At 54.4% G+C, this 68,168-nt stretch overlaps 2 protein-coding genes across 4 annotated transcripts in view; one reads left to right on the top strand and one right to left on the bottom strand.

Annotated features, from left to right (window-relative positions):
* Positions 1 to 12,122, bottom strand: part of NOS3 (nitric oxide synthase 3) — an 18,796-nt gene extending 6,674 nt beyond the window's left edge. Inside the window, exons 1-16 of the mRNA XM_081284005.1 lie at positions 11,918 to 12,122; positions 10,211 to 10,313; positions 9,679 to 9,827; positions 9,363 to 9,525; positions 8,046 to 8,137; positions 7,813 to 7,954; positions 7,516 to 7,655; positions 7,222 to 7,396; positions 6,653 to 6,754; positions 5,694 to 5,888; positions 5,517 to 5,590; positions 5,238 to 5,382; positions 4,900 to 5,004; positions 1,119 to 1,186; positions 618 to 734; positions 353 to 527 (exon numbers count right to left, since the gene is read on the bottom strand). Of these exons, the coding sequence (XP_081140131.1) occupies positions 353 to 527; positions 618 to 734; positions 1,119 to 1,186; positions 4,900 to 5,004; positions 5,238 to 5,382; positions 5,517 to 5,590; positions 5,694 to 5,888; positions 6,653 to 6,754; positions 7,222 to 7,396; positions 7,516 to 7,655; positions 7,813 to 7,954; positions 8,046 to 8,137; positions 9,363 to 9,525; positions 9,679 to 9,827; positions 10,211 to 10,313; positions 11,918 to 12,081 (2,109 nt within the window). The 5' untranslated portion in view covers positions 12,082 to 12,122. The remainder of the gene's footprint in view (positions 1 to 352; positions 528 to 617; positions 735 to 1,118; positions 1,187 to 4,899; positions 5,005 to 5,237; positions 5,383 to 5,516; positions 5,591 to 5,693; positions 5,889 to 6,652; positions 6,755 to 7,221; positions 7,397 to 7,515; positions 7,656 to 7,812; positions 7,955 to 8,045; positions 8,138 to 9,362; positions 9,526 to 9,678; positions 9,828 to 10,210; positions 10,314 to 11,917) is intronic.
* Positions 12,123 to 26,768: 14,646 nt separating this feature from the next.
* On the top strand, positions 26,769 to 59,160 carry KCNH2 (potassium voltage-gated channel subfamily H member 2). 3 transcript variants are annotated; one of them, XM_081283080.1, is made up of 15 exons: positions 26,769 to 27,286; positions 30,102 to 30,332; positions 44,723 to 44,887; positions 45,935 to 46,378; positions 46,977 to 47,188; positions 51,416 to 51,844; positions 52,410 to 52,797; positions 53,155 to 53,354; positions 53,822 to 54,074; positions 55,298 to 55,491; positions 55,792 to 55,891; positions 56,334 to 56,606; positions 56,689 to 56,875; positions 57,183 to 57,360; positions 58,616 to 59,160. In XM_081283080.1, exons 1-15 carry the CDS (start codon positions 27,211 to 27,213, stop codon positions 58,763 to 58,765), a joined length of 3,480 nt encoding a protein of 1,159 aa, XP_081139206.1. In that variant the 5' UTR covers positions 26,769 to 27,210; the 3' UTR covers positions 58,766 to 59,160. The 3 variants fall into 3 exon arrangements, with proteins under 3 accessions (XP_081139206.1, XP_081139207.1, XP_081139208.1); XM_081283081.1 differs by lacking the exon at positions 26,769 to 27,286 and adding an exon at positions 30,007 to 30,022 and having other exon boundaries at positions 58,616 to 59,159; XM_081283082.1 differs by lacking the exons at positions 26,769 to 27,286; positions 30,102 to 30,332; positions 44,723 to 44,887; positions 45,935 to 46,378; positions 46,977 to 47,188 and adding an exon at positions 48,428 to 49,014 and having other exon boundaries at positions 58,616 to 59,157.
* The last annotated feature ends 9,008 nt before the right edge of the window (positions 59,161 to 68,168 follow it).

Raw genomic sequence — 68,168 nt, 5'->3', positions numbered from 1 at the left:
CCCTGCACACACTGTGTGTATTTGTGGGGCCCAGCCTGGGCCTGACTGACCACCCTCCTGCCAGGCCCTGCCTGTTCCCTTTTATCTAAGCTTCTGCCTGGGTGTGACACCTCCTATTAGGGCACATTGTCCACGACTCAGGTCTGAGCCCAGATATGTTGGCTGTGCAGTGGCAAAATGAGAGTGGATTTGGGAAGGAACAGAAAGGGGTAGGAAAAGAGACAAAAATCAGGGATGTGGTAAGCCTCTAGCTGCAACATCGAAGGTCTCAGCACTGAAGGAGTAGAGGAGGTGGTGAGGATGAGAATTGGGGGCTGGACAGGATCAGACACTGGGGTGCCTAAGGGCTCACCTGGAAGGCAGCCTGGGCCCAGCCACGGAAGGCCTCCTCCTGGCCACACAGCTCGTCGCCCTGGCCCAGCTGCAGTAGCCGTTCCCCACCCAGCTCCTCCAGCCTCGTGTCCACCGCCCGAGCAAAGGCACAGAAGTGGGGGTATGCCCTGGAGCCCAGCCCGAACACACAGAACCTGGGGTGCAGGGAGCCATTGTTGGAGCCGTCTGTACCAGCCCATGTCTGCCCTCAATCCCTGCACACCCCTTTTGGTGAGGACCCCAACCTGAGGGTGCCCAGGGCCCCTGCGCTGTCTGTGTTGCTAGACTCCTTCCTCTTCCGCCGCCAGGAGGACACGAGGGGGTCTGAGCAGGAGACACTGTTGAAGCGGATTTTGTAACTCCTGGCAAGAAGATAGAGACAAAGATATCAGGGAACTGGGGAGGCAGCCCAGGCCCAGCCTGGGGACAACTTCAGGGTTTCATCTCTGCGATAGGAAGGGCCTGCCCTTGGGAGGAACTGAGGGGCAGCCAGGACCAGGGTCTGTTCTGACCCCACCTCCCTCTGACTGCAGGACTGTCAGCCTCTCAGAGGCTTGGGCCTGGGAGTGGGTGGGCTCCTGGGGAGGGAAGACCTCTGGGGCTGGGATGATGTTCAGGCCTCCTGGCTTCTGTCGGCCAGGCTTTTGGGGAAGGACTTGAGGCATGGGGTGGGGGTGGATCCTTTCCTTTGGTGTCTTCAGATGCCTCCCACTCCCTCCCCTTCCCCCAGCTATCTGCCCACTCACTTGTGCTGCTCTGGCCGAGGGGAGCTGTTGTAGGGGCCGGACATCTCCATCAGGGCTGCTGCAAAACTCTGCCCAAGGAAGCATTCATATCATGGATATGCATTTCACACTCCACGAAAATGTGAAACTGTACTTGGTTGATCTTTAATATTCTTTTTGTTGTTGTTGTTGTTGTAGTTGGATACAATATCTTTATTTATTTTTATGTGGTGGAGGATTGAACTCAGGGCCTTGTATTGCTAGGCGAGTGCTCTACTGCTGAGCCACAATCCCAGCCCTATCTTTAATATTCTTTTTTTTTTAAGATCTATTTTTTTTAATTTATTCATTTATATGTGGTGCTGAGGATCGAACCCAGGGCCTTGAAGTGCTAGGCGAGCGCTCTACCACTGAGCCACAACCCCATCCCCTAATATTCTTTACTAATAACTTCTAGATTTTGTTTTGAAAATTTCAGAAGAGGATTGACTTTTTGAAAAAATCAACTTTTACACAACTATGTAAAGTAATATAAGAGAAAGATCATCCTTATCTACCGTAACCTCCATGGGAGAGACACCATTGACAGGTAGAACATTTCTAGCCCTTCAAAAATGTGTATATGTTTTGAACAACCAATAATAAAAATTTTAAAAAAATGTGTATATGCTCCTTTGGGTTATCAGGAGGTAAGCTGAAATAATGTAAGATTGAAAATATTATAAATGGAAAATGTATTTAATATACTTAGCCTAGCTGGGCAAGGTGGTACATGCCTGTAATCCCAGTGACTGGGGAGGCTGAGGCAGGAGGGCTAGAAGCTGAAGACCAGCCTTAGCAAGTTAGTGAGACCCTGTCTGAAAATTAAAAAAAAAAAAGGGTGGGGAGGGGATGCTAGAGGTGTAGCCCAATGGTAGAGCACTTTCCTAGCATGTGTGACACCCTGGAGTGGGGGGAAACACACTTATAGTAAATGTATAGTTGTAAGGATTTTCACAGAACAAACCTGTATAATTGGCATCTCAAGAACCATTACCAGCATCCCAGAATTCAACTTCTTGTCTCCAACTTGGGGTGATCAATCAATTTCCTGATTTTTTTTTTTTTTTTTTTTGGTACTGGGAATGGAACTCAGGGACACTCAATCACTGAGCCACATCTCCAGCCCTATTTTTGTATTTTTTATTTAGAGACAGGGTCTCACTGAGTTATTTAGCACCCTGCCATTGCTGAAGCTGGCTTTGATCACGATCTTCCTGTTTCAGCCTCCTGAGCCTCTGGGATCATAACATGTGCCATTACACCTGGCCCTCAATCTCTTGGTTTCTAACACTATGGATTAGTGTGGCCTTTTTCTGAATTTTATACAAAATGAATCCTACAGTATTGATTCTTTTGTGTCTGGCTTCTTTCATTCATGTTTTGAGATTTATCTGTATTGTGTGTGTTGCAATTTGTTCATGGTTAATGATGGAACAATTTGTTCAGTCTATCGCTGATTATTGTTTGAATTGTTTCCAGTGTGGGGTGTTATGAGCAATGCTGCTATAAGTATTCTTGTTCCTATATCATTAGTGAATCACCCCATTTTCTGAGGGGTTTGTTACTATATTTGCTCCCTTAAAAATTTGGGGTAATATTGAAATGCATAAATCTTTTTTTTTGGGGGGGACACTAGGGATTGAACTCAGGGGCACTCGGCCACTGAGCCACATCTCCAGTCCTATTTTGTATTTTATTTAGAGACAGGGTCTCATTGAGTTGCTTAGTGCCTCACTTTTACCGAGGCTGGCTTTGAACTCGCGATCCCCTAGTCTCAACCTCCTGAGCCACTGGGATACAGGCATGAGCCAATGTGCCCGGTCCCTCAAAGAAAATGCATAAATCTTTTTTTTTTTTTTTTAAGAGAGAGTGAGAGAGAGAGAGAGAGAGAATTTTTAATATTTATTTTTTAGTTCTCGGCGGACACAACATCTTTGTTGGTATGTGGGGCTGAGGATCGAACCCGGGCCGCACGCATGCCAGGCGAGCGTGCTACCGCTTGAGCCACATCCCCAGCCCGAAAATGCATAAATCTTAAGAGTGCAATTCAAGCTGACCAGTTAGCAGTTACAAAAAAAAAAAAAAAAAAAGGAAAAAGTTTAGGTCTATGGTATGGCCCAACAATTCCACTCCTGGATATTTATCCAAGAGAAATGAAAACATAAGCCCACAAAAGCCTGGTACAAAAATGTTCTTAACAGCTTGATTCATAATCGCCCCAAACTGGAAAGAGCCCAGGGTCTAACATATCCCAGTGTTTAACATTCAGCAGAAGAATGTTAAACACGCCGGGATATTCCCATGGTGAACACCACTCATCGGGCGACGGGAACACAGGACTGAGTCATGTAACAACATGGGTGAATCTCACAAACAGGCCAAGTGACAGAAGCCATGGTACTGTGTGCTTCCATTGTATGGCATTGGGGAGCAGGTGACACCAATCTGTTATGCCAGGAATGGCAACTATGGTAGGGAGGTGGATGGGGAAGGAGACTGACTTGGAGGAGTCGATGAGAGAACTTTTAGGATGATGGAAGTGTTCTATATCTTATTAGAACTGTGGGCCACGTGGTTTTATTTACTACTTTTATGCTGAAATAAGTCAGTTTATGGTGTTGCTTATGCTTTGAAAGTTTGTCCCCAGAATTTGTGTGTTGGGAATTTAGTCCCCAAAGTCATTTGGAGATGGGACCTTTGGGAAGTGTTGAGTCATGCAGGCTCTGCCTTCAGGAATGGAGTGGTCCGCTCTGGATTAATGGGTTGTACTGGGAGTGGCTTTGTTATAAAACTGAGCTCTGTCCAGGGGATGCCTTCTGCCATGTCATGATGTAGCCAGGAGGCCCCACCAGATCCTGAGAAGACACTGAGATCTTTTTTAAAAGACAGATCAGAATGTGGGCTCATATGGACAGGAAGGCAGAGGAAGAAGCCTCTGTCTGCAGTCAAGCCTGCTGTAGGGGATTCTGGGTCTAGAGGTGGTACTTAGTGCTAAAGAGGCATTACTTCCTGGGAGAGGAACTGCCTTTAGCTTGGCCAGCTCAGAAATTCATACACTGAGAAAATAATGGTTAGCAACAAGACGTTCATTTGTGGTACTGTTGAGCAAGTAAAGTTATCTAGTCTATGTTGGGGTCTAAAGCACTATTTCTTTCTGTTAAGTAAAGAAGGAAAGGAAAAGCTAAAGCAGGGAATTCAGTGGAGTATATTTGTTTTTTGTTTTTCCATTTGTCAATACCCAGGAGCACACAGTGGCACACCCCTGTAATCCTACTGACTTGGGAGGCTGAGGCAGGGGCATCGCAAGTTCGAGGCCAGCCTTAGCAATTTAGCGAGGCCCTAAGGAACTCAGTGAGTCTCAAAAAAGAAAAAAGGGCTGAGAATGTAGCTCAGTGGTAAAGTAACTCTGGGTTCAATCCCCAGTGCCAAAAGAGAAAGAAAGAAAACCCAGGAAACTACCTCTCCCCCAAACAACAACAATAAAAACCCCAGGAGCAGTCTGTCCTCTTCGGTCAGCTAGGAAGTGCCTTTCTCGTATTAAGAACTTGCACTAACAATGGAGATGACCTGGGGACACAGGCAGTGTGTGCGTGGAGCTGGGGCGTGGCTTGTGCACCTTGGCAGGTCCACATCTCATTCTCCCACATGGGGGCTCCCTTGGCATCTCCACTTTCCTTCCAGGGGTGTGTGTCCAGCCTCCAACTTAGACTCTCTCCTCATTCCCAGCAGCCCTCTTTGCCCCTTTCCCGGAAGGCCTCACCTCTCCATTCTCTGGGGGATCTCCATTCCCAAATGTGCTGGTCACCACCAACACCAGGGTCTCGTGCTCCAGGGACACCACGTCATATTCATCCATGCACAGGACCTGTGGGTGAGAAGACCAACGTCCTGGGGGCTTGGCCCTGCTGCCCCTGCCCTTCACCCTCCTTGGCAGGGTGAGATTCAGGTCCTGACTTGATCCCTGAGTCCTTGTGTATGCTGGGGTTCCCTGTGAGTCTTAAATTTGACCCTCTCCTGTCCTTCAGGGCACCTCTGAAGGTGCTGACAGAGGCCCACCCCATTCCCCTGCCAGCTCCCTGCCCCTGGGCTTAGTCCTACCCGGGGGTCAAATGCCTTCCGGAAGAGCCTCCCCAGCTGCTGTGCATAGCTCTGGGCCCGGCCGGTCTCGGAGCCATACAGGATAGTCGCCTTCACACGCTTCGCCATCACTGTGCCCATGAGCGAGGCAGAGATCTTCACCGCACTGCAGGCGAGGGTGAAGTGAGGGCCTCCCAGGGCAGGAGGAGTCCAGACCCCGTCAGAGCAAGGGCCTGGGTGCCACTGCTGGGTTGGATCCCCCAGGAGTGAGGGCCAGGGGAGCACTTCTAGGGAACTCACTTGGCCACCTCCTTGAAGGTCTTCTTTCTGGTGATGCCAGTACCCTTGGCTGCACTCCCCTTCCAGGGGTCTGGCTGCAGGAAGTGGGGGGGGGCAAAGAACATAAAAGGTCAGCAGTTCCTAAGCTGCTTGCTTAGCGCTGGGCCCAGGGGGGCAGGAGCCAGCTGGGGTGGGCACCTGGTAGCGGAAGGCAGGGGATAAGAAATAGTTGACCATCTCTTGGTGGAAGACAGGAGTGAGGCTGCCTGAGATGGGGGGTACGATCCAGGCCCAGTCGGCAGGGCACCCGCCCCTGGCCTTCTGCTCATTCTCCAGGTGCTTCATGAAGGAGGCTGTGGCCGCATGGTGGTCCACAATGGTCACTTTGGCCAGCTGAGGTGGGGAGAGGAGAGAGGCTGGGCTCAGAAGCGGCTTGTTGACCTCATCTCTTCTACGTCTATCATGTTTGTCACCCCACCCTACACTAACGTAGCATATACTGTGTCCCCTCACACCAGTGTCACTTCCAAGTTGTAGCTTGCATGGTCATGTTCCAAGTTCAACATGGGTAGCAATCCTAATCTCCAGTATCTGTAAACCTTGCCCCCAAACCAAAATATCCTTAATTCTTTTTTGGTACTAGGGATTGAACTCAGGGGTGCTTAACCACTAAGCAACACTCCCAGCCTTTTTTTATTTTGAGACAAGTCCTTGCTAAATTGCTGAGGCTGACTTTGAACTTGTGATCCTCCAGCCTCAGCCTCCCAAGTCGCTGGGGTTATTAGGTGTGCGCCACATGCCCAGCTATCCTTCACTCTTGAGAAACCTCGTAGAAGTAGTTGGCAGGCACCAGATTCCTCCAACTACACATCTCAGCATGTACTACACCTAGAATGCCCTCCATCCTGATACTCAGTGGATCCCACAATATGCCGCAGGGATAGAATTGCTGAGCGAGGTTCCGGGCATGCACCAGGCCCTCATACTGTAGCATCTGGAATAACTGTGGCCATAGCTGCAGGTCCAGTGTGCCCCATGGTACATGGACTATGGAACGTCCACCATCCAAGTTCTGCCCCAGTTTCTAGGTGCCTCTCTCTTTTCTACCTGCTGCACCCCTGGCCCTTTGCCTTCCTGGCCAGTGTGAGCCCATGCACCTGGTAACTGTGCAGCACAGCCACGTTAATTTCCACTGCTGCCTTGTCTTTCCAGAGGGATGACGTGGTGCGGGTATCCAGGTCCATGCAGACGGCCACGTCCTGGAGGAGGGGAGCATGGCATTGGTTGGGACACAGGCAGCGGGTAGTGGATAGAGAGTATCTCACCTCAAACTTGTGGGTGAAAGAAGTGAGAGGTAGGAGCAGGCCTTGGGGGGCTCAACTGCTCAGTGTGGTCTAGCTCAGGTTTTTGCAAAGTCACCACAGAGAAGAGAGGCCTTGTGCCAGTCACTTCCCAGGCAGTCCTGGGCCTTAACTCTGAAATGGGTCTTAATCTTTTAAGGCCTCGCTTGAGAAAATCTGATGAAAGCTATAGAACTGTAGATTCTAGCTCTGGAAACACACACACACACACACACACACACACACACACATACACGTGCCCCTTTGCCTTGGCTTTGGTGTTTCTAAAACCCTTGTCCTTAGACCTGATGGAGCTCAGATTCTCAGGTTGGCCTTCTGAGGGTAAGGCGTGCAGCTCCACACCCCTCTTCACCAGTGGCCCTCACCTCCAGAATGTTATAGCGGTGAGGGTCACAGAGGTTCCTCATGCCGATCTCAGAGCTCATGTACCAGCCGCTGAAAGGGGCCGCGGGAAACTCCAGTCCTCCTATCTCCAGTAGCATGTTGGACACAGCAGGAAGAGCATACCAGCGCAGGCCCAGGGCTGCGAACCACTCCAGCCTGGGGGTGTCAGGCTTGGATCAGCTCCCCACAGAGCCTTTGCCAGGGGCTCCCTGCAGCCTCTCCCCTAGAGGCTCAGAGGTGGCCTTACCACCCCACCCTGTCCCTTTCATGCTCACGTGGGGTGCTCTAGGGGCACCTCGAGGACCAGCTCGGGGGGCAGAGTGAAGAGTTCTGGGGGCTCATCAGGGGCCTGGAGCAGCAAGGGCAGCACATCGAAGCGACTGTTTCCTGGGGTCCAGCCATGCTGGATGCAGAGCTGTGTGGAATGGGCAGAAGTGGGTCCCAGGGGCCCTCTCCAGGTCCTCTCCATTAGTCACTTCCATCCTTCACTTCAAGAATCCCTCACTGGCTGGATGTCCTTGCCCAGCAGTACCCTCGTCTTTGTCATATCCCATTCTTGCCTCAGTGCCCACCTCGGTGATCTCCACGTTGGCAGGGTCCCCCCGCACAGAGCCATCCTGCTGCCTGTAGCCAGCATAACGCACTAGCTGGCTGTTCCAGATTCGGAAGTCCCCGCGGCCTGGGGAGCGCTGGGGGAACACTGTGATGGCCGAGCTGATGTGGGGAAGAGAGCTGGTCAGAACCCCTCCTTCCCTGCGGCCCAGTGTGGGCTGGGGCCTGGCACAGTGGGGAGGAGGACACTCACCGGATGTTGCCCTTGTTGGTGGCGTACTTGATGTGATTGCAGATGTAGGTGAACATTTCCTGGGCAGACCTACAATCTCGGGCATCAAACACCTGGGCCCGCCAAGGCAGGGGGAAAGGCAAAAAGAGAGGGCTCTTGAGTGCCAGCCCAGTGGGAACTTGTGCGTGGCTCTCTGGGAAGGAGGCAGGGGCTAGGGGAACCACTCCATGTCCACTTAATCCATCCTCTCTATTTGTATCTGTGATGACCCTTCCTGCCCTGCACCACTGCACACCTTGCAGAGCCTGCTCTGATCTCTTGGGGCAGAGTCTCTCCTCCCTCTAGTAGCTGACTTTAGCTGCAAGGGCAGGTGACCCTGGTCAGTCTTCTTACTCCTTGAGCACAGTGATACTGAGAGGGGTGGCTGTACTAGGTGGCCTCTGGGGCTGACAGTATGATGCTAGGAGTCCTTTTGACTGGCAGAGTGGAGGCCTCAGGAAGAGGCTGGGAGGTCCTATTCCTGTCTGAGGGAGGAAGAAACTTTTGACAGGGACAGGGGTTAGCAGGAGCTGGCCTGGGGCCAAGGGGAGGACACAGCAAGACAGCAAGGAGTGGGGACTATTATGGAAACTTTGGGTATAAGTTGAGCTAAAGCTTTGAATAATTTAGAGGTTGGGTGAGGGTTGGGATAGTTCTTATTTTATTGGAGGCGCCTTTGGGATTTGCTGAGTCTGTGGTTTCATTCCACATTCTTTGATGGCCACTTATAGCCAAGGAGGCCAAGGTCACGGATTTAGTTCCCCTTTGAGTCCCTTACTTCTCTAGTGCTGTGGTCCCAGGCTGTTCCAGCAGCCCAGGCTAGCTCTGAGCGGTGTGTGTGTGTGTGTGTGTGTGTGTGTGTGTGTGTGCGTGTGTGTGTGTGTGCGCGTGAAGGAGGGTGTGGGGGCCAGCAGGGAGCAGGGGGTGTGAGGAGGGGCCTGGTTGGGTAGCAAGTCCTGCCTGGCAGAAACAACAGTTAGGGGCCTTTCCCAAAAGCTGCTTTTTGTTCCTCTGACAGCCACCTAGGGTGTCCCTGCTCAGCTGTCCTCACATGCTCAGTGGAGCTTAGAGTTTTCATCCCTGTCCCAGCCAAGGCTCTGCTAACCAGGTGTCAGCTACCAGACTGAGGCTCCCTAGGGACTCTGAGGGTGGGCCCATCCCCTTACTTTTCATCTCTAGGGCATGGTTAGGATCCCCCTTACTGCTTGGCACCCCAGGGAAGCCTCAGGGGCTACCCACACCCTCCCCTCTCCTTTCTGTCCCCCAGGCTCATCCTGGGCATGAGCCAGCTGGCCACACCTGCAGCTTTCCCCACTGGATCCGGCCCACACAGCGGGGAGCATTGCGCCAGGCTTGCTTGGCCCCGAACACCAGCTCACTCTCCCGGAGCTGGTAGGTGCCCGTGGCTGCCACCTCAGCCTCCACCTCCTGAAGCCGCTGCTCATGGGCCTGGGAGCCGCTCCTAGGAAGAAAGGGAGGGCACGCCATAAGAAGTGGGGGCCTTCAGCCTTTGGTGTGAGGATCCGATGAGGGAATGGAGTGTAGGGAGGGTGATCCTGAGGTTTCTGGGGCCTCAGTGAGACGAGGGGGCACTGTGAGGTCAGGGAAGTCTCACCTCTTGATGGAGCTGTAGTACTGGTTGATGAAGTCCCTGGCCTGACCCAGCAGCTGCTCAGTGGATGGAGGGCTCTGGGAGGGTCGACTCTGTACTTTCCTTGGAAATACAAGGGAGCCAAGGCAGCGTCTTGGGGTGCAGGGCCCATCCTGGTTAGGTGGAGCAGGGAGCACAAAGGTCCCCAAGTCAGATTGTAGGGTTGGTGGTGGGGTGGCAGGGTGGGGCAGAGGGAGGGAGGGTTCAGGGAGGTGTGGGTCTGGGCCAGGACTGTGACTGGAAATGGGGGTGAGGTTGGAAGGGTTTAGGGCATACTTGAATCAGGGCTGGGGTCAAGGCGAGGGACTGAGAGTCAACAAAGTCCCTGCCTGACCCTCAGCTCCTCTGATTCTTTCCAGTCCTCACCACTTTTTGGAGACTAGGGGCTAATTCCAGGCAGGGCAGAGTTTCCTTATTCTGGCCTGCAGCTGAGACCAGGCCTCAACAACTATACCCCCACCCGCAGCCCCCAGGATGTGCTGGGGGCCCGCCTCACCTGCTGGGCCTGGGCACTGAGGGTGTCATAGGTGATGCTGCCCAACTCCCAGTTCTTCACTCGTGGGAACTTGGGTCCCTCCGGGGGCCTGGTTAGTGGGGGACTGTTGGGAGTCAGGGACAGAATCACAGGAAAGGAGTTTGTTTCTTTTGGGGCTCCCCCCAGGTAGCCTGGATATCCCTCCCACAGCACCGCTAATCCCACTGATTTGTGGCTTGCCTGCCGTCCGCCTCCTGACATTTTCTGTTACCCTACACAAGGCTTCAGGAGGTACGAAGAGAGGGCCCTGGAGGCTCGGGAAAGTCAGGGCTCCTGGCGGAGGTGTGCAGGTGGCGCTTTTCCCCTACCTGTTGCCTCTGGCCTCCTGGTTCTCACTCAGGCCTGGGCCTCCAGGCTGGGTCCCCGTTTCTGTATAGTGCCCTCCCTACTTCTTTTGCAGGCGAGCTGTTGCTATGGGCTGAATATGTCTCTGTAATTTCACGGACTGGAACTTTGGTCCCCACCATGGCAGTGTTGAGAGGTGAGACCTTAGAGGTGATTATGTCAAGAGGGGGCTCTGCCCTTGTGAGTGAGTGATCCCGTCATAGATGAACGGGTTTTAGCGGAAGTGGCTTTGTTGTGAAAAGAACACGTGCCCCCTTGTGTTGTCTTGCCACATGAAGCCCCCTGCCATGTGAGATACCCATGCCATGCTCTTGCACTTCCAGCCTCCAGAACCATGAGCAAAATAAACCTCTTTATAAGTCACTAGATCTCAGGGAGTGCGGTATAGCAACAGAAAATATACCAGGACAAGTGTCCTATCCTTCAAGTTGTCACAAGCCCTACTTGAGGGGGATGGAGCCCGTGCTCATCTGAGCTGAGGGAAGCCCCTGCAGGGATTCCTCAACCCTGATTTTCCTTCCACTCACACCCCTCCTGACAGTGGGCCTCGTGTGAAGGGAAGCCTCAGAGGCCTTATCACTTCCTCCAGAGCCGCCAGCCAGCGAGGGGAGGAAGGGAGGGACTCAGGCTGGGGTGCGCCTGAGCTGCAGGGCCGCAGCCCTGGCCTAGCACCCCAGTGGGCCTCCCAGTCCTTCCTTCTCCGGGGATTTTGGCTCCAGGAGGGACTCTTCTTGGGGCTAGGGCTGCAGGGTCCAGTTTGGGGCTGGCAGCCACTAGAAGGGGGCCTGGAGCAGAGAAAGGGCCTAACCCTGCCTTTTCAGCCCCCACCTCAAGGGCCTGAGTCTCCTGGCTCAGCTCTCTTCCTTCCATGATACCCCACTCCCTTACTTTCCTTGAATGCCCCTCCCCAGCTCCTGTTTCGTCCAGTTAAGCGTGATGATTGCTTGATCATCACTTCTGTTTGTCGGAGGCTTGCCATGAGCTAGAAACTTACAACCCGATGGGGGTAAGTACTACCATGTCCCCATCCTATACAAATACAGGCTCAGAGAGGTAAGTAACTTTTTAGAAGCCAAACAGTTCTTGGCGTTAAACCCTGGTCCAATTCTGTAGCAGGCCCCTTTATGTCTCACGTTCACCTGCTACCCTCAGACCTTGACCCTGGTCTCTTTCTGCCTGTCCTGTCTATAGTCTATACTGATGGCCTTGACCTTTTGTGTCGGTGACCTGGCCCTTCTGGCTGAGCTGCTGGCTTCAGCCTTTTCCAGCCCTGGGTTTTAGGCCTCCACCACACCCTCCTGCCCACCTGCTCCGGTCTCTCACCTGTGGTCTGGTGCCGGTGGGGGTGGGGGTGGGGATGCTGGTGCTCGGCTGGGCTCTGATACTGGAGAGGCTGGGCCCTGTTTGCCGCACAGCCCGAGGCCCAGCCCCAGTCCCAGGCCGCAGGGTGGCCCAGGCTCCTGGCCCACGCTCTTCAAGTTGCCCATGTCGGCTGCACGTCAACTCTGCCTCCCGCTCCAGCAGAGCCCTGTCCTTTTCCTTAGGAAGCAGGGAGGGGGCTGAAGGGAGGGGGGCTCCCTGGTGCTGGCCCTCGCCCCGCCCCTGTCCCATACACAATGGGACAGGAACAAGGCCGGCTGGGAGGCTCTAAAGCCTCGGCTCCACGCCCGCTGGCCCACAGGGTGGGAGGCCGGACGCCTGGGTTCCGCCATGAGGGCTTGTGCTGATAAGTGGGAACCCAGGTGTCCAGCAGAGGCCTGGGGCTGGAGTGCAGGAGCAGGGCCTGGGGGGAGTGGTGGGGTGGAGCAACCAGAAGGTCAGGAAGATGCTTTGGAGGTGTCAGGCCAGAAGACGGGGACTTTGATCACTGCCTCCATAGCAGGGATGATGAGGTGCCACAGTCCTAGTGGCCACAGGGACTCCCAGGCTAACCTCTTCACCACCCCATCCTGGTGATACTAGCACCACCTCCGTGTCTTTTGGGGTTCTTGAGTATGCAGGCCCAGCAGGGATGCAGTGACCCTTTGTCCTTGCAGCTGGCATTAGGGTATCCCTTCCTCTCTCAGTCCTAATTTCCTGGAACCCCCACCCCCTATGACTCAAGTGGGGGATACAAAAGGGCAGGAAGTTGCTATCCAGGGCCTCCACCCCCACCCTGTGGTTTAGTGACGCATGCTTCCCTGGGGCAACAGGTCAGTAGAGAGACCTAGCAATCAGGACTGAGGCAGGACAGCCCAGGGGGAGAGCTTGGAGGCCTGACAAGATTGGGCAAGGCAAACTACAGTTCCCAGAATGCAGGGGGTGGCACACTGGTGCTGTTTTGAACACCTCAGGCAGAAGTGCATGCTGGGGTTTGTAGTTCTGTGCTCTCTGGGGGCTGGTGAAAGAGCTGGTCATCTGGGTCCACAGGACTGGAAGCCTTGTGGGTTTTAGACCTCAAAGACTAGGGGAGACTACAAGAATAAAAACAAGCTGAGAGACGGGGACGGGGCGGGGTGGGGAGGGGAGGGCGGGATGGAGAGGCAGAGACTGGGAGAGGCAGACAGGCAGACAAACAAACATGTGCATTTTTGTTGGCCAGCCTCCTTTGAAAAGCAGTGGAGGATAACATTGGGGTGGGCCTGGGTGGGGGGCCATAGGCGGATCAGCCGGAAGGAAGGGGCTGTGCTGAGCTCTGGGGTCACCAAGAAGGTGGGGTCTGTCAGTTTGGGAGGGAGGAGGGGAGGGGGACTCATAAACACAGAGAAGCCTGCCTCTGAACCTGAGTGCCCTGCTGCTCATGGGGGAAGGGAGGAAGGGGAGGAAGGAGACTAGTGCTCAGTCTAGCTTGTCCCCAACACCCCCAAGCCTGAGTCCCTGCTGTCCCCACTGCTTCACTTTCCCAGGGAGTAGCAGATGGGACCTAGTCCCTTCCTCTCAGAACTCTTCAGTCGCGCTGAGTCAGATGGATCCTGAGTCTGGCTCCTATCTCAGCCGCCACCTAAAATGTGCACAACCAAGGATTCCTCTTGACTGGCCTCCTCAGGGTCAAGGTGACAGCGGCAAGCAGATACCCAAACTCTTGTGTCTTCCTGCCTGTACGTCTGACTGCCATCCTCTCTGGGGGGGTCTCCTGGCACTGTGGTCTCCCTGTCTCATCTGGGTTCCACCCTGCTGCCAGATTTCTCTCAGAAACAGGGCTTACCTCATACTTTGGCTCTCCCCTAACTTCTGGTGGAGGTAGACCACTCTAACACACTGGCCTGGCCTGTTTCCCCGGGCACTGCTCAAAGCCCTGCTCCAGGAAAAATGGACTTTCTTATAGATTCCCAAACAGTCCTGTGCTTTCCTGATTCTGGGTCCTTGGTACATTATCCCTTCTATCTCTCTTTCTCCTCCGCCCCTGAAGACTAAGGAACCTCTTTCTCTGCTCCTTCTTAGCCCAGTCTAGGCAGCTCTGGAGGTGTTCTGCCCATGTCCCCCTCTCAGAGCACAGGCACCTGCTGCAGAAGGGCAGGTGGCTGTGGCTTCCAGCTGAGCTACCTGAAGGATCTTCCCTGTATTCTGCCCAAGGCCATGAGAGCTTCAGACAGTTCCTGAGCCTGGGAAGGTGAACAGGTTCCTATTCCGGGCTGGATGGGACCCCTCTAGGCCAGCACTCCACCTGGCCAGATTGAGACCCTCATAGCTCCCTGTGTCAGAGTCCCTTCTTCCCTTTCTCCTGCTACAGGAGTCAAACCCGTGTCATGTTCTGGATTCCTCTCCTGCCCACTCCCCTCTCCCCTCTGTTTTTTTCTCTGTTATTACCTTCCCTTGCCCCCAGTAATTCTCTTATGCTGCCAACCCTTTCTTGGGGTCTGCTTCCCAGAGGACCTGACTACCACACAGCCATGGGTGACTCCAAGGGGAGGTCTTCATCAGCAAAGCCCCTCTGTACTTCCTGGGTGGTTCTTTGTCGTCCTGTCCCTGGGTCCTGGAACTGTCTCTTCCTCTGGGTCCTCTGGACCTTGGTTTTCAGGCATTTTGCTCTGTGCATGTTAGTTCTCACCCAAGTGCTCTGTGTACTCTGTAAGACTTAGGCCACTTCTGCTTACTGGGATCTTCTGCCAGGTCTGAGCACCCTGCACTGAGTGGGAGCTTCATGATTGTTGGCTCATTTCACTGCAGATGAATACAGCCATCCCAGGTACCCAAGGCTGTGTTCTAGAGTCAGTGAGGAGGGCTGCTCAGGAGGGGTTTGGTTGAGACAGATAGGTATGGGCACAGAAAGGTTTGGGGTGAAGGGACAGATGCAAGAAGGAGAACTTCTCATCCACAAAAGCAGATGAGGCCCAGTACATGCAGCCAGCATGAGGCCGTGGGCCAGGGGGACCCGACTGGGTTTGAGTTGGGGCAAAGTACGCCATGGCAGGGTTGAAGAAAAGGAGGAGAAAAAGTCAAAGGGACAGAAAATGTCAGAAGCGGAAGCTTTCCCAACAGGGAAGTCTCCTTCTCTTTCCTGGAGTGGGGCCAACATTACCCAGCCTTTCCTAACCTCTATAAGGTGCTCTGATCCAACAGTTCAGTGGGGAAGGAAGGGAGGGAAAGAAGTTGCTCAACATACTAAATCATGGTTAGATAAAAGAAATAAGTTCTGGTGGTCTGTGCACAGCAGGGTAACTATAGGTAAAGGTATATATAGTATGCTTATATCAAAAAAGCCAGAAGAAGGGATTTTGAATGTATTCACTACAAAGAAATGATAAATGTTTGAGGAGATGGATATGTTCACCATGATTTGAACAATGTATTGTATTACGGTTATGCAATATATATATGTTTTGAAACATCACCTAGGTACCCCATAAATATGTACAATTATAAGCATCAATTAAAAAGAACACAAACAGTGTGGCCATCCTGACAGCTGACTCTACCTCTGAGATGGCCTCTTCCCTTCCTCTCAAGGTTCTGCTCTTTGCGGGCTTCTCTGCTGCTAAGGAATTAACGCTTCTGTGTCTTAGTGTCTGACTGCTCCCATCGGTAGCTGCATTTTATTTTATATTTATTTAGTAATTGCATTTTAAAGAGTAATTTCTCCTCCCTCCCTCCCTCCCTCCCTTCCTTCTTTTCTTTCTTTTGCAGTGCTGGGGATTGAACCCAGGGCTTTGGGCATGCGAGGCAGGCACTCTACCAACTAAGGTATATCTCCAGCCCCAAGAGTAATTTCTGACACAACAAAAAATTAAAGTTTTAAGGTTGCAACTCTATTGAAAAGAAATGGTTTAAAAATTTAAATTGTGAGGTGTCAAGCTGGATGGGGCTCTGGAGGTGATCTGGTTGGGAGCCCAGCCCCTCCACCCCTGACAGTAGCTGTGTTTCTGCCACTGCGTAGGCTGGCCGGACCTCACCCTCATTGACCCTGGTTGACAGGGAGACAGAATAGGGTGACCCTCTCTTTAGGGTGGGCCAGGCCTCTGGTGCCCCCTGCTCCCTCCTGAACTCTCAGAAGGTGGTGAGTCTGACTTCTGCTTTCCCTCTCAGACCAGAGTGTTGTGCAGGGCTGGGAGGGGGGCAATGCCCTGACCTTAGGGTGCCTAAGCTGGGAAGGGAAGGCCCTGGGTCCCAGGTATGGGTGTTCAGGGGCTGAGGTGGGGAGCTGCGGAGGGTGGCGGGTGGCAAAGCGGAAGGTCCTGACTCCTCATAGCCCAACCCAGGTTGTTCAGTGTGAGCTGGAAGTGCCCCACCCTCCCCACTATGAGCAGCTTCCTTCCTGACTGCTGGCAAGGTCTGGGTGGGGAGCCAAGGGGGAAGGAGGGAAGGGAGGCAGGCGAAGCGGGAAGGGAGGCCTCCGTCCTTCTCAGGATGTAACTCAGGTTGTGTGCCTGGAGAGGTTTGCTCAGCTTTCAGATTGGAAACCAAACTGGGCGTTGGGGTGGAGGCCTGGGGCACTGAGAGTTGCAGTCAGAGAAGGCTTTCCTCCTCTGAATGGGGCTGCTGCGACCGCCTTGGGCACCCTCCAGTAGACCTCGCCCTTCTGGAGATAGCCACATGGTGGCAGCAGAGAGCTGAAGAGGAGAGATCTGTGTTCAGTCCTGGGATCAGACCCCAAAGACAGCTGGTGAGACTCAGGCAATGAGCCTGGAGGCCACAGTGTGCACCTCTGAGCCCAGATTCCTTGGGGGGTCCAACTTATCCTCTGGGACCTTGGAGGAGTTCATCCGCAGAAACCTAAAACTCCTGAGAGTGACCCTGTGAGCAGCCCCCAGACGAGCAGGGGTGCCTTTCCCTGGGACATGTCCCGGTGAACTGAAGGGGCAGGGAGCCATGTCCAGCGTAACCAGGAGTGAGTGCTCTGGCCGCTGTTGAGAGGAGGCAGTTCTAGAGCCGGGGGAGCCAGGGATGGGGTGCTTGGAGATGTCTCCCCTGTCTTTCAGGTAGGCTCCCTAGGGAGAACCTGGGGAGCACTTGGGTCTGATCACCTCTTCTGGGATCAGTTCTGCCTCCTGGCTCTCAGACTGAGAGGAAAGCCTTGTTGCCCAGAGGCCTTTGGGTACCCTCAGACCTCATCCTGGCAGCTTTTGGGGTTCCTGGAGTTCATTTCATAAAGGCATTAATCCCATTCATCAGGGTTCCAACCCCATGACCCAATCACTCCTAAAGACTCCACCTCTGAATACATTGGGGTTAGCATTTCAATGTATGAATTTTGGGGGGCTCAAAATCCATCTGTAGTAGTGTGTATGTGTATGTGCATGTGAGTGTGCACATGTGCATGTGGGTGTGTAATGTGTACGTGTGCAAACACGTGTGTGCATGTGTGTCACTGATCTGCCTCCTCATCTCATCCCTGCCCTTCCAAAGCTAATTTGGGCCAAGAACACTGGTATGGATATGAATGTTTTAACATCCCTAGGGATTTGAAGTTGCTCTTCATCCTTTGGATCCAGAGTGAGAATGAGGAGTTTTTAGGGCCAGGCTAAGGTCTCCTGAGTGATGGCCATAGGAGTCCCTGTCCAGGCTATGGGGACCTCACACAGAAAGCCATATTATCTGCCAATACAAGACTATAGGATTACCTCGGACTTGAGACAGACGGCTGTCAGGCCCCTCCCTCCTCCTCTCTCCTGCTCCTCTCCTCCAATCCCCCAGGCTGGCCCAGTTTCCTGGTGAGGTTGCTGTAATGCTGGGTCTCTCAGGAACCAGGGCTTTGAGCCTCAAGTGTGCCCAGCGTGGAAATTCCGTAGCAACTGGCACTGGTGATAGCAGGGGCACAGTCCACTTTCCCTGCTTCTCAGATACCCTGAATAGGGTCTGGACCCTCTTTGTCTTCAAACCACGATGAGAAGAGCAGCCTTTAGATTTCCCTACTGATTGAATATATAGAAATCCTGACGTTAAACCCTGAGGTACCTTCGATCGTTGTGGGATTGTCTTTTTTAAAGAGGAAGAATTCACTGTGGTTTATGGTTTTGGAGGCTGCAGTCCATACTCAGTTGGCCCGTTGCTTTGGGCCTGTGGCAGGACAGCACACGATGGTGGGAGTGGGTGGTGGACAGAACTGCTTATCTCATGGTGGCCAGGGAGCAAAGCTGTGAGGTCTGTATTTTTCTGCCCTGTGACTCCCAGTGACCATCCCAAACCAGCAAACAAGACATTCTTGACATGTTCATGTTGAGGAGCCGAGGCATTCCCATTCTGTGGTCTGCTCTCCTGAACTCCTGACCAGGCAGCTCTGGGGACTGCTCACCCCAGTTCCTGGAGGGCCTGGATGTAAACAGCACTGCCCCAGAAGGCCGACTGCACTGGGCCCTTTCTTTTTCAGAGGAGAGAGACTTAATCCTCTCTTCCTGGACATTTTGAGCCCCCCATGGCAACTGGCCTCTGCTGTCACCTTCTTCTGCTCTCCAGCTCTTCCTCCATGAGAAGGACCTTTGCTGGACTGGTGATCTTCTAGGGACAGAGAGGAAGTCCTCACCACAGTTCTCAGCTCAATCAAATACCCGCTAAATGCTCCTCCCTTATAAAACCTTCCCTCTCCCCTCTAGACTTGAAATGACCTCCCTACTCTGAAGTCAAGAGCATTCATGGTCAGCACCACCTCTTGGGCTTGGGATGCAGGATGATGAGACTTCTCTTGTCAGCTCTGTGTGTGTGTGTGTGTGTGTGTGTGTGTGTTATTGGGGATGGAACACAGGGACATTTTACTACTGAGTTCCACCCCCAGTCCTTTGAAAAATTTTTTTAAATTAACTTTTTTTTTTTGGTGGTAGTTGGGATTAAACCCAGGGTCACTTTACCACTGACCCACATCCCCAGACCTTTTAAAAATATTTTAGTTAGAGACAGGGTCTTGCTGAGCTGCTTAGGGCTTTGCTAAGTTGTGAGGCTGGCTTTGAACTTTCGATCCTCCTGCCTCAGCCTCCTCAGCTGCTGGGATTACAGGTAAATGTCACCACACCCAGCAAAACATTTTTTTTTTTTAATTTTTAGAAAGGGTCTAGCTAAACCACCCAGGCATCTTGAACTGGTATCCTTCCTGCTTCAGCCTCCTAATTTACTAGTATTCCAGGTGTGTGCCACTGTACATCTGTAATCTGTTTATTTTTTATTTGTTTTTAGTTATACATGGACACATATCTTTTTTTGTTTGTTTATTATTTTCTTTTTTCTTTTTTTTTTAAAGAGAGAGTGAGAGAGGAGAGAGAGAGAGAGAATTTTTAATATTTATTTTTTAGTTCTCGGCGGACACAACATCTTTGTGGGTATGTGGTGCTGAGGATCGAACCCGGGCCGCACGCATGCCAGGCGAGCGCGCTACCGCTTGAGCCACATCCCCAGCCCCTGTTTGTTTATTTTTTTATGTGGTGCTGAGGATTGAATCCAGTGCCTCACATGTGCGAGGCAAGTGCTCTGCCACTGAGCCACAACCCCAAAGCCCTGCGATCTGTTTTTGGTTCCTGTATTGTCTGAGTATGTGTGAACATCTTGTCTTCCCAACTAATTTCAAACCCTGTAAGGATGGGGACTGGGTTGTAGACCTTATATTTTCCTAGGTGTTCTACACAGAGTGAGAACATGGAGAGAGTAATGGATAATTATTTGTGAATAAATAGGGGGTTGGGGGAGGCGATGGGAAGATCTGGAAGAACTTGGGGTCTCTTCTCTGGCCCTAGCCATTGTTTGGTGATCGATGAAGAGGAGTAACTCCCTTTGGGACATGTACTCTCACCCTCTATCCCCACCAAACTGGGGTTGCTTCTCAATTCTGTCTGATTTAGCAAAATGAATAGAGAACAGATCAGTAGAGCTGACATGGCCACTTCTGTCCAGAGTGCGCTGGGTCTCTCTCTCCTTATTTATTTATTTGTTTTAACTTTTTCAATACGTGGCATGTAATCTCCAACCTAGCACTTACCTGAGAACCAGGAGACTTGGCTTCTTGTCCAGCTCTATTTCTAATTTGTAGCATAACCTCTGGGAAGAGTCTTCACCATTCTGCATCTTTTTTTTTCAATATTTTTAAATTTGTAGATGAACACAATACCTTTATTTTATTTATTTATTTTTATGTGATGCTGAGGATCAAACCCAGTACCTCACACATGTTAGGCAAGCATTCTACCACTGAGCTACAACCCCAGCCCCTGAATCTTTGTTTTGCTGTCTAAAATGGAAAGGTGTTTACTTTCAGCTCTTAACATTCCATAAAGCAACAAACCTCCTTCTCACCCCCCAAAATCCAGAGAGCTTCTGGTGTAAAATTTAGAGGTAGATTCATATTGCTTTTTTTAAAATAATATTTTTTATTTTATTTATTTTTTAGTTGTTATTTATTTTATGTGGTGCTGAGGATCGAACCCAGGGCCTCGCACATGTGAAGTGAGCGCTCCACTACTGAGTCACAACCCCAGCCCCATCATAGTGCTTCTTTTTTAAAAATATATTTTTTTAGTTGTCAATGGCCCTTTATTTTATTATTTTTATGCGGTGCTGAGAATCCAACCCAGTGCCTTGTACATGTTAGGCAAGTGTTCACACTGAGCCACAACCCCAGCCCCTCATACTGCATCTTTTTGGCAGCAGTGGGGGTTGGGGGTTGGGTAATGAAGGAGGAGGGCACATTTTGGATGCATGTAACTGAAACCCAGGTTTCTTAGCACTCACTGCAAACCAGCTTTTGCTTCATCATATGCTGTCTCCTGGAACTACCGTCTAGATCCAGAAGCCTCTCCTGGTTTGGGGTGGATGTCTTGTTCACTGTATCCTGAAGAGGGCCCCCGTCTTGGTCACCTGGGCTGGCCTCTTTGGTTTCTTGCCCAGCTTGGCATGAAGGGCTTTCAGCACCTTGGACAGAGACAGAGCTCCAGCCTGGCTGGAGGAATTGAGCTGCCAAGAGAACTTGGGCTCTCCTCTGGGGCCGGCTTCCCTAGCAGGGAGTCCAAAGCATAGCTTGCTCCTTAATATTTTTCATTCCTTCAAAGTCACCCCCCAAAATCCCCGATATATGTCAAAGAGCATGAGTTCTGCAAATTATGAGGGCATTGCTGAAAACAACAACAGAAACTCAACCTATTTACTAGCAGCACATTTTAGATGTTTAGTAAGCATATTTTCAAAAGAATACATGCAAATACAGCCTCCAGACAAGTGCCCCATCCTCCTTAGAATCACAGTCTCCTTCCCACAACTCTGGAGCTGTTACCACTCACTGAGCTTTGGAGCCCCTCTCTTGGAGTCCCTTCTTGTGTCTGAGGATCCCAGTCCTTAAACCAAAGGACAGATGGTCATTATGTCCTCAGGTAATGGAAACTTACACTGGCACCTTCTATTTCCCATTTGGGGATAAGAATAGACTGGTGAGAGGACCCACAACTGAGTCCTATCATGATCTGGCTTCCTCTGTGCCTGGGCAGACCTTTGTCCTTTAGAGGGTGCGGCACCATCAGAAACCTTCTGGTTGCCCCCACCCCCCAACTCCAGCCTCCTCCTTTGAATTCCCCTCCATGTCTCCTCAGTAGCAGCAGATTTTTTTCATGACACAGGCCCATTTGTCCTCTCTCCCCAGTTGGAGTATGAACTCCTTGTGGGTGGAGGTCATCTCGCATGTTTGCTTGTTGCTAGTAGACCATAGCAGGTGTACAGGGCACTGATGAGTCTCTAGGGCTTCTCACCTGTCATGTTTGAACACTAAGACTGTCTTTAAGGGTCTCCTGCTCCACTCACTTTTAGTCTGAAATAAATATGTAGAATGGGCGATAATGCTGTTTGTGGATCAACCATTGGCCCCCAGGTAGCCCAGGTTGAGAGATCAGAGGCAGGAGGTGAGGGGAGTGGGTACTGGAAGAAAATGAAGGGATTGTTTATGGGTGGGTGTAGCGTAGTATAGAATTAAGAAATCACTTGCTTTGAGACCTAGAAAGGCTCTCAGAGATCAGTTTGTTTGATCTCCTCATTTCACATGTAAGGAAATTGAGATTTAGTGATACTCCTAAAGTTACCCAACAGATGGGCCCTCGCTATCACATCTGACCCAGTTCAAGTCTTTGACATTTCTCCCCTGAATTATTGCATAGCTTCATATGGCAGATTACCTTTTTTCAAGGTGATCATGTCAAAGTACCCATATTTCACCACATAATCATTGCATATTTTATGCCATGATTTTATGCCATTTTTTTATTTTGCAAAAAAGTGGGATTATGCAAAGCTCTTTTTAAAAAAATGTGCTGGTATTACTTAAAATTCATTTATTACTGACTGTCTTTGGTGCAAGATTAGGTGCACAGAACACTTGTAAACATATGTTAATACAGTGATGACGATGAAGTATTGAAATGCAGTATCTCATCCCACATGCTCGTCTTCCAATAAGACAGTGACATTCCTCCAGGGACAGCTGGAGTCTGTGTTTCTTCTTGAATTTGATGGACCATGATTATTACAGAAGTTATTTTATGTGACTTTCAAGGCTAAGTATTTAAAGGTGGTACAGCTTCTGCTGGTTTTCTCTTGGGATACTTGCCCTTGGAACACTACTGCCATGCTATGCAGACTCCAAAAAGACTTAGTGTGGATGTCTGGCCCCAGCCTGAGCGCCATTCCATTGATAGCTAGCATCAACTGTGGAACATGGGGAAGTGAGTCTTTGAGCCCCTAGTTTGGAGTGGCTCTTAGGGCCCAGGAGGGTTGTGGCAGATTCTGCATGTTATTGGTATTAGCGTTGGGTACTTTTCTCTTTGTCCTAGATCTGGGAGTGGTGGAGGTGGGATTTGGTAGGTAGCAGGGCTTTGCCATCAAATAGAGACAAGTGATCCTGCCTGAATCTGTCCAAATTGCAGGTCCATGAAGTTCTGGGATGGCTGTTATATAGCAGTATTTAATAATCACCTCATATCTACTTCAGTTTCTCCAATCTATTACAGCACATTTCCTTAAGCTAACAAACCTTTGTTGGACAAAAGGAGATATGATTTATACATTTGTGAATAATGCATTTTTAGCTACCACCACTGTTCCTTCAGTCTGTCCCCTTTACATACAGTCTAAAATTCATACTCTGCAGTCCTCTGCAAATGGTGCTAGCCTACTGCTCCGTGTCACCACACCTGATTTGTCCTTAGACAGACCTGATCTCATTCTCCAATCTCTATACCTTTACCCATGTTGTTCCTTCTCTCTGCAATACTTCTACCCTGCTCCAGCCTGATCTTTGGGGACCTGCTCTGAAACCTCCTTCCCTCACCAGGCTCTACCGGTCTCCTGCAGTTGAAATGAACTGGCACCTCCTGTAATCCCACAGCACTTACTGCAGACTGCACAGTTGCTGTCTGCCCACTGCCTCTCCCAAACCTCACTAGACTGTGAATCCCTGGGGGAGGGAGCCTGGCTTATCCCTCCTGTCACCCCACAGCATCTGGCACAGAGCCCAGCATACAGAAGGCCCCCAGGAAACATTTGTTGACACCACTAGTAACAGAACTGGAATCACAAGTCAATTCTCCTTAATCCCAATATTCAGTACCTTACTGACTTCTTCTAATACCACCAAGCCCGGAAAATTTCCCACCAATGGAGGTTGGCAGAAGACCCTGGAATGGCCAGGGGTTAGCAGGATTGCTGCCTGTGAAGCTGCAGATGGCAGTGCATGAAGGGAGCACTGGCTCCTGGCCTTGGGTTTTAGGTGGGTCCCTCCCTCCCTCCCTCCTTCCCTCCCCCTTTTTGCTGTCAATACATCCTAAGCAGCTACTTCTGGGGTGGAAAACATGCTGCATCTTTGATTCTCTTCTTCTCCAACTTAAGTTCATATCTGAAAGCCTCTTTATCTGAAAACCCAGTTGTATAGAAAAACAAAGCCCCACTATGTGATCTAAGATTCCCCTTGAGCACCAAGAGACTGTTTTTCTGCTCTCCTCTCCTGGGGTTTCCAAGGAGCCATCATCTATAAGCTGTCTCTCCTGCGCCCATCTGACTAGAACTGTTTCCCAGTCCCCTGTGGATGTCATTGGCTCTCCTGGGCCTGATTTTGGCTGTGTCTTCCCTGACCCACTGCTTGGGTGCCCCACCAGCAGGGGCAGGTTTCAATTTCTTTTTCCCTCCCAGGAAAAAGAGCGAGTCCTGGCTTGGCTCCCTCAGACTGAGCAGGAGCAGAGAGTAGGGTGGGCAGGATGTTTTCTGCAGACTTTTCTCCCTAAATTGTCTCTTTCTGGGAGCTGGGAGGAGCCTATGTGTCTCACTATAAATTCAGCTTCTCCCTTTCCTCAGTCGAAGGCAGGGTGGGGGAGAACTCCTGCCAGGAATAGGCCCTGAAAATGGCTCTTAGGGCCCCGAGGTGGGTTGGGGCAGATTCTGGATGTTATTGGTATTAGGGTGGGTACTTTTCTCTTTGTCCTGGATCTGGGAGTGGTGGAGGTGGGGAGTTGGTAGGTGGCAGGGCTTTGCCATCAGCTTGTCTGTTGTTAGTGCCTGGCATGGGGAGCCCCAGGAAGGATGCCTTGGGGAGAGCTGTCCTGTTTCACAGCCTCTCTTCCTTGTCTCAGTCTTTGACTGTGGGGGTGGCTCTGTGGGACCGTCATCAGGCTTTCCCCTGAGCCTCCAAGGAAGTCAGAAATCTGTATTCAGCTTTGACTTTGTGTGTGTGTGAGGGGGGCCGGGGATAGAGGGAGGCAGAGACAGAGAGAGACACCTGGCCTTCCTGTAGCCAGCTCTCTTCTCTGTACAGGAGAAGGACTACTCTCTGCCTGGTCTCTCTTTTATTGTGGGGATTGAAGGTCCCTCTGACTCCTGACTTCTCTTTGGGATAAGAGCAGAGGTATATCCCAGCAACATGCGCCCTTTTGTGAGGGACAGCTAGCCACATCAGATGAGTAGCTTCTTCCCTTTGGGACGTGGCTCTCTCACCCCCTTGGTCTGGACAGAAGAGCTACAGATATCTCTTTTCATTTTCCCCTCCAAGACTGTTCTTGGCCTTTTCTCACTTCCTCTCAGTCCCCTGCCCTGGAAGGGAGAACCCTGTACTACACAAGACAGGCAATCCAAAAGCTACGGGTGGCTGTGGGGCCAGGAAGGGACAGGGTCAGTTATGAGCCCAGATGTATGGATGCCCCTGATGCCAAGTCACAAGTGAGGAAGCCTGTGTCACCCCAGGTCCTGGGTGTCTTGGAGTGTGAGTGAGGAAGCTGCTGGAGGTGGAGAGGGGCCTCAGAGATGACTGTACAGGCTGGAGCCTCTGGACTTTTTTAGCATCAGTTGGTGGAGCCACCTCCTTCTCTCCCACAGACTGCCTCCCTGAGTCACTGCCCACCCACCAGCAAATAAAAAAGGGTGTCATCTGCTGGCCAGTGGCCCCATTTGGCCCCACTGTCTGCATCCCTCTGCTCCTGGGCAGAAGATGGAAGTTGGTAGGGAGGTCTCACCAAGATCTTTCCTTTTGCGCAGTCCTCCTTCTGGACTGCTGCTTTCTCTGCCCTTTGTTCTTCCCCTCCCCCCACACCCCAGGATGGTTCTCCCTGGTGACAAGACCCAGCCCCTTGCTCCAAGGACAGAGGCAGCTGCAAGCCCTCAGGAGCCCCCACATGGCCCCATCCATCTAGGCAGGCCTCTGATCCCGGTTGCAGGCAGGGGAGGGGACCCATGGCCAGCTCAGCTGCGCTCTCCTCCCTGCCTGCCCTCCTGCTCAGCTGTCAACACTCGCCTCTCCACCCTAGCCAGCCCGGGGCCCTGCCTGGTTGCTCAGGCTTGCGACACCTCTCCCGGAAGACCCTTACTCAGTCCCTGGCTGGGGGTGGGCAGGCAGCAGGCAGACACCCTTATGCCCTTGAGCATCCTCAGGCCTCCTTGCCTAAATAAGGGAGCTGCAGCTGGAGCTAGCCAGCTGGCTGGGGGGAGGGGCCTTGGGCTAGGCCAGGGTTTTCCGAGGGGCTGGGCTGCAGCAGCCGCCACAGGGCCCGAGCCCGCGGATTGGGCCCGCAAGGCTGGCCCTGCGCGGTAGTGGGAGGGCAGGCTGTTGGCACAAGGGGATCCCCTAGCCGGAACCTCACGCTCAGGGCCCTCTCTTTGATCCCGCAGCGAGGAGGCTGCAATTCTTGTCATAATGTCCCTTTCTACACATGGCCCCCACGGAGAGCTTCGAATAACCCTAGAGAGGGCCGTGTGTGTGTGTGTGTGTGTGTGTGTGTGTGTGTGTGTGCGCGAGCGCGCGCGTGTATTGGGGGGCGTGCCCCTCCTAAGACTCACCCGCCCTTATCTCAAATCTTTGCTGGCTTGGGGCTCCAGACTGTCTTGCTCTTTCCATTTTCCTGCTCTCTACTGACCCTGGTCTTCCCAGAACCTAGGCCTCACCCCTGCCACCCACGCAGCCTCTGAGCGCACGCTGTGTGCACCAAGCCGGTGCTTGGCGTGGTGGGGAGGCAGGACATAAGTGACTGGCCCTCTCCCTTCAAATCAGATTTCTGAGCCCCCCAATCTGGTGTGGGGACTCAATGCCCACCCCTTTTCCCTGGCCGCCTCCCAAGCCGGCCGTCGCACCTGTCCTCACGGTTCCCCTACCTAAGGTCCCTTCCCCCTCTTCGCTGCGTGCGAGTCCGGGGGGCTCGGTGGCAGAGCTAGGGGCTGGGGCGGGGGAACACTCAGCGCGGCTCAGCCAATGGGAAGGGCGGGCGCGCGGGGTGGGGGGGAGAGGGCGGCGCTGCGGGAGCGCGACGGGCGGGAGGGGGCCGGGAGGCGGGGGCCGGAGCCGGAGGGGCGCGCGCCGCATTAACCCTTCCGCGGCCGGGCTGAGCCGCAGGCGCTGCCCGAGCCGCGGGCGCCGGAGCGGCTGTCGGCGCGGCGGCAGCGGCGGCGGGCGGGAGGGAGCCGGGAGCCCGGCGCTCGAGCGGGCGGAGCGCGGCGCTGAGACGCGGCGGAGCGGGGCCCGTGGCTCGGCCAAGGCTGGCAGACAGGTGTGCGGGCGGCCGGAGCTTAAGCGGCTCCAGGCCCGGCCAGCGGTTAGGAGCCAGCACCCGGGACCCTGCGTCCACAGCCCAGTCCCGGCCCCGCCCGTGCTCAGCTTGGCCGCAGGGTGCGGAGACCACGGCCCGGCCAGGCCACCCGAAGCCTAGTGCTGGGCCAGGCCGGGCCGGGGTGGGTGGGGGCCCGCCCGGCCCGCCCATGGGCTCAGGATGCCTGTGCGGAGGGGCCACGTCGCGCCGCAGAACACCTTCCTGGACACCATCATCCGCAAGTTTGAGGGCCAGAGTGAGTGGGGGAGGGGGCTGGGCGGGGAGGGGGTTTTGGGGGCGGGTCGAGCTCTTTAGTGTGTGGATGGGGGGGCGTGCCCGGGCCGTGTGCAGCGCCAAGTGCGAGTCACTGGGGGCTGGTGGGCCCCAACGCTCTAGCCAGGGTCCGGTCGTGGGCATGGGATTAAGGGGCCTGCTTTTGGTGCTTGGGACAGGAGGCTTAGCTCAGACTTTTGGGATTCTAAAGTCTATGTGACACCTGAGCGTGCATGGAAGGGAGGAGAGGTGGGAGTGTGCATGTGTCCCCAATTCTGGGAGCCTGGAGTGGATGGGGCCTGTGTGTGTGCAAAGATATGAGAATGTATGTGACTTAAACTGTGGGACCCTAAGAACAGTGTGTGTGCCAATTTTGAAAGGGTTGTACGTGATAGATGGAAAGTAAGGATGTAGGGTCAGAGCCTAATCTGCTCTTGAGAGTGAGTGTGTGTGTGTGTGTGTGTGTGTGTGGTATGTATACATGATCCTAAGCCAGTGTGTCACCCATGAGTTTGACCCTGTATGGGCAGTGATTAGGTGCCTTTGATAAGGCTACAAGAGCATGGGGTCCCATCCTAGGACTTAGGTTGGGCTTTGAGGCGAGCAGGCTACCTATGGTGTCCTTATGTTGTGGATTTTCCTGCTGTGGGCATTATCCTCAAACCCCTTTATGGGGACTTACAGCACCCCTAATGCTGGCCTGACAGGAGAGGCTTCCAAAAGTGTCCTAAGTTAGGTGAAAATTCTGGGTATTTGTGTGCCTATCCCCAAGTCTGCATGTGCCACAGTGGGTGTGACTGCCAAGGCCCCAGGGAGTGGGGAAGAGGGTGACATTCCTTGCCCATGACCCTGTGTGTGTAGAACAACGCGTGCTTGTAACTGTGGTGGGGGGAGGGAGGGGTCAGTTGGATGGGCAGCATTGTCTCAAGCAGAGGAACAGTATGATCCTGAGTGGGTGGAGTCTGACATTGGTGGAGGGTGGGGGTAGGGGGCAACTCTGGGCTTTCATTCCCACAAGTTCTGGGGAGGCTGTGTAGGCATGGGAAGAACCTGGGAAGACTAGGAGGGATTCAGAAGGTCTGGCTTCTGGTCCCACCTCTGCCAAGTGACCTTGAGCGACCCTTACTTTTCTGGGTCTCAGTTTCCACATCTGTGAAGAAGGGTGCAGGGCAAAGGGGCTTTTCAGGTTCCTTCTGTCCCAGTATTCTAGGATATCAGTGAAAGGAGTGGGGGTGGGGTGGGGCTTGCATTCTAAGAAACTTGCTTTTCTCTCCCAGGCCTGGGTGTGAAGACATGGGACTGTGTTTCTTCTGTGGTTGGTGCTCTGGTTTGCCTTGGGTTGAGGCAGGGATGGAGACAGAGTTAGGTGTTTTGTTTTGTTTTGTTTTTTTTCATGAGACCTGGAGTTATTGGCTGCCTGGGAGTTTTGGGGGACCTTGGGAATTGACATAAAGGTGACTCAACTCCAAAGTAACTTCCTTGAGGCCAGGGGCAAGGTGGCTCAGGAAGACAGGAGGAGGCCAGATCCTGAGAGCCTGGACCTGCCAGGTGTCTCTGCACAGGCTGAGCCTTGCTAGGGGGATTGCCCAGGGCTGCAGCCTGAGGGCTGTGCCTGCTGGGGACAGGATAAGAGAATTCCAACTGCTACTGAAAGCCAAGTATTAAAGGCCATAGTGGCTGGAACTTCTGTTTATAGAAAGCTCTTATCCCTGGAGCACCTTACCTGGTACAAGCTGAGGCTGCTGCCAGCCTGCACCTCACCCACCAGCCTGGCTGTTGAGGCAGTATGGGTTCGATGAGTCTAGTTTAGCTGAAATGGGTCCATTGGGGCTTCTCTCCTTGATGGGGCCACTGAGAAAGGCCTCTCATATCCTTGGGGTCACATCCCTTTCCAGGATCTGTTTTCTTACAAGTGGGCCAGTGTCTCAGGTCCAACCCTGGGCTCTAGGAATTTCCTGGGTTTGAGCTGCTGGTCCCTTCCCTTGCTTCCTATGACCTTGGGCTTCCTCCTGTGACCCTCAGCTGTTCCTCTGCTTTGTGCCAGACAAGGTTCAAAAGCTGACTGTCATTTATGAGCTATAGGACTTGGGCATGGTGCCGAACTTCTCTTGAGCCTGTTTCTTCATCCATAATGTGAGGATGATGACACCTACCTCACGGGGTTGTCAGAGTTCCAAGTGAGATAAGGCACTGTAGGAGCTCTGCGTGTTACTTCCCTCATCCTCTTTGGTACCCACTCCCTAGCTCCTGACTGCCCTTGGAAGTCTTGGCAGGCAGTGACATGGCAGGGTCTACAGATACATGGAATGATTTCCTAGGAAGCACCTACCCCGCCTCCATGCCCCAGCCTAGAGAGCAGGGATCAAGAGGAATAAGTCAGAGGAGCTGATGCAAAGGGAAGGCTGGCCGCCATCTCTGGCCCTTCCCAGGCTCCCTCTCCGGGCCCAGTGTTTATCCCTCCGCCGCGGCTGCTGACACGCGTTGCTGACACCCGCCCAGGCTGGCCTCACTCCGGGCGCGGAGGGGGTGGCGGGCCGCTGGCGGCCTGCCCCGGGGAAGCCACGCAGCCAGCCCCAAGGGCCTGGAGGGAGGGGGCGCTCCACCAGGCTGTACCCCGCTTGAGGCACCTGTGTCGGGATCAGCTGCGTTCGCCCACTGCTGGGGACTCCAGTCCCCGTCGTGCTCCCCGCTGCGGGGAGTGCCCGGACAGCTGTGTGTGGTGAGACAATGTGGGGAAGAACTGGGAACCCGTGAGACTGGGGTCCCCGCTCACGTGCCTGTTCATCCCCTCCCCCCAGGCCGCAAGTTCATCATCGCCAACGCCAGGGTGGAGAACTGCGCCGTCATCTACTGCAACGACGGCTTCTGCGAACTGTGCGGCTACTCTCGGGCCGAGGTGATGCAGCGGCCCTGCACCTGCGACTTCCTGCATGGGCCGCGCACGCAGCGCCGTGCCGCCGCGCAGATCGCGCAGGCCCTGCTCGGCGCCGAAGAGCGCAAAGTGGAGATCGCCTTCTACCGGAAAGATGGTAGGCGGGGCCTGGGCGGGGTCATGACCAGAGGGCGGGGCTGAGAGGGATGAGGCAGGGGTGACGTGGGGAACCCGAGGGGGGAACCCCGGTGGGGCAGGACCCAGGGCTGGGGGACAGCTAGTGAACCCGCGGGGTCCTGTGGGGGGGGACCCAAGTGGGGGCGTGTCCGTGTGCCAGTGGGGTGGCAGGGTCTATGTCTTCACCTCACTTGCTCTGATAGATGGTTTTCCATGTGGCCCACGGGCTCTTAGGCTGCTTGGCTGAGGGTTTGACACCTCTGGCTCCTTCCTCCGGTGCAGGTGTGAGCATGTGTAGCTAGGTGGGTTGGAGTGGGATGGGGCAGGGATGGCAGGTGCCTGTATGGATGGAGGTCCTGGGTCAGGCTGGGGGGCTGGGCGCTGACATCCGGTCACAGGGATCTGGCTATGCTAGGGTAGCCGCTGCCAGGTGACTGGACCTAGAGATGTCACCGAAGGTGAGGCCAGGGAGGACTTGAGGACTCTAGCTCGCTCACTGCTGCCTCACTCCCGCTGCATTTCTCTCCCGCTGCCTTTCTCTCCAGCACTTTACCAGCACTTGAAGGGAGGTGTGTGCCTCTACCCTCGACCTCAGTTTCCTTTGTCTCAGCTACTGAATGCCCCGCCCTTCCACCCGCTCCTGCGCCAGGTGTCTCTGCTCAGCCACCACCTCCCAGCCCTGCTGCTCTGGGTTTCCGGAGAGCGGATAAACAGAGCCAGGCGGGCCGCTCCCACTCTGTGCCTGTCTTGTTGGGGTGGGCTCTGCTCAGGGAGGAAATGCAGCGGGCCTAGAGGCCTGTGGGCATCGGAGGACAGTGAACAGAGCTCTGGAACTCGCATTTGGACTGCCTAAACCCTGCTGCTCACCACTGTGTGTCCAGTATGTATTTATTGCCTGCCTCTGAGCCGGGCTTAGAGCTGGGCTCTGGGACACGCAGGATAGACAAGATCTTGCCCACGGGAAGCTTGTCAGCTGTGGACAATCCTGCATATTCTGCCTCCTGCTGGGCAGGGAAGCCAGTGAGCATCAAACCCCCCAGTATGTGTGGCGGAGGGGCCAACACCACCCTGCAAAGGCTTGCATCCTTCACCTCCCTGCTTTTTGCTGGCATGCAGTTTGTGGCATCAGTTGCCAGCACCCCTAGAACATGGCCACTGTAGCCCTGTGGAAGAGGGCTTTGCTCACAGCACATGGGGTTCTGCTGGTAGGCAGTCAGGGGCTGTGAGGCTAGATCCACACCCTGAGGCAGTGGGCAGGTTTTACCTCCTGGACACTAGGCTGCAGGTTCACTTACATTATCTTGTGCAATCTTCACAACAGCCTTGAGAAGCAGATGCTATTTTTATCTTCAATTTATGGATGAAGAAACTGAAGTTCAGAGAAATTAAGAAATTCCCCAAAGTCACATAGCTGGAAAGTGACAGGTTGGGAATGGATTCCCATTTGTCTGACTTGGGCCCTGCCTGCTCTATTTTGCTGTTTTTCATATTGAAAACCATATCAGAGAGTTACACATTATTTTATGTGAAACTTTTATTTTAAAAGTTTGCAAACCACTGGTTTTATGAAAGAATATGAACACATCAATCCTGGGTTCAGGTCTAATGTGAGAAATTATGTGACTTAGGTCAAGTTGGTTGATTTCTGGAGCCTGTTTTCATTTCTGAGATAGTGTAGGACCCTCACTAGGGGGCTGAGATTTTGAGAGAGTGCCTGCAACAGGTTCTTCCTCCACGAACATCATGCCAGTGCTGTTGTGGATGTTGGTTGCTTTTGCTGGTGGATTTGGCCCCTTGGCAGGAGAAGTCTGAGTGGTTTTGTCTTTGGCCATAGCGTGCGGTCCTTTTGGGGGACCTGGCCCTCTCTCCTGGCCCAGGCCAGCTCCTTAAGGGAGGGGATGCTGTGGGACCTCTTCTGCAGAGGCACTATCCTGGGATCTTAGTGACCTTGAAGATTACCTAATCTTGTCCACTTGAGTTACAGATGGAGAAACTGGGGAGCAGCGGTCTGGTTACCAGCATATCAGTGCAGGGAGTGGGTGCAGGACCTAGGTCTCCGTCCAAGTTCAAGCTTTTCCCCTTTCCAGGTTACTACTTCAAATGGGGCACTGACCCAGAAAACCCTACGCCAGCTACTGCCTGGCCCCTTCTTTACTGTTGCCTAGTTTCCATGGGGATCAGGTATCATCTGGTCTGTTAGCCGGCAGGTTGGCCTTGGCCCTTGGCCACCTGGGGCACTATGTATCCTGGCACTCTAGGCCTAGGAAGCAGACAGATTTCTTCAACCTCCCTCTTCTCTGATTTGAGACATGCAGTTCTTGGTGCCATCCTGAGATAGTGGCCTGACCTGGACCGCATGTGTGCGTACTGCTGGGTGTCCAAGCAGAGAGGCAGAGGGGAAAAAGGCCAGTGTCACCTCATGTTTCTGTTCAGGCCTTTCCCTGGGTCTCTGCCTGGCTAGCCTTGAGGGAGTGGGTCCCTGGGCTGCAGCTCTAGGGAGGAGGCAGGGCTTTTTGCTGGCAGGCGCCACCAAGGACAGCTGTGCTGTGTCCGTGCCTCTAGCTAGCTCTGTGCAGTCTCAGGGCCTGGAGCCAGACAGCCCCATTATTTAGTTGCTGGGACTGCTGGGAGGTGGGGAGGCTAGACTGGGGGAGTGTGGGCTGGAGGAAGAGACACAGCGTGCCCAGGCTTTGCTGGCCCTGTGTGATGCCCCTTAAAGTCAAGCCCAGGATTAAGATGGATTTGCAAGCTCAGCCCAGTAGTGTGCGGTGGCAGGCCGGGAGGTACCTTGGGCAGCAGGTGTTAGCTGAGTACAACCTGTGCTCAGACACTACCATAGCTGGGGCAGGTGTGTCTCTTCCTCTACCAGGCTGGAGGAAGTCCCTTCTCTCTCCCTTCCATTCTCTGCTCTTTGTTCCCATCTCTGGGCTGCCTGCCCATCACTGTGCTTTGCTGCCTGCTGTGTCCCATTCTCTCAGCACCTGCCCTGACTAGTTGATTCTGTCCCTTTGGTTTTTACTTCTTTTTCCCTCTCTCTCCTTCTTTACTTCTTTTTTTCTCTCTCTCTTCTTCCTTCAGCACCCCTGAGCCTTCCTCTTGTTTCTCTCCCTCTCCTCTATGGGGCTCTGTCTGGAAGTCTGTGTCTCCCCATACCTCTGACTATTTTGGTCCTGTTTCTATGTCCCTGTGTCCCCAGGAGCCTGTGCGTGGGTGGGGAGAGGGGTGTCTCTGGAGAAGAGTCTATTAGCTTCTCCACTCCAGCTGCAGGCCAGTTGCCATGACAACAAGGTCAGAGGGCTCCAACTGCAACAACTGACTCTCAGGCTACAGGGAGGGGTGGGACCTGAGGTCCAGACCTGCTTCTCAGTGTGCTGTGACCCCAGAGCCCCAGAGGTGACCCCATACTCACTGGGATACTCTTATCCCCAACTTGGACCCCAGCCTCTCAGGTGCTCCTGCTGGTACTAGCCTCATGCCATTGGCCTCCTGCCATCCTCACACCCCAGGCCATCTCTTCTGGTTCTCTTCTCACATTTCCCACCCGTCCCTGTCCCCTCGAATCAGAGGCCCTGCTCTGTTATGCCAAGGTCTTCCTTCTCCAAATCAGATGTCCACTTCACCTCCCCTGTAGCTCTAGACCTTGCACTGGTCTAAACTGGTAAAAAGGAAGCTTCTTTTTCAAAGTGGGAAACCTTGAGCCTGGGAGGGCAGGGGGGATCAGAGGTTGGTGCTTGGCTGTTTTGTCTGGGTGTCCAGGAAAGGCACCCAGAGTGATTCCAGGAGGATCTGGGAGCTTAGATGGAAGGGAGCATTTTACAGTGAGGCTGAAGCCATTGCGGGGCTTCATCTTAGATGTCATCTTGGCCAGGACCTGGAGATGGGCAGGTGAGAGCACCTGCAGGGTTGTTGGGGCACTGGGCATGCTCTCAGAGACTGGCTGCCTCTCTCCATTGAGCACTTAGCTTCTGAGCTCTGCTGTGGTGGGCTGTCCTGGCTGTTGGGGGGCTTCCTGTCGAGTCCCACCCAAGGTGAGGCAGGCCTATGGATGGAGGGGTGCTGTTACCCTCGGTGTACCCAGGGCCTGGAGAGTGTGGGGGGGTGGCTCCTCCGTGTTGTGTCTGCTGAAGCCCCTGGGAGGAGCTATGTAAATATTTGTGCAGAGCTGTCTGGGGTGGAAACAGAGTTGACAGTGGCCTTGGGCTCTGGGGAGGAGGAATGGGGGGGCAGTAGGAGGGCCAACTTGGAGGCGTGGGATGGGGTGAGCGTGAGCCTCTTTTCTGCCCAGAGGTGGCTTCCTGTGCTGTTTGATTTGAGGGGTTCAAGAAAGCCCTTAAATGCTTATTTATTTCCCCAAGGGTGCCTGAAACACCCCCTTAGAGAACTCATACTTGGGCTGAGAATTGTTCCTTTTTCTTTAAAAACATTCTTGTTGCCTTTCTGTGTGGGCAGAAACGTGGGCAGTGTTTGCCTTCTTAGATGAGGGGCTTAGCAGAATTTCCCTCCCTGACAGGCCAGGAGGCCTGGGGTTAGGGTCAGCAAGGAGCCGGGAGGGACCTCTGGGACAGGTAGCAAGCATGGGAGGTACATGGGCAGCTCTTTACTCATGAAGACCTTTGTGCTGTGTATTGGGGCTGGCCTTGAGTAACTCCTGTCCTGAGTGGCCTCTTGTCTGCTGGCCTAGAGGTGCTCGGAGGCTCAGGCTGACTCTTATCTTCCTTCTCCCCAGTGCTGAATGAGCTTACCATATCCACCTTCCCCACCAGGCTCCACGAAGGTAGAGGTAGTCTGTTAGTTTTGTTCTCTGTGGTATGCCTGGTGCATAGTGGGAGGGTCAGTACCTGTATGTGTTTGCTGAATGAATGAATGAGGTGGGCAGGTCTGTGTGGTAGAAGACCAATGCTGTGAGTCAGGTAACTTGGGGGCCATTTCTGGCTCTGTTACAGACTTGCTGTGTGACTATGGGCAAATCACTTCTCATCTCTGGGCCTCAGTCTTTCACCATATGAAAAGCTTTGCAATAGTCTTATATCAGGCTAGGCAGGATGACAGAGGATGAGGAGGCCATCAGGGATAGAGGAAGGTGGGACCAGGTGGAGGTGGCCTGAGGTAGTACTGGGAAAGCTGGAAGTCCTCTAGTGTTGCTGTGTGGGAGACATAGTGGGTCCAGGGAAGGTATCTGAGGGCCCATGGCCTCCTCACTTAGGAGGATCAAGAAGGCTTGAGGTGGGGCATGGAGCACAGCTGGGACAAGAGATGGCAGCTGCTGGACAGCTCATGGGTGCACTCACTGTTATAATCCTGCTTTACAGTTTGCAAACTGGGAGCCCTTCGCTTGGCACAGACTGCCTCCCCGCTCTTTCAGAAACAGGATTCCCTGGTCATTTTATGGGATGAGGGCACTCTTGCTCACAAAGGCTGAGGGACTGGCCTGGGTTTATCCGGCTGGCAGGGGCCCAAGGTGTCGCCATTTCTAGAGCCCTACTCAGTGTGGATCTCCTGTGTTCAGGCTGCTTGCCTGGAGTCCCTTTGGGGATGAGTTGGGCTCATGGCCTCAGGAAACCAGGGTTTAGCTTGGGTCTGAGAATCTGGGTCCTCAGTTCCTAAGTGGGATCATAGTGCCTGTCCCTGTGCTGCGGGGGTGAGGGTGTTCCTCCAAAAGTACAGACACCCGCAAGCAGCATGCCAATCTCAAGGCTCACTCTACTTGCCATTCAGCAGGCTGTCACCCTGTGGCACCAGGTCTTGCTGTCAGATGGTGGGAGCAGCTATCTGCCCTGTGCCCTGCTGAGCACCCCTGCCTGCCTCTCCTCTCCCTCCCTAGGCCTCCGCTGGCCCAGCTCCCCAAATTACTGAAAGCATAACACTCATGATAATGTTCTTTTACCCTTTCTCTTTCTTTTTTTTTTAAAGAGAATTTTTTAATATTTATTTTTTAGTTTTTGGCGGACACAACATCTTTATTCGTATGTGGTGCTGAGGATCGAACCCAGTGCTGCGCACATGCCAGGCGAGCGCGCTACAGCTTGAGCCACATCCCCAGCCCTACCCTTTCTCTTTCATTTTATTTTTACCTTTTCCCTTTTATTTCACTCTCTGGTCTCCTTAGGCTCCCTGCAGGCAACCATTCAAGTGTACTTACTGTGAATGTGTTGCTTGCATATGTTCTTGCAAATGTGTATTTTGTCTGGGTAGATGCATATAGATTTAATTTATGTAAATGATACTGTGCTATATATTGTATTCTGGTGTTCACTTTTCTGACACAGGAGTGTGTCTTTAAGTCCAGTTGGGCTGCTGAATGAGCTTACCATATCCACCTTCCCCACCAGATGTCTGGTCTGTGGCTTCCCATTCTGGGGTGTGCATCCACTGTGTCTTACCTGCCCACTCTCCCAGGGAAGGATCCCAGGTTGTCTCAACGTTTCTCCCACCAGAAGGGATACTGCAGCAAACATCCTTACACATGGGCCCTTCCAGACTTGTGTGAGGATGTCATGTGATACCTTCCCAGAAATGAAGGTGTCAGGTCACAGGACATATGGACTCTCAACTAACCAGACTCATTCAAACAGCTGTTCCGGTTGTCATCCTCCTGAATGGAGCATGAGAATCATCTATCCCTACCATTCTTGGCTTTATCCACCTTCCTAATTTTTGCCAATCTCATACGTGAAAGTGAAATCTTGTTGCTTTAATTTGCATTTCTTTGATTTTTAGCGAGTCCAAATATCTCTTAGGCTTGACAGCCCTGTAGGTTTACTTTCCTGTGAATTGTTTACTTATGTCCTTAGCTCATTTTCCTGTTGAGGTTGCTGCCTTTCATTTCTGTGGATCTGCAGGAGTTGCTTAAATATTCTAAAAACACAAATGCATACAATTAAATATTCAGTATATTTGGATAACTGACTAAGGAGGCTGAAGCAGGAAGATTGCAAGTTCAAGACCAGCATCAGCCACTTGGCAAGACACTGTCTCTTTTTAGGGCTAGAGATATAGTTTACTCATTAAGCACCTGGGTTCGGTTCCCAGTATTTAAAAAAAAAATCAGTATATATCAGATGTTAAGTTCTTGTTGAATCAAGATATTGTAGATATCTTCTCCCTTTCAGTTCCTGTTCAATTTATCCCTATTATGCTTAATATTGATAAAATAAATCATTGAGTTTTAGCTTTGCTTGCGCTTTTAAAGCCTGTTGAGGATATTAATCACTCTCTGGAGGTTGCAAAGATCTACCTTTCTTCTGTTAATTTAATTGTTTCACCTTTTTCACTTGGGTTTGGAATCCATCCTGAGCCTTTCTCAGATGTGGTGTCGTGGTGTCAAGCAGGGATCAGGTTTTATTTTTTCCATGCAATGAGCCAACTTTCCCAACACATCTAGTCTGTGTTTTTCCATTGATTTGTGGGGCCACCTTTAGAATGGATTAACTTCCCACATAGCCATGGATCTGTCTCTGAGCATTCTGTTGTGTTCCAAATAGTTATTTGTATGTTTTTGCATCAGAACCACATTTAAAAACAACAGAACAACAACAAAACCAGAGTGTGCAGTGCACCTTATGCTCCCTCTATTCTTTTTCAAAGGTTGACCTGGCTGTTCCTGGCTCCTCTTCTTTATAGATTTTGGAGAAACTTTATTAGGTTCCTGAAAGGAAAAACAAACAAACAAATAACAACAACAACAAAAACCACACACAAACCCCCAAATCAAAAAACACTAGACTCTTGATTGGAATTAGATTAGTTTTGTAAGTTGATTTAGGGGGATTGACATAGCTATGATATTTGTCCAGTCAAGAGCCAGAACTGTCCTTCCACTTACCAGACCATTTCTGTTTCTTTTATGTGAGTTTGGTTGTTTTCCCATGTGGGCTTTCTTGGTCGATTCCTAGATATTTTATGGTTTGTATTGCTATGGAATCAAATCTTTTACTTTTCACTGTATTTTCTAGTTGCTGCTGGCTGCTGGTGAGGAATGCTGTCTATATTCGTGGGTCGATCTTGTATCTAGCATGCTTGCTGAGCTCTCTCCTGAGTCCTAATTGCTTATCTGTTGATTTTGTCCCCTCTCTAGGGAGATGACCCTGTTGTCGGTAGATGATGCCGTTTTCTTGTTTATGTCTGGGTCGTTGTCATGTGCTCAACCTGCCTTCTCAGGGAGGGGTTTGCACCAGCACTTGTATTTGCTTGGGTATGGTCCACAGAGCCCCATGGGAGGGCAAGCCAGGGAGAAATTGCACTATTGGTTTAATGACCAAGAAGCTGTGGGCTGCTTGATAAAGCCTGCCATGGCAGAACTGGAACTGGGACAGGCTTTATCAGGGCTCCCCAGGCCCTCTGGGGTATGCTGGGAGCCATGATGGAGCACCAGAGGAGGGCAGGGACCACAGGATTGCCCCCTGGTGGGCAGTGGCAGCTCTGTGTTGCCCTTGCTCCCCTGTGGCAGGCTGTGTGTGGGGTCACAGTGAACGGGGGCTGGAGGGTACCCAGCTGGTATAGTTTCCACTTTTCCCCCCTGCCCCTTGACTAGGTTCCTAGCAGCATCCTCTGTTCCATCGTAACCATTGACTGGATTTAATGTTGCTTCAGGGAAAGATACCTAATTTCCCATGGTGGTTCTGTCTGCTGTCCAGACCTAGGACAGGGGCTTCTGTGGGTTTGAGTCAGATTCTGTCCTGAAAGGGTGGTCTGTGTCCCTGGATCTGGAAGGGAGGTGAGAAAATAGAGACATGGCTTGTCCACACCTGCCATAACTGTTACCACCCCTGAGGCCACTAGTAGTCCTTCCAGGCTGATCACCCAGTACCTCCCATGAAGAGGGTTTTCCTGGCCTCAGGCCCTGACTCTTGGCTGGGGAGAAGCTCTCCCCAGAATCCAGCCTGTGATGGTCTCCTGTGTAAGAGGTGTGGTTTTGGACATGTTCCTAGAGAGAAGCAACCTTGTAGGCCAGGTGGAGCAGTCAGGATAACCCTACAGAGGGGTCCAGGAAGCACGGTGGGGAGTTGGAGGAAGAGGGAGCAGGAGGGGATAGGAAGCTGGGGGTGGCAGGGTGCTGGGGTGGCCGCTAGAACTGTGAGTGGAGCCCACGAGCAGCTTCCCAGGTCAGGGTGACCTTGTCTTACCTTCCCGGGGCTTCTTGGCAGGAGGGCAGGAGGGCAGGAGGTATGACTCCTGGTTCTTACCACATGAGGTTGTGGCTGGAGAGGTGGGGTGGCACCAGGAGACTGGCAGCAGAGCAGGCTTCAGCTTTCCTGGGCAGAGCTGGCCTCTTGAGGTATTGTAGTGGTGGTAGAGACTGCTCAGCTGTGCCACGGACTGCAGGTTTGGTGGCAGGTGGAGATGACATGATGGCAGGGGCTCTTGGCCCCATTCAGACAATCACTGGCAGGGTCTGGCCGGAAGTGCAGGTGGAGGGTTCTGTCTAGGGGTGCTGCTTCTGTGGCAGGCAGGCCTGGCTGGAGCCCCCCAAGCGTTCCTCAGATCCTGGACTCAAGAGCTGTCTCTGTCTCTGATACACACATGCTCTGTTATACATCTGTGCACACACATGCACACGCATTCACACATACATACACACATGCACACACATGTGTGCACACATACTAATTTACTGGCCCTTCAGACTCCCCTACTCTGTCCCCTGGGTCTGCAATGTCCCTAGCCTTCCCTGGGCCCCCTGGCTGCCCAGGAAGAGTGGTGTTAGTGACATGGTGGCCACTGGCCAGGAGCAGCTCCCGCTGCATTGTCCTGTCGCCGCCACCGGGCTAAATATAACCTGACACTGCACAGCCCTGGGTGGCTGCTCGGGAGACAGCCTCTGCCTGGGGCGGGGGACAGGGCTGACGGCAGCCCCAGCCTCCTGCCCTCAGTGTGACTTTGGACCCATTCTGGGCATAGCTCCTCCTGCTCCGAGCGTGGCAGGGAGGCAGCCAGGGTGAGGATGCTGGAGGTCACCTTCCCTGCAGGGACCCGCCACCAGGCCTCGTTATGGCTCTGGATGCTTTCACAAGGCCATCTGTCATCTCATCTGGCACCCAGGGCGGGAATCACTTGTCCCTGTGGAACCCACAGGGAGTCTAATCTCAGAGGTGGGTGACCTGCCCATAGTCATACAGCCAATGAGGGGGAGGGCGAGAGCCCCGGTCTCCTGATGGCCAGGACAGAGAGCTTAGCTCCCAGGGCTCCCCTGCCATCTGGTTTGTCTCCTCCTCCTCCGTCTTGTTCTGTGTGCCGAATTGTGGTCCTTTTGAACACTGGCTCATGAGGGCAGGCCCCCAGGACTGTCTTTTGGTCATGTTGCTCCGAACGCTTCACCTGTACATTCTCAGGGATGTCCGTGAGGTAGTGAAGGAGCCACGAGGATACTGATTTACAGAGGCCTCAGCCAAGAACTGACCTCAGGAACTTGCGCAAGGCCACTCAGGTCATCTACAGGCCTCCTCTTCCCTGCCTGGTGCTGCCATGAGAGATAAGGCCTGGCCCCTGATAAAGCCACATGTGGCTCCCCTTGGGGCCTGGCTTGGGCCAGTGGTGTCTAGAGGTGGAAATTGGGTTTCGGACACTGGGTGGAGCCCTGACGTGGGAGGGTTTGGTTGCGGGGCCCGGACAGTTGCCTCCCCCAGGTATACTCCCAAGTATGAGTTGGCACCAAATGAAAGCAAGCTAGGTGCTGTGCCCTGAATGATGGGGATCTTCATGGAATCAAGATGAGCTGTTTCTGCCACATGTGGATGCATCCAGACCTGCTCCTTCCCCAGGGTTCCTCCTCCTGCCCTGTCCCCACTCAGTGACCTGCAGTGAGCCACATGTCCTCTGAAGTCCTACTGAGAGTGCCTGCTGTGCCTCACCCTGGCCAGCAGGGCCAAAGGCACCTGGGGTTTAGGTATAAAGAGCAGCCTCCCCTTTCCTTGTCTCTGTCCCCAGGGAGGCCAGTGGGGTGGAGGCAGGCTTGGGTTGGGCGGGGAGGCTTCACTTGAAGTGAGGTCTCTCCAGCTGTGCTGGGGCTGGGGGTTGGAGGAGGGGTGGTGGGATGTGTCTTGTCATCAGCCACATAAGTCATGCTGGCCCCGGGGTCTGCTCCATGGCTGAGACCCATCTGCTCGCCTCCTTCTCTTCCTTCTCCAGTCTGTGGAGCCCTCCTTGAGCCAGGCTCCCAGCCACATGGACCTTATGTCATTGTATCCCTCCAGCTCTGTGGGGAGGGCCTGTGTTGCAGGCGAGCACCCTGGGACTCCACAGTATGTGACAAGCTCAGTGTCCTAACGCGACGGGCAAAGGCTATCTGACCTCCCAGCTGTCCCCCCTTCCCAGCTGTCCCACACCCTTCAGGCTGCCCGCTCCTTCCCTGAGAGCTGAAGGCTCGGCTGCCTCTGGAGTGTGGGCCGTGCCTGCCACAGAGTGGCTCTTGGCGGAACTGCACCCTTGCCCAGCCAGGCCTTGTGGCCCTTCCTGTGGCCACCTCTGCCTTGGGTAAGCTGAGCCACTGGTGGGAGACAGGGTGACTTGGAAGGAGAGGGGAGAAGAGTGGCGGGCTGGAGGCCTGGGGCTGGGTGGGCACTGGGGCAAGGGAGTAGGCAAGACTGTTGAATATGCCCTGCCAGCCATGCTCCCTCGGTGCAGCGTGGACGCTAGCTCTCAAGGTGGCTTCTCTGCTGGGAAGTTGAGCATCTTAATACCCACAAACTTCTGTTTGCTTTGTGCTACTGCCCAGCTCCAGCTCCTACCTCTAGCCTGGCTGACTTCCCTGTCCCCCATACTGCTAGTCAGTGGGGTCTAGCCAGCAGGCCAAGCTGAAGAGCTTGGGGGGTGATGTGGCAGCTCAAGGAAGACCGGCCAACCTGGCAGGTGAGACAGTGCCTTCGAGATGCCAGATCTACTCAGCCCCTAGAGTTCTTTCCTTCCATCCCCATCCCCATCCCCATCCCCATCCCCATCCCCATCCCCATCCCCATCTGTGTCCCCTTCAGCCATCAAGCAGGGCCAGGGTTCATGTGTTTGGAATGACTAGATCTTTGACTGGATTATTTGAAAGGAAAAATTTCTTGAATGTCGACACAGGGAGGGGATGTGAGGATTCTGTGTGAGGGTGTCTGGCACGGGAGGGAGGCTTATCCTGGAGCTTCTCTGTTGGAAAGGGGAGGGTTATTGTGAGATGCCAAGGTCCTGGGCTAGGTCGCCTTAGAGTGCAGAGTTGGCTTCTTTTGCTGAGTAGCCTGGACTGACATGGGAATGGGGTTCTGAGGACTCAAGGCCAGTGTTTCTGGGGCCTTGTCTTGGGGACAGAGACCCCAATCTTTCTGGAAGGGTTGGGGCCATCTTCCATGTTCCAGACTCTAGACTTCTCTGAGACGGGTTTCCTGGTGAGGGCCATAAATCAGGGCCTGGATCACTGGGGTGCCCAGGGTGGATTCTGGGGTCTCCAGGGCTGAGGTTTCCTGGTCGCTGGCCTCTCCTGAGTCCTGAGGAGGCCAGTCTCTATTCAGACCGCTGCCGGCCATCACCATATTAGGGCATAAACTCCAGGCGGGCTGTCTGGGTGCCAAATGGTCTCCAGCTGGGCCCAGCCCCCTGCAGCTCCAACACCACAGCTCTATGTCAGAGGCCGGAGGTCAGGGGACAAGAGCAGCTGCAGGAGGGAGACCCACACAGAGCCCCTGAGCTCAGGTCCCTTGTGCAGAGCCTGGGATGCGGTGAGTGGAAGGGCTGTCGGGCAGAGGTTTCCTGACCAGCTCCCCCTGGGTTCAGCTCTTACCTTGGCACCGTCCTGTGAAGTTGGTCTCACCAGAGGACCCCGTGGCTGATTCTAGACCAGTGCTAGAATCCCTGGGCTGCTTCAGTGCCAGCCTCATCTCCGGCCTGTCGGCGCTGAACCCCGCCAGCATCTTAAAGGAGCCAGGTCCTTCCACCCAGTCTGCTCGCCACAGCCAGCTCTGCTCCCCGCCTCCCCACATCAGCCCCCCAGGCCTGGCTGGAGGCCTCAAGCACTGCTTCAAGTCCCTGCCCCGCCCCCTCACATCAGCACTGCCATTACAGGGGGGAGTGAGGGGGAGGGTCAGAGGGAAGGGAGACTGGCCCCAGGAAGCTCTGGGAAATAGAGGTGAGCATGAGGGACAGCTGAGGCTGCGTCACTAGAGATGGGATGGTACCACGTGACTCATCACCCCTCACTTCTTCTCCATTGGTGACCACCTCCTCCATGTCACCGTTGCCTGGCTACTGACACTGTGAGCCAGCACTGGCTCCCAAGGTGTGTTATGCCAGATGCCAGGCCCCACAGAGGCAATGTGGACACTGGGAGGCAGAGAAGACCAGTGGACAGATAGGAAAGGACTCCACTCACTTCAGGAAGAGGAGGAGCTGAGGAGCATGCCTGGGACCTGGGCAGAGCTGAGATGAGGCTAGAACTCAGTGGTCTCTTTCAGAGATCAGTGGGGTGGGGCCCATGTGTGCCATAGGAGCCCAGATGGAGGGGTGAGCTGACCTGGCCCAGTAAAGAGGCTCTGTGGACAGAGACCGAGAGGGAGGAAATCAAGAACACAAAGAAAGTTAAGATGAAAGAGCTAGAAGTTTATTAGTTTATTTCTACCGTGTCACAGGAAAGTACTTTTGTGAAATACAAGGTGGCATGCTTAGATACCGTGGCAATGCCAAATAGCTGTAAAGGTCTTGAAACTCTTCCTTTCAACGTCTCTACTTATCTCATTGTGGACTGACAACGGCTGGGAGCTAATCTAGAGGGAACACAGACAGGGACACATAGCCATGGTCAACTGTAGTGTTCAGTGCATGCTAGACCTGGCCCCAAGCTCTCAGCACGTGCCAACTTATTTAATCTTTGCAACCAGTGAGAAAAGAATCATTATAATCCCTACTTTATAAGTGAGGAAAACGAGGCACAGGGATGTTAAATAACTTAAGAAGAATGCAGACGTCATTAAGCTGCAGAAGTGGGATCTGAGCCCAGAGATTCTGGGCCTAAAGCCGGTGGACCTGACCATGAGGCAACACTGCCTTGAATGAGAAAAAAGCAAAGATACATTGAGAGGACAGGAAAACTGAGGTGGAAATATGGAGGAAGAAATGATCATAAGCCAGTGATAAAAAATACACATAGGGAAGGAGGGTAAGAGAAAGAATCTAGGCAAGGAGGGAAAGATGTACCCAGTAAGCTGGGACAGATACAGTGAGGGATGGAGCCCAGACTGGCAGGGTGCATGATGAGGGCAGGAATGCAGGAGGGGAGCGGGGGAGTTGTGGGTGGGGCTGCAGGGGAGGCAGAAATGGATGGACCCTTTGGGTCTGGAGTCCATCCTGGCTGGCTCTGTGCCCTGTGCACTTGGTGTCATGTGGCATATTCTCCCCACCCTGCAGGGAGCTGCTTCCTGTGTCTGGTGGATGTGGTGCCTGTGAAGAACGAGGATGGGGCTGTCATCATGTTCATCCTCAACTTTGAGGTGGTGATGGAGAAGGACATGGTGGGGTCCCCGGCACGTGACACCAATCACCGGGGCCCCCCCACCAGCTGGCTGGCTCCCGGTAAGTGAGCCCTGTCAGGAGTATGTAGTCTTGCTTCTCTGGGCTCTGAGCTGCACGAGGCCAGTGCTCCGCAGGAACAGAGGGAGTGTGAGAACCCCAGGGAGTGGCCTGGTCCTGCCTGGCCCAGGATCGGCAGACAGGGCTCAGGATCACGCGTCCTTGGGTCAAGACAGCACCTGTTTTTCAGCCTTTCCTGCTGGTTTCCTACCCCACACCACTAAGGACTGGTCTTTTCTGTCCTGAGCTATTCTGGGTTGGAGACTCACCCTTCCTTGATGGCCCTGGCCACCTGGGAGTGGATACCTCTGCTCATTTGAAAGCTGTGTCTCAGGGACTCAGTTTCTCTCTCTCTCTCTCTCTCTCTCTGTCTGTCTCTCTGTGGAGTTTCTGTCCTGTGGTCCTTCTTGATCCTGGACTGGCCAAGTTCCCCTAAGTGGCCCTGCTAATGGAAGAGAGGATGTGAGGGAATTCTCTCCTTGGTTAGAGACAAGACATCTCCACCTCTTTCCCTGGGTCACCCAAAACCTCCGATCCCTGTCACCCAGGACGACCTCTTTGGGATTAATTTAAAAATCTCCCCAGAGTCGGGCACAAGCCTTCACCTCTGTTTCTCAAGCTCTAAAACAACAACAGTAATGACTCTGGTCCTGCAGATGCCAGCTGCCAGGGTATGGGCGCCAGCAGCTGGCATCACTCCCTACCCAAGTGCAGGCCCAGCACTGACTGTGACCGCTAGAGGGTCACTCTAGGCCTCGATGCCTGATTCTCCTCATCCCTACAATGAGGAGGAGAGTCCCTTCCAGGGCAGTAGAGAGAATTAGGGAGGACTCATGGAGTCGGCCTAGAAGTGAGGCTAGCAATAGCAGTTGATTAAGATTAGCCTTGGGTAGATAACCTGATTTTTTGGGAATTGAGTTCTGTGCCTGGGGCTGGGGATGGAGGGCTGTTAGGTCCCTACTTCCTCGAGGTGGGGACTCCAGCTCCTGGAGGCCTGGCCTCCTCCAGGTGGCTGGCATCCTGGGGCCACAGGCCTCTCTTCTCCCACAGGTCGGGCCAAGACCTTCCGCCTGAAGCTGCCTGCACTGCTGGCGCTGACCACTCGGGAGTCTGCTGGGCGGCCGGGTAGTGCGGGCAGTGTGGGTGCCCCCGGAGCTGTGGTGGTGGATGTGGACCTCACGCCTGCGGCACCCAGCAGCGAATCTCTGGCCCTGGACGAGGTGTCGGCCATGGACAACCATGTGGTGGGGCTTGGGCCGGCTGAGGAGCGGCGTGCACTGGTGGGCCCGGGCTCACCTACGGTCAGTGCACCTGGCCCACACCCATCCCCGAGGGCCCACAGCCTCAACCCTGAGGCCTCAGGCTCCAGCTGCAGCCTGGCCCGGACGCGCTCCCGAGAGAGCTGTGCCAGTGTGCGCCGTGCATCTTCGGCTGACGACATCGAGGCCATGCGCGCAGGGGCCCTGCCCCCACCACCGCGCCATGCCAGCACGGGTGAGGCAGGCCCAGCAAGTTGCCCCACCTAGAGGTCTGCGCCCTTCCCCACCCACCAGGCCTGCAAGCCCAGGCCCTCCACCTCCTCCCTCTCCCCTGCGTCCTGGGTGCCAGGGAGCCTGGGAGATGGAAATCCCATTAAGCACTTATTTAATCTCATTAAGTGGCCTTTTACTCTATTAAATGTCCATTCATCCCGTTATACTCTTCCACTCCCAGAGCCCTTGCTGGCCCACAGGTCCGCTGTCCCAGGACCTCCTGGAGCAGGGATGGCTGTGGTTGGAGGGGCAGCAGAGGCCTGGAGGCTCTTGACACCACTGGCTTTCCGGCAGGCCCCAGGGCCTACTGAGCAGACTCTCTCTTCACCCTTATTTGGCCTTCTTTTCATAACTGCATTTCCTTTTTAAAATGGGGAGGGGATCTGGTCCTGGTTTGTTTCTGTGACTCTGGGTCTCCTGATCTGACCCCATTGGCTCATGCCCCCCATGGCCCTGGCCTGAGGAGGGCTTGGTCTTCACTCTGGTCTCAATGCCCATGGCCTGACTGCCTGTCAGCCCTTGGCCCACCCACCTGACCTGACTTTGCCTCTCCACCCCAGGGGCCATGCACCCCCTGCGCAGTGGCCTGCTTAACTCCACCTCAGACTCGGACCTCGTGCGCTACCGCACCATTAGCAAGATTCCCCAAATCACCCTCAACTTTGTGGACCTCAAGGGAGACCCCTTCCTGGCCTCGCCCACCAGTGACCGGGAGATCATAGCACCCAAGATAAAGGAGCGGACCCACAATGTCACCGAGAAGGTCACCCAGGTAGGGCTGCGGTCAAGAGGTCGGGGGAGGGGGGGCCAGTCAGTGAGAGCCCCTTGAAGTGGCGCAACCCAGAGGGCTGGTGGAGGGGAGATGCTCCAGAGCTCAGGCAGGAGAGGAAACAGTCCAAAAGGTCCTGGAGAGAGGGAGACTGGTGAGGAGGGGGCCAGGTGACAGGCAGATATGGAGGGTATGGCTTGAGGGTGGACAGGGCACTTGAGGCAGGGGACATGAGAGGGCTGGGTGGGTGGGAGAAAGTAGATGTGAAGGGTCTGGCTACAGGATATGTGTGAAGTTGGTTCTGGGGGCAAGCAACAGGAGGAGGCTTCAAATTAGAGGAAGCCACAGAGGCCAAGGTCGGGAGGTTCCTGATTATTCTGAACTGAGGTGATGCCCCAGGTGGCGGTGGGGGCTGGTGGTGTGAGGATGGTCTGGAGGTGTCCGCTGTGTCTCCATGGCATGGGAGAGGTGGGTGTCCTTCTCATGTGGGTGAGGGAGGGGGTGGTGGTGGGTGCAAAGATAGGGAAGGTTCAAGTCCCCGAACCCTGGACCAGAGGAGACCACTTGTCTTTGGGGCTTTGACCTATATGACCCTGTTGGCAGGGCCAGTCTAGCTTTCGTTCCCTCCTGGCAGCAAGGTGGTCTACAACACCCCCAGTGCCTAGTCTACCCCAACCCTTCTTCACATCATGGCTTTGGGGATTTGGGCACCAGGAGTGTAATCTCTGCAGTGAGCGAGAAGCCCAGAATAGTGGGGGACCCCTTTTCCTCAGGCCCCTTCCATAGCAGCTGCCCAGTTGGCCTGTGTGAAGGAGCTGCCCTGCGTGAAGGAGCTGCCCTGCTCTGGCCTCCCTTGGCCAGCCTCCTGCTGCCTCTGGCTCTCTGGGTCTCTGCCAGGTCTCCAGCCCCTTGACCTTGACTCTAGAACATTCCCCCACACCCCAGGCCCTTATCTGGCTGCCTACCTCTTTGCCCCTCCGGTTCCTGCCTCTCTCTCTTAATTCCCACCGGGTCCCTGGCATCGGCCCTGCCCTGGGCCTGATGCAGGTGCCTGTGTCTTGTGGATCTGCATGTCTTGTCTGAATGTGTCTGTGTGTTGTGCCCCTGCCAGTCGCCGGGCGTCTCTCCATCTCTGGGTGTCTCTTTCTGACTCTGGCTGGCTCGGCACTGGGCTGGCGGGGCGGGGGTGTTGGGGAGACCATTAATCTGTGGTGACAGGCCAGGCTGCTGGATGAGGGGGAGGGGCACGGGCTGCGGAGCGGCTGCAGCAGGAGCTGGGAGCAGGCTGCGGGGGAGGGGGCCGCTGGCCTGGCACGGGGTGGAGGGGCGGGCACGGGCAGGGCGGGGGAGCCCAGTGTGGCGGGGTGGGGGTGGGGACCTGGGAGAAGGAGGGGCCGGCCGGAGGAGCAGCGGTGGGAACCGCAGCTGCTGGGCTGGCGGCAGGCGGGCAGAGCGAGCGCAGCACCCTGGCAGCAAGGCCCACACCAGGGGCTATGAGCAGTATGAGCCAGGCAGACTGCAGCCCACGATCACTGCCCAGGTGACCCCAGCCCTGGGGCCCAGCCCCAACCACCCTGGCTTCAGGCCAGAGGTGGCCCTGGCTGCCAGTTAGCCAACCTCCGGGGCACAGCCTGGGCTGGGACTGCTGCTGGGGTGCAAGTAAGGCACTGGTTGGGCCCTTGGGCCCCAGGGCATGCAGGCTTGGGGGAGTCAAGTCCTCCATGGCAGCCCCAGCAGGGAAGGCGAGCAGGACAGGGGCTCTGCGGCCCAGGGCCCAGAAAGGCCGGGTGAGGCGGGCCGTGCGCATCTCCAGCCTGGTGGCCCAGGAGGTAGGTGACCCGGGCCCCTCCTCCTCTTTCCAGGGCTGGGACACTGAGGCAGGTGCCTGCAAGTGGGGAGAAGTGCAGAGGGCTCCAACTCAGGCTGGGGAGATACCTCCTGAGAAGTCGGGTGGTTTGGGGAGCCATGGAGTCTGAGGCCCTGCCCACCACCGAGCTCCTGCCCACCCTGGCCTGTGGGGTTTGTGTTCCCAGTGTTTCCCTGACTGGGGGCCCCCCTCCTGTGGTTTCTGTGATCCATAGGTCTTCTACCTCAAAATGCGAAGGAAGGAGAGAAAGACAACAGGAATCAGATGGGGCCCAGAGAGGGTGGTGGGGAGAATTGGGGAGGCAAAGGAGCCAGCAGGCAGGGACAGTGAGAGGCTGGCGAGCACAGCAGGCCTGGCACGCAGGTGCGGAGCTTCCTTGCTCTGTGGGAATGGCCCCTGTGACAGGGAAGGGAGGCTTGCTGAGCTTTCAGGGGTTCTGGAGGCTGGAGTCTGAGGAGGGCAGAGGCTGGAGGCCACTGGGTGGGTTGTGAGGACATGCTGGGCTGAGAACTGGCTCATCTTTTCAGGGGCAGCCTAGGCCATGGTCCTCCAAGCTGTTGGTTACTTCCTGGGAACTGTCTCTCTACTCCCAGTGGCTTTCTTGTCCCTTGTGAATCCCACTACTGCCACCACCATTCCTGGCCCTGCCCGCCCCTGCCTGCCCCTGCCTGGGCTCTTGTGACCCTCTTACCTGGGGGACAGGTACAGGTGGGATTCTTCCCCCACAGATGAGGACCCAGGGTTTGGTCAGTGTTCTACAGGACAACAGGTCAAGGGGATGACAAACCTGGCCCTAGGCCATGTGGGAAGCTAGTGACGCAGAGCTGGGACTGGCCCTCAGGCCGATGAGGTTGGCTGTTCCAGACCTTGCATCCTGGGCTTGCTGCACATGCATATGTGCACTGGGGCTGTGGGCAGACTTGGGGGCAGGATCACTGCTGTTAGGGGTGGACCAGCACAACCAACTTCCCTGGCACAGGACCCACCTCCAGGCACAGGGAGGAGTCCTATTCAGGGCAGCTACCTCCTTCTGCCCTTTTCCTGTGGGGTTCAGTTCCTTTCTTTCAGTTCCCACTTGAGCCCTGAAAGGCACCACACCATACACATTTACCCTTTGCCTTAAGGAACAGCCCACTTAGTCTGAAGGCAGGGCAGAAATGGGATTCTGGAGGCCTGTCCACAGACTCTTCCCCTGCCCCAGGCCTTATTAGCTGCTGCCCCTGTACCCCCAGTCTGGTGCCTCTGTGTCCATCCCAGGATGGCCAAAGCCCTAACTATGACCCATCTAACCTTTTGGTTATTTATGGGTGTTTTCCAACCTGTCCTTTGTGTAGGTGGGCCCCAGGGATCCCCTCTTGCTAATGAATGGGATTCTTTGGGACACCTCCCAGCCTAGACATGGTTGTCCCAGGAACTCAGTGCTTCTGGGAGCAGGGCCAGCAGCTCTGTGGGCTGGTTGAGGCCTTGGGTCTGGCTGCCCAGGGAGTGCAGGGTCCGGGGTGGGAGGGTGAGGGAAGGGTGTCTTGGGTTGAGTCAGATATCTGTGAGAGCATTCTGGAGAGCAGGGGTAGGACAGAGGAACACACAGAGGCTTCTGAAACAACATGGGAAAGCTGGTCTGAGCGCTCCCTAGTTTGGTTTGGGAGAAAGTGTCACGACTGCTGCCACCTGGTGTGGGTTGTGGGCCCACCTCTGCCTGACTGTTGAGTGAATGCCTGTATAGGCTGTGCATGCTGCTCCTAAGTGACCCTGGTGTGCATGCCCCTCTGGGCCTGGCTGTGTCCTCTGTATCCTTTTGGAAGAGTAGGGGAGCCTGCCCTGGGGCTAGGAGAGTGGGAGGTGGAAACATCTTGGTTCTCCCTGCCAGTGAGGGCAAGGGGCCTGAGGCTGGGTTGCTGGTGTCTTTAGGCCAGTGGCAAGACATGGGCCTGGTAGGACAAGTGTCCAGAGCCTGTCTCTGGAACTGCAGTGCTGGGAGCAGGAGTCCTTGGAACATTTTCCTGGACTGACACAGTGCGTATGTGCGGTGTGACTGCATGGTGCCAGTTGCTGTCTGACAGTCTGGTCTGCATTGGTTGTGGGGAGCAGTACTGAGCTTTACTGCACAGTGCCCTGAATTATGGGAACTGAGAGAACTGTGTGGAGCCAGCTGTTCTGTGTGGCATTTGGGAAATTGTAGTGCCCAGGTCTGGGGGGTGGTGAGTAGCTGTGGCTGCTTGGCTGTGGGTTGGGCATTCTGATGGAAATGTTTCTGGTCTTCCTTCCTTACCCTGTTTGGCTCTGGCAGGGATGTCACTAGCTGTCACTCAGGAGGTTCCATGGCCTGTCTTCGTCCTTCACCTGCACCTTCCCTACCATTCCAGGTCCTGTCTCTGGGTGCTGACGTGCTGCCGGAATATAAGCTGCAGGCACCACGCATCCACCGCTGGACCATCCTGCACTACAGCCCCTTCAAGGCCGTGTGGGACTGGCTCATCCTGCTGCTGGTCATCTACACGGCTGTCTTCACACCCTACTCGGCTGCCTTCCTGTTGAAGGAGACTGAAGAGGGTTCCCAGGCCCCTGACTGTGGTTATGCCTGCCAGCCATTGGCCGTGGTGGACCTTATTGTGGATATCATGTTCATCGTGGACATCCTCATCAACTTCCGAACCACCTATGTCAATGCCAACGAGGAGGTGGTCAGCCACCCCGGCCGCATCGCTGTCCACTACTTCAAGGGCTGGTTTCTCATTGACATGGTGGCCGCCATCCCCTTTGACTTGCTCATCTTTGGCTCTGGCTCTGAGGAGGTGGGGTCGATAGGGAGGCAGAGAGAGGGAGGAGAGGCCAGGAGGGCATGAGGGGGTGTAGAGATGCTGTGGGAGGTGGGGAGGCTTGAAGACGGAGGAGGGGAGACGAGGAGAAATGGCCATCATAGGCAAGGGGGTACCTGAACAAATCCATTCTTGTGCCTCCTTTCCATATGGGCTGCCCAAAGGGCTTTAGGGGACCAGAGGGGGCTCTTTTTTGTAATTTGTCCACCCAAAGTACAGTTTTCTAACACTTCCAGTGCCCTGGAAGCTAGTGGGAGGCACCTTTGGGTGACTGTTGGACCTTCTGGAGCCCCTGTTTCTTAATTCTCATTATGGGAATGTGACCAGTGTGTCCTAAAGAATGCCCAAAGATTAATGAGACACTGCTGGGAGCAGCGTAGGAGGTGCTTCCTACCAGTGGCTTCGGTTATTAGGTTCTGGGAGGATGTCTTTGGCCAGTTTACTTCCAGTACCCTCTCCAAGGGCCACAATGCCCTTCCCCGACCCCACCCCGCCTCCTTATTTGCTCCCACACTGAATATCTACCCCGCATCTTCCTCAGCTGATTGGGCTGCTGAAGACTGCGCGGCTGCTGCGGCTGGTTCGCGTGGCGCGGAAGCTGGACCGCTACTCGGAGTACGGGGCGGCCGTGCTTTTCCTGCTCATGTGCACCTTCGCGCTCATTGCGCACTGGCTGGCCTGCATCTGGTACGCCATCGGCAACATGGAGCAGCCGCACATGGACTCGCGCATCGGCTGGTTGCACAACCTGGGCGACCAGATCGGCAAGCCCTACAACAGCAGTGGCCTGGGTGGCCCCTCCATCAAGGACAAGTATGTCACAGCGCTCTACTTCACCTTCAGCAGCCTCACCAGCGTGGGCTTCGGCAATGTCTCTCCAAATACTAACTCGGAGAAAATCTTCTCAATCTGCGTCATGCTCATTGGCTGTGAGTGTACCTAGGGGCGGGGCTGGGGGCTTGGTCGGGGTGCTGGTCGTGGGTGGCAGGGTGGTGGGGTGGTGGGGTGGAAAGAAGAGAGGCGGTTAGAGCTCCTCGCCCCTTGCCCCGCCCCCACTTAGATACTCCAGGGCCCACCACCATAACATGGTTTGGAGTCTGGGAATCAGGGCAGGAAATGCTGAAGGATGGCGTGTGTTTGAGCATGTTTATATCCACTCTCAGACTGAGACGTGACCGGACCGCGGGTGTCGTGTCGTTGACCTGGTGCAGGGCCTGAGCAGAGGGTCCCCGTGGGAGGGCGGGGTCCCTGCGGATGCTGACGGCCCCACTCACCCACGCCCCCAGCCCTCATGTATGCCAGCATCTTCGGCAACGTGTCTGCCATCATCCAGCGGCTGTACTCGGGCACCGCCCGCTACCACACACAGATGCTCCGGGTGCGGGAGTTCATCCGCTTTCACCAGATTCCTAACCCGCTGCGTCAGCGCCTAGAGGAATACTTCCAGCACGCCTGGTCCTACACCAACGGCATCGACATGAACGCGGTGAGGCGCCAGTAGCTGATTGCGGGACCCTCTTGGTGCAACAAGCCTATCTCCAATGTACCCAATCAGTGCGAAGAGGGACCCTGAGAAACAGGTGGCTTCCTTTTTCTCAGGAGGAAACTCAAGCTCACAGAGCTCCTTTATTGGAGACCCCTCCCACTGGGTCAAGTGCTGAGCCCTTAGGCCATTTATATAGAGGAGGGCGTAAAATCCTGCTACAGCTGAAAGTAGGCATTGGTCTCTACACTTGCACAGGAGAGAGTGGAGGTCTGGAGACCAAAGGTGCCCATCCAGAGGTGGTGCAGCTGGAGTAGGAGCCCAGGTGCTTCCCTCGACACTGGACCTCTGAGGCTCTGGGAAGCATCCTGACCTCTGGGTCCTAGAGGAGACAGAAGTGTGGGGCAGTGGACTGGGGAGTGGTTGGGGTCCCAGGAGAGGGTGTCCTGAGTGGTCTCACCTGTCCTCAGGTGCTGAAAGGTTTCCCCGAGTGCCTGCAGGCTGACATCTGCCTGCACCTGAACCGGTCACTGCTGCAGCACTGCAAGCCCTTCCGAGGGGCCACCAAGGGCTGCCTGAGGGCTCTGGCCATGAAGTTCAAGACCACACATGCACCACCAGGAGATACGCTGGTGCACGCTGGGGACCTGCTCACGGCGCTCTACTTCATCTCCCGTGGTTCTATTGAAATCCTGCGGGGCGATGTCGTTGTGGCCATCTTGGGTACGTGGTGGGGGCATTGAATAGGAAATGCCAGCTGTAGCCTAGAGGGGCCTCAGCCCTCTGAAAATGCAGTCACGGAGGCTGTGGACCCAGGGCTGATGGCCCTTTAATTCACCCAACTCCGGCCCTCTTAGCTGGGCAGTGGGGAGGAACCCCCCCTGGGGGTCAAGCTGCTGAAATAAAGTCGATCAAATTTAAATCCTCCCAGGTGAGCAGTGGAGGGAGAAGTGCCCAGCTAGAGACCATATTAGTGATCCCATGCAATGTAGCTCCCGCACCCCTTCCTTTCTACCCAGCCTGTGCACATGGATAGTTGTGCCTGGCCATTGGGGACTTCTTACCCTGGTCTGTTCTTTTCTTGGTGCTGTACACCTTAGGGGAAGATGCACCAGACTCTTGACCATGGCTTACAGTAGAAAATTTTAAGATTTTTATTTCTCAGCTCAGCACAAACACGTACACCCAGTCAATAAACATACACCCCACATACCTAAATCAAAGTTTTACTACACGTCACTACATGTAGTACATTCCGACTTTTTCTGTTCTATGCTGTGTTATGATATGCTATCCTCTTTTCTTTTTTCTTTTTTTTTTCAAACCAGGGATTGAACTCTGGGGCACTTGACCACTGAGCCACATTCCTAGCCGTATTTTGTATTTTGTTTACAGACAGGGTCTCAGTGAGTTGCTTCACACCTCACTAAAGCTGAGGCTGGCTTTGAACTCGAAATCCTCCTATCTCAGCCACCCGAGCCGCTGGGATTGCAGGCGTGCGCCACTGAACCTGGCCCTGTTTTCTTTCAGTTAAAAAAAAAAATACTGGTCCCGATTCACTACTGAGTTCTCATCTATAGCTTGAAGAACATTGCTTATAAGGGTGCAGTGTTTGGCTAGGAGGGTGTTTGGGACATGGAGGTTTGGGGCTAGAAGTGGGGTTACAACCCAAAGAAGTCAAGGTCACAGGCAGAGCTGGAGTATCCCAGGTGGGCCTTTTGGCTGGGTCCTAGTTGTTGGGAGACCCAAAATTCCTGGCCCCTTTTCCCTCAGGCATTGAGGCCACTTGGCCCTGTCCTGCCTGCTGGGAGTTGGGGAGGGAGGACTGGCTGATGCTTCCCCTGGCTATGTAGCTGGGGGCAGGCTGAAATGCCCCGAAGGAGGGTACCGGCCTCCTCCTGATGCTGGCCCGGTGGGCTGAAAACTCTGTCCTCTCTGGCCTCCAGGGAAAAATGACATCTTTGGAGAGCCTCTGAACCTGTATGCACGGCCTGGCAAGTCCAATGGGGACGTGCGTGCCCTTACCTACTGTGACCTGCATAAAATCCATCGGGACGACCTGCTAGAGGTGCTGGATATGTACCCTGAGTTCTCAGACCACTTCTGGTCTAGCCTGGAGATCACCTTCAACCTGCGGGATGTAAGTTGGCCATCTCCAGCTACCCCCAGAAGAGCTGCCTTCTCCCAGTTGGGGGCTGTACCTTCACTCTGTGACCTGAGGGTGCTGCTTCTCTCCCTCCATTTCCCTGTCTGTCCAGGGTTATAATAGGTTACGAAATCCAGCTTCAGCTCTTGTCCCTGGGAAGAATCCTAAAGGAGGGGGGCATTTCCTTCAGCAGGAGCGCTGAGCCCCACCTCCTCTATGTTGATGAGGGGCCTTGACCTGACCTGGGTGAGGCTGGAGGGCAGAGGAAGGCCCTGACACCATTCTTGGTTCCAGACCAACATGATCCCCGGCTCCCCTGGCAGCGCGGAGTTAGAGGGCGGTTTCAACCGGCAACGCAAGCGCAAGCTGTCCTTCCGCAGGCGCACCGACAAGGGTGAGACGGGGAGGGGAGCGCGGGCCGCGAGTGTCTACTCTGTCCTGGCCCCTCCGCCCCCTGGCCCCCTGTCTGTTCTAACGCTGCCATCCTTAAAGGCGCGCTTGAGCCGCCAGCTCCCCTGCAAGTGCTCTCACCTCAGACCCCCGCACCAGGTTGAGTCTTGGAGGACGCTGCCTTGAACTGATGGGCAGGGACACTGCAGGACAAAGGAGGCGAGGGGCCAGCCATGGGGAAGGTCCCTCAGAGCCCCGCCCAGGGGTGCCGTTTCCCGTGTGGGAGTTAGTGTGATTGACAGTGGTCAGGGGGAGACAGCAAAAGGCAGTTCGGCCCAGCCCTGGCTTGGCCCTTTTCCGGGATGGCTTCTATTCCCGTTTCCATCCCTGCCGCCCGCTGCTCTTCCCTTCTCTCCCCTCTCTGAAGTCGGTTCCGTTTCCCACAGACGCGGAGCAGCCAGGGGAGATGTCGGCCTTGGGGCCTGGCCGGGCCGGGGCAGGGCAGAGTAGCCGCGGACGGCAGGGGGAGTCCTGGGGGGAGAGCCCATCCAGTGGCCCCTCCAGCCCCGAGAGCAGTGAGGATGAGGAACCAGGTCGCAGCTCCAGCCCCCTCCGCCTGGTGCCCTTCTCCAGTCCCAGGCCCCCTGGAGAGCCACTGGGTGGGGAGCCCCTGACGGAGGACCGGGAGAAGAGCAGTGACACCTGCAACCCTCTTTCAGGTAGGGGCGGGGCCAGGGGGGCCGCGCGAAGGGCGGGGGCGTGGCCTTTCTTCCCGGCCTCACCCCTACTCTCTGGCTCCAGGCGCCTTCTCTGGGGTGTCCAACATTTTCAGCTTTTGGGGGGACAGCCGGGGCCGCCAGTACCAGGAATTGCCTCGCTGCCCCGCCCCCACCCCCAGCCTCCTCAACATCCCTCTGTCCAGCCCCAGCCGGCGGCCCCGGGGTGATGTGGAGAGCAGGCTGGACGCGCTCCAGCGGCAGCTCAACAGGTGAGTTGGCATGCCTGGAGAGGGTAGGGGTGGGCTGCACTATATGGGAATACAGGAGCTGTTCTGTGGGGTGCTGGCCATGTTGTGGGCTAAAGGGCACTTGCTCAGGCCAGGCCTGTCTGTGGGTCCAGGCAGCCCGACCCTCTCCTACTCAGAGCTGAGCCAGGGCTGTGGCACCCAGAGTGAGAGAGGGACCTTGGGGTTGACCCTGCCCCCAAGGCAGTCCTGAAGTCAACAATGGTGTCTCTACTCACCATCCCCCCACCCCCCATGGCCACAAGTTTGCCCTCCCTACTTCTTGCTCCAGGCTGGAGACCCGGCTGAGTGCAGACATGGCCACTGTCCTGCAGCTGCTACAGAGGCAGATGACACTGGTCCCACCTGCCTACAGTGCTGTGACCACTCCGGGGCCTGGTCCCACTTCCACCTCCCCTTTGCTGCCTGTGGGCCCCATCCCCACCCTCACCCTGGACTCGCTTTCTCAGGTGAGTTCCCAGCCCTTCTCCCATAGCACCCAGTCCTAGTCCTGCAGTTCTACCCTGACTTGCCACCCTTCCTGCTAGGCCTCGTGCCCAGCCTCCCCCATCCTATTCCTGTCTTCTCTGGGGTGGTTCCTATCTTCTGTCCCACCAAGAGGCTGGAGAGAACAAGACAGGAGGTAGACAGCTGGGAGCAGGGAAGCAGAGCCTGAGCGACACGGGCTCTCCTGGCATTGTCTGAAGGGCCAGGTCTCACTGAGGAGCCTGAGTCTCTGTGCCAGTGTGTCCCGGGTCCCTGCTGTGGTGACATATCCCCAGTCTTACATCTGCCCTCTTAGCTCTTTGCTCTAGCCATGCTACAGCACCCTCTTTGAAGGCTTCTGGCATTTCCATGGTACTGAGGCCAAGCCCCTGGGCCAGGACTTCTATCTCCTTTTGCTGGAGGTTGTCCTCAGATGCCCTTTGTCCTCTCCTAGAGGAGCTGTGTTTCTGGCCTTCTGAAGGACAACTGTGTTGGGCCTCCCTGCACCAATTCCTGAGGGTGGAGAAGGGGGCTCCTCTGGTTCCCAGAGGCAGCTTGGGATCTGCCTCCTCCCCCCACCTGGCATGGCTCCCCCTCCCATATGCTGCCTGCTCCTGTTTGCAGACACCAGGGCCCACGTCAGCAAATGTGCCAGTCTCCCTTCACAGCCTCCCCCGCAGGGATCTCACCAGCACACTCGTCAGCACCCACAAACCCCTCCCACCTGCCCTGGCGTTCTCCCTGGCCTTCAGTTGCCTGGCCGCCAGCCTGCCTCTGTTTCTAGGTCCTCAGAGTTCTTTCCAGAATTGCAGAAAGAAACCTCATCTCTCTTTCTGTCCTAGCTCCTGTCCCAACTCAGGGACTCCTAATTCCAGATTGGGTTTGGATCCAGGGTCCCATTCCCTGGGGAAGGAAGAGGCTGTGCCCTTGTCTCTTCCCTGGCTGGGCAGCGAGGCCCTCTGTCGGGTGGAAGTCCCTCAGCTCCTCCCAGCTGCCTCTGTTCCCTTGGCTTTTGCCTTTAGAGGCCTTTCTCTACTTCCAACCACAGTGTGTGTCCCTTTGCTGTCCCTGTCCTGCTGTCTGCATGGCTCTTCTCTTTGTCCCCTTCAGGCCCCTCTTTGTGCACCTGACAGGAGCTTCAGGGCTTCTTGACCTCTGTAGCCTGAATTCTCTTGGCCCTCTCCACCTCCTTCCCTCTCCGTGTCCTGCCTGGCTGCTCACACTCTGTCATCTTTGCAGGTTTCCCAGTTCATGGCGTTCGAGGAGCTTCCTCCGGGAGTCCCAGAGCTTCCCCAAGAAGGCCCCACTCGTCGCCTCTCCCTGCCGGGCCAGCTGGGGGCCCTCACCTCCCAGCCTCTGCACAGACATGGCTCAGACCCTGGCAGTTAGTGGGGCTGCCTAGTACAGATGTGTGGCTCACCCAGGGTTCAGGGCACCGCCTGGGCCGCTCCCCTCGGAGGCCCTGCCCAGGAGGCCCTGGCCGCGGAGGGGAGAGGACAGTGAAAGAGCAGCTCCTCCCTGCCCTTGGGACCATCTCCTCCTGAAGTCCCCTGGGCCCCACTGGGAGGGGCAGGGGCAGGGCCGGGCAGTGGAGAGGGGGTCTGTGGTCCCCCCACTGCCCTGGGGGCATTAGCTGGTCTAACTGCCCGGAGGCACCCGGCCCTGGGCCTTAGGCACCTCAAGGACTTTTCTGCTATTTACTGCTCTTATTGTTAAGGATAATAATTAAGGATCATATGAATAATTAATGAAGATGCTGATGACTATGAATAATAAATGATTATCCTGAGGAGACTCCAGTGGTGCTGGGAGGGTGCAGGTGTCGCCTCCTATCTATGTGTATGCTCCTGTTCTGGACACACTGGCCTCTGTGTTGGGACCAGGGCCTGCAGGGCTCCCTGAATCTCCAGGTGTGCATGTGGTAGGGCTGCCCCGGGGCTTGAAACAGGTCATCTTCAGGGCTTCCCCTGTATGGATTCAGGATAGCAAAGAACCAAGTGACTGCTGTGAGTTTAGAGGTCGTCCCCTGGGATCCAGCCTCTCAGGGCCATATTGCTTTCCTGAGGGGCACAGTGCCTCCCAAAGCAGACCCCACATTGATGCAGCCATAATAGTTAACAGGCTAGCCCCATACTGACCCCGAGTCTGGCCTTCCCCCTACTCTCAATTTGGTCTCATTTTGACCCTTTATAAATGGGTGTCTCATACCCTAGTCTGGATACGCTGGCTTTCCCTGACCAGAGCTCACCTGTCTGGCTGTAGATGGGCCTCACCTTGATCACCTGACTCTTGATCACAAGAAGAGCTACCTAATGAGGGTAGAAGTTTCAGGGTGACTCATCTCATTATTGGGGAACAAGTCAAAGCACATATTCTGGGGACAGCAAAGAGTCGCCCAGGCCCCATGTGCAGGAATGTGTGTGCACATACGCTGCTGGGCTTGTGAGCACACCCAGCCTCTGGAGGGGCCATTAGCTGTGGTGGGCTCTGCCCAGGCAGGCTGCTTATGGGGAGGGTGCTCCCGAAGGCCTCCAGAACCCAGAGCAGTCCTCACAAAAGCCCTACCACCCCTGACCCTTTGAAGGCAAGCATGGCCATTCTCACTGACTGTGCCTGAAGCGGGTGGGGTGTTGGCTTCAAAATCCTGGAAGGTTTTCCCAGTGTCCAGACAGAAGAGAGGGAGTCCCACTCTGACCAGACCTGGTAGGACCTAGGTCAGATGGAGAGAAGGAGACCTGTGACTCAGAGTTGGAGAGGGATGATATGGATCAGGCAGAAAGGGTAGCTTTGGGCTTCAGGATCTTCAGTTATACATGAGTGTGTGTATGTGTGTGTGTGTGCACATATACACAGATGTGCATGTGATAGCAGGCATCTGCTTGTGGATGGGCCTTCTTGGTGGGTGTGAGGGTGGGGATGGTCTGGCTGTAGGGCTGGTGGCCTAGTTACAGTGTCAGTAGCATGTGGCTCTGCTCGTGGACCATGGAACCAGGGTGGGAGACAGCTGGGGCAGCAGCTGTCTGACCATGAGCAGTAGAGGTACAAGGAAAGCTTGATGCTCATCGTGTGCGGGCTCCCCTCTTCCTGGCCCTGTCACACCTTGTTATCAGATGCCTTTATCCTTAGAGTGTCCTCCTGATCTTGGGAGCTCAGCTTAGTTCACATCACTCGGGGTACAGGAGCGGGGTGGCTCCTGTCCAGTGAGCCTGCTGGTGTTCATGGGCCCAAGGAGGAGGGGAGGGAGAGCCTCTGGAACCCTCTAGGTTGGTTATTTCTTTGGGGGAATCATGAACATGCTGCAGTCAACCACCTGCCACCTGGTAGGGGTACTGCCTGGGCTGTGGGGCCTGGTGTGGATGATGGTGTATGTAGGGAATGAATGTGTGCCTGTGCGTGCAGGGCAGGGTCTATACCCAGAATGGGGACTAGGCCAGGCAGAGGGGAACCTGCAAAATTCGTTTCCCATGGGATCCCACAGACATCCAGGGGTCAGTTGCTCAGTCTGGATGGAGGATTTGCCAATACAGCCTGTGCCAGGTCCCTGCCAGGAGCTGCTTGCCAGGTTGGAGTGTGGGTGGTGGGCACCAATCACGGTGGCTCCATTTACCAGATGGTTGTTACCTGCTGCACTACAGTGAGATGCTCTGCTCTTGTGGCATTAGTGCCCACCACTGCAAAAGTGGGTATCACTGGTCCATGTAGGAGTCAGGCTCCAGATGGCTTGGTGACCTGCTGGGCTTCTGCTGCCAGCAGGGACTGGGTGTGTCTGACTCTCATATTCTCCTCCTGGCCCCCCCCTCACTCCTGCACTGCTCGGTCTTAAGGCACACACCCACTAGACCTGCCTCCTTCCTCCACCCCAGCTCCTGAGCCACAGGAACTTTGGTGCTGAGGGCAGGCAGGTCTCTACTCTCCTGCAGGGCTGGATATCTGCCTGCTGGGGGACTGTCATCTGGAGCTGAGGGTTCTCTCAAACCAAGAGAGCTGGAGGGTGGGGTAGGAGCTGGAGGGGGCTGCTGCAGGCAAGGAAAGGGATCCGCATGGCTGTCAATGCCTGGGGGAAGCCTGGAGCAAGGCCCAGAGCTGGTGCACAGTCGGGGACGGGGAGCCAGAGCCTGCTGCCTCATCCACCTCCACCTCTGTATTCAAAGCTCTAGGAGCAGGGAGGCCCCAGAGTGCCTCCCAGTCTTGTGACGCAGCCACTGCCACCTGCCCAGGTGCAAGCTTGCCTCCAGCACCTGTCCTTACCTGGACTCCCATCCCTGCACAGTCAGGTGCGGCTGCTCTCACATTTCATTGGCAAACAGCAGAAAGTGATATTCGGAGCACACCCCTGTGGCCAGCGTTATTCCATCTGCCTGGAAACAAAGCCCACGAGGCTTCATGTCCTCCCAAGCAGCCACAGCTCCAGAGTGGAGCTGGAATGTGAACCCGGGTGCTCTGAGTCACAAACCTGTGGCTTAACCCTTAGGCACACTGCTGCTCTTGCTACAGGGACAGTGACTAGAAGAATTTAACACATTTCTGGAATTTCTAGAAACTTCTATCCCCTGTAGACTTTTGTGCCTTCTACTCCTTTGCCCACAGCACTCTGTGCCTAATTTCTGCCGTCCCCAGGTAAATTTGGCTCAGGTGACTCTTCTGGGAAGCCCTTGGAGATTCTCCTCCCTCTGGCAGGAGCCACTCTGGGCTGCTGCCATACCCTTGCCCTACCGTGGATTGCCGAGTCTGTAGGGTGAGCCAGCTCCATGCCAGGCAGTGAGCTGCTCATGGGCCAGGACTATGTGGCTGTCCCTGTCCTTGTCTCTCCAGCACCAAGAGCAGTAGCTCCCGCAGTGCAGACTCTCAGGGATTTACCAAGTGAGCAGCTCTGGGTTTTGGTAGTAATGAGCAGTAAAATCTTAGGCATTAAAAGGAGCTGAATGCTAATCTCCAGGGCAGAAGGACACTCCCTGCCCCACTACTGCTCAGCTGGGGACTGTGTCTTCCTGTGCAGGCAGGCCTGGAATGTGAGGGCTGAGGAAGGGGTTCTGTTTTTTTTTTTTCACTTTCTGAATTTCTTATGTTGATAAGCAGACATGGGGTTTGGCAGTCAAGGGATGGCCTCTAGGGACTTGCATTTGGTCACATCTTCTACCCTGTGCTGTTGGTCCTTTCCTAAGTTACAATTAAAGACCTTGCTTGGTGCCCTCTGGGGTTGGACTTCTCAGGGCATCTTGAGGCACAGCTGGGCTCGCCATTTCTTGGGTGATGCATCTTCAGTCTGGTCATACCTCCAGGGCAGGCCCTGCACCTGGCTACCTCTCTGCCCATATTGCATGAACAGATGAACTGGAGCATTGCCAGGTCCTGAAGGGACAGGTGGCAGTCTCCTTGCCTGTAGGATAAAGCCCTCCATGTCGCTCAGCACAGAGATTCTCACCTTTCCAGATGCGCCTGCTCTTCTGCCTCCTCTGCCACGAACTCTCTGCTCCAGTGAGCTTTCTTCGCATTTGCTATGCTTTCGTGGTCCTTGAATCTGCCTAGACTTTCCTTCTTCTTCTGATGCAAACATCCTCCTTATTGTTCTGGAGAGACCCTCCCACCCTCAGGTTCTGGCTCAGAGGTCACCTCTGAGTACTTCTCCAGCCTTCTCAGTTTTCCTCAAATAACTCTTGGCTCACATCTTTGTGATGGCCCTCACCACACCCTACCATTTTCTTGTCTGTCTTCCAAAGAGAGGAAGGCTGAGTGCTGGTCCTCTGTGCCTCTCTTCCCAGCCCCGTGTCCAGCACAGTGCCTGGCACCCGCACGGCTGCTGGAAACACAACCAGGAAACCCTGATAGAGTTTTGACTTAAAATGGAGAGATGTCACTTGGCCCGAATTTGTGGGGTTAAGACTTGCTTCTGTCCTTGGAGGTCACCCCTTGATTGTGGCTTCTCTGTCCCTGCCCCTGCCCTCATCCTCCAGGGAGTACAGGCTCCACCTTTTCCCTTGCAAGTGTAGATACAAATGGTTGTCTTGTTTCTACTGCAGTGCAGCAGAGGCAGGCTGGCATTTAATTCCCTGATGAGCTATTTGAAAAAGAAAGATGGGAGAGGTGGGGATCCAAAAGCCTAGAGATGGTTATGTGTTCCTGTGCAGCCTCCCCTGGAGGCTCCTGGGTTCCGTCCTCTTCCTGGGCTCTGAGAAGCCGCATGATGGAACTGGGGAGACTTTGCAGGCACTTTTCTGGGAGTCTTCTCCTGGTTTCCAGTTCCCAGGTGGCATCTGTGTGGAGGGCTCCAGCTCAGTGTCCTCTGTTGGCTGCTGAGGCTGAGAAAGGGTATATGCAAAGCTTTGCAGGCCAGCTTCAGGGCTGTGGAACCCGCCCTGCTCCCCAGGTAGGCAGTGTTGGAAACAGATTTGGTGAGTCTTGGGGGACCTTGTACTTCCCTCCAGAAGAAGCGTGTCCTCCTGCCGTCCTAGTGTCTGACAAGACAGGCCACGAGGAAGCAGTGTGGGTCAGACTCAGGTGCATAAAATGGTGAAAGAAATCTGAAGTACGGGGCCTTCCAAGGTGACTATTTTGAGACATTTTTAGATAATTACACATCATCAGAGTGGGTAGCATGAGAATTAATGATGATTTAGTAACTTTTCTTAAAAGTGCATCTAGGCATGACATTAAAGGGTACAAACTCAATTTATCTTAATCTTATTGGAGTAGCATTGAATATAAAGTGATTTTGTGATTTTGATACTTCATGTTCTAAAAGTCCAAGTCAAGTTTTTTTTTGTTGTTGTTGCTGCATTTTGTCTTCAAACAAACAAACAACCACAAAAAGAATGCTTTCCGAACACTGTGTTAGTGCTTCATTATTTTACAAACTCCCCTTACAAGTGAGGTGGAAGTCTGCAAGAGCAATGGCTAAGAAACCAGAGCAGGAAAGCTTAGCATGGCTTCCATGGCTGTCTTGCCATTATGTTAAAATTAGCAGCGGCATAAGGTCTGACTGCAAAAGACTCAGCGCTGGCTGGCAAGGAAGTCAGTCTCTGGGGAAACAGTCTGGAGAGGGTTCTCACAATAATGCAACCGTATGTGGTGGCTGTGCTTTCCCTCCTGCTCTACCAGGTGACAACAGTCAGAGAAGCCATGGAGCTCACTGACTAGGGACACCAGGGAGGTCACCTGAAGTTGGCCTGGTGGTCTTGAGCAGATAGATGGAAGGAAACTCTCAGAGGGAAAAATGAACACTGAGTGTTTTAGTCCATGTCACTGAGTGTTTTAGTCCCTGTGTGCCTGGAACTGCAAATGTCCTGCGTGGAATTTTGGTTTTATAGGCGTTGAGTGACCATAAATGAGAGTTATTCTCCAGGTTGGAGAAAGGAGTGTTGGTGGGATAAGGATTCAGGTAACCAGCAATTTAGTGATGTGACGCCACCATCCCCCATTCCCCAGCCCTTCCCTGTGGATGCTGGGGACTGGGCTGAGCTCCATCCCACACAGAGTAGGCTGTGCCCAGGGCTTCTCTTTGTCCTCGGATGCCCAGGTACTGAGGCCTATCCTCTGGGTTGATCTACCTGTGACTTGCATCTCTGCAGGCACTTAGCACCTAAGCTGTCATCTTTTTTTTTCCATGACACCTTGGCCTCTGTGGACACTCTCCTCTTCTTCCACAACCCGAAAGCACCACTAGCTAAAGGCTGCTGCATACAGCAGCTAATTAATGAAGATTTTGGAGGTTATTGTGAGGAAGTTGCCTCCCTCGTCGACAGCCAGGAAACAACCTAAAAGATGATCTCAGGCTTTCCAAATTCTTGGCCACCTTCCTGTTGGTGCCTTTCTCACTGGCTGCTCTCCTTCCTAGTCCTCCCACGACCATGGGGAAGCTGTGCAGACGGTCATCTGATGGTGTATCCCAGAGATGAATTAAAATACCGTGCCTTAGGAGGGAGAAGTGGCTGTAGTTATTTATTTATTTTTTTAGTTAGCAAGTGGTTTCCTCCTGATAACAATCAGCAATCCTAGTGAGGCTTCAGTGGCAGAGATGGTGAGGTAGAGGTGAGGAAGATGCAGAGGAATGGAGCAGCATGGGTGGCGGAGGGCTTCCCCCAGGAGTGGAGCCCTGTGTGGGTCTGAGGAGTGGCTGGTGTGGCGCCTCCTGCTGCCGTCAAATCCAGGGCACAGGAAGTAGTGCTGTAAAGTTGGGATCTTAGGAAAATCCCTTCCAGGGCCAGGATGCTTCCCTCCTACGAGGCACAGGCTGCAGCTTGAGCAGAGGCTACTCCTGTTACCTCAGGAGGACCCGGTATTAGGAGAGTCACTGCACATGGGTGCTGGCTGAGGAGGGTTCGGGAGCACAGCGCTGCTCATGGTTCCCTCTAACATTTGGCCGACTGGCTGTGAACCCTGAACGCTCGGGGTGATTGTCAACTTTGTGGTTGGGACATGAATTGAAGGTAGAAAAGCTGCCAGTGGCTTTAGAAAAGAGGCAGCCTGTTTCACTAAAATTCGGAGGGTTTTGAAGTTAACTGAGGCCAGCAGGACAGACACTTCTGGGTCATCACACCATCCTCACTGGATGGAATCTCCATCCACCTGGCTGGTCCCCGGCAGCGGGGACCAGTGCTGCAGAGGTTCCTGTCCTGCTTCTCTCCAAGCAGAGCAAACTGTACTGTGTGGTGGTCACTGCCACCCGGACCCCTAGTTGGAGCAAAGGTAGCCTAACTTTCAACTGAACTGTTTATTTTTCTTGAGCAGAGCATCACCCAGAATCACAGAGAGGCAAGAAACCTCCTTAGAGAGCATGGTCTCTGCTCTCATGCTTTAGTGGAGAATGGCCCAGGGCTGGACTGCTCAGGGCAACGAGGCCCCCTAGCTACTGCCCCTGCAGCTGCAGCCCAGGAGCTGTGTTAGATGTGAGGGTGATTGTGTAGGATGCCACTGTCCGTCATAGCTTGAAGTTTAGTTGGGAACACACGAGAGAAGAAGAAGAAAATAATGACGGTCCTGCTTCTAGCAAACGCCCAAGGGAGCTCTTCTAGTCCTCTTGCAGTCCTCCTCTTTCTCAACACCTGTCTCCCTGTGGCCTTGACCATGAAGCCTCTCCATGACCCTTGTCAGTCTGCCATGATCCCTGTGCACCCCATGCCACGCCATGCCACACTGTCCTGTAATGAGTCTGAATGGTAAGAGCTGTGTGTTGTTGAGGAGAGCTGGATTGGGGGACTTTCTCTTTAATGTGATAATGTCACCGAGGAGATCTCTCTCCCTTAGTGAGAAGGGGTCCACTCCCAGACTTCTTGCCTGAAAACAGGTGACTCCTCTCAGCCCTGATTCACAGAGGGTACCCAGGGTGGGGTTTCCACCAGGTGGAGGGGTGTCCAGCTGACCAGAGTGAGCTGTGGCCCTCCTGGTACCCCTCATTCTGCCCACTGACAGTCGCACCCGTTCTGTTTCCTAATTCCTGGTTTTCTCCTTGGCTGTGGGATGCCACTGGCCCTGGAGAGCTGCCTCATGGCACTGAGTGCTTCTTCCACTCTGTGTTGGTCAGGTAGAGCTTGTGACTCACGGGGATGCTGACTCTCTCTTTAGTAGCAGAGGACATACTTACCTGGCAAGGTCCTGACCCTTGTGATCACGTCTTCCCACAAGAAATCTGGAAGCTGCTGCATGCAAGACCAGGCGTCTGCTGAATCAGAGCGTGGGACTCTTAGGCACCCTCCGTTTAGAAGCAATTTCCTTTCTAGTTACCTGAGATTCTGATCTCACCTGTGGCCTGTACCAGATGCAGTTCCCAGGACAACTCTCCTAATCTTTTGTTTTGTTTTGTTTTTCTTTTTCAGTGCTGGGGATGGAACCCAGGGCCTTGTGCATGCTGGGCAAGTGCTCTACTACTGAGCCACCCTCCCACCCCTCAGCATGTCTCTTGAAAGGACCCAACTGTCACTTCTCCCTGTATAGCCAGAAGCCAAGGTTTTCTAGACTGGAAGGAGGTCCTGATCTTGCCCACACCATAGCTTTGTGCTCTCTTTGCTCTGGAGGAAGTCGTCCCACCAATAACCACATTGTAGTTGTTTACACTTTCAGAAATTGTTAAGGGACAAAGTTGCCCCACACAGGGGAGTGAATCAGTCAGTGTCACATTGCTACAATGAAATCCTGAGGTGATCACTTACAAAGAGTTCTTTAGCTCACAGATAATGTGTCATTATCACATTAAAGAGACAGTCCCCCAATCCAGCTCTGCTCAACAACACACAGCTCTTACCATTCAGACTCATTACAGGGCAGTGTGGCATGGCGTGGCATGGGGTGCACAGGGATCATGGCAGTTCTGGTGAGGTTGATGGATGGATGGTGACACATCTTGGGGACAGCATGTGTTGTCCTAAAACCAAGAGACAGAGGCTGAGAGACCTGGGTCCCATAGTCCTCTTCAAGGGCACCTCTGATGGCCTAGAGGCCCTAACTCCAAAATGCTCCACTGACCTTGGCAGTGCCATCTGGGGCGAGTGTTTACCTGTGCACTTCTGGGGAGCGTGGACTATCTGAGCTACAGCAAGGGGATCCACAGACTAGATGCTGAGACCGGCAGGATGCTATTTGCTCTCTGGGTCCTCAGACAAGGCCAATCTGATGACAGTCAGCTGAGGTCACACACTGGTGCACAAAGCCTCCTGGTACTGGAGGTAGGACCACGACAGTCTTCACTCTACCAGCTTGAGCAGGGAATGCGGCTCTCAGAGAACCAGACACAAAAGCACCTGGGGACAAGATGGTAGGAACCACAGGTGTGCAGACACCACACCTGGAGGAGTGTGGGGGC

The sequence above is a fragment of the Spermophilus citellus genome (assembly GCF_964194105.1).
Source record: "Spermophilus citellus genome assembly, chromosome: 3".
In the NCBI taxonomy this organism is placed as follows: Eukaryota; Metazoa; Chordata; class Mammalia; order Rodentia; family Sciuridae; genus Spermophilus; species Spermophilus citellus.
This window is presented reverse-complemented; position numbering and strand designations above follow the sequence as displayed.

What these genes read in the sequence shown, in the direction of transcription:
- KCNH2 (XM_081283080.1), top strand. Translation starts at nt 27,211, where the DNA reads ATGCCTGTGCGGAGGGGCCACGTCGCGCCGCAGAACACCTTCCTGGAC. An exon ending in CACCAGCTGGCTGGCTCCCG is followed by an intron (nt 44,888 to 45,934) that starts GTAAGTGAGCCC and finishes CTTCTCCCACAG; the next exon opens with GTCGGGCCAAGACCTTCCGC. An exon ending in TTGGCTCTGGCTCTGAGGAG is followed by an intron (nt 51,845 to 52,409) that starts GTGGGGTCGATA and finishes CATCTTCCTCAG; the next exon opens with CTGATTGGGCTGCTGAAGAC.